The 60,948-nt window shown below is 41.6% G+C and overlaps 1 protein-coding gene across 1 annotated transcript; it reads left to right on the plus strand.

Annotated features, from left to right (window-relative positions):
* Positions 1 to 32,246: 32,246 nt before the first annotated feature.
* LOC128309251 (uncharacterized) lies at positions 32,247 to 37,059 on the plus strand. The gene is made up of 4 exons (XM_053045625.1): positions 32,247 to 33,194; positions 33,247 to 33,360; positions 33,567 to 36,454; positions 36,954 to 37,059. Exons 1-4 carry the CDS (start codon positions 32,247 to 32,249, stop codon positions 37,057 to 37,059), a joined length of 4,056 nt encoding a protein of 1,351 aa, XP_052901585.1.
* The last annotated feature ends 23,889 nt before the right edge of the window (positions 37,060 to 60,948 follow it).

Raw genomic sequence — 60,948 nt, forward strand, 5'->3', positions numbered from 1 at the left:
GGATGCGAAAGTCAAAAGCTATTGAATTACAACGTCACTACTCGTGGACCTCAATTCAAAAGTACCAAGTTCAAGTCGGATGGTCGATGGATGCGAAAGTCAAAAGCTATTGAATGACAAAGTCACTACTCGTGGTCCACAATTCAAAAGTACCAAGTTGAAATCGGATGGTAGATGGATGTAAAAGTCAAAAGCTATTGAATGACAAAGTCACTACTCGCGGACCACAATTCAAAAGTACCAAGTTCAAATCGGATGGTAGATGGATGCAAAAGTCAAAAGCTATTGAATGACAAAGTCATTACTCGCGGACCACAATTCAAAAGTACCAAGTTCAAATCGGATGGTCGATGGATGCGAAAGTCAATAGCTATTGAATGACAAAGTCACTACTCGCGGACCACAATTCAAAAGTACCAAGTTCAAATCGGATGGTCGATGGATGCGAAAGTCAATAGCTATTGAATGACAAAGTCACTACTCGTGGACCTCAATTCAAAAGTACCAAGTTCAAATCGGATGGTCGATGGATGCGAAAGTCAATAGCTATTGAATGACAAAGTCACTACTCGTGGACCTCAATTCAAAAGTACCAAGTTCAAGTCGGATGGTCGATGGATGCGAAAGTCAAAAGCTATTGAATGACAACGTCACTACTCGTGGACCACAATTCAAAAGTACCAAGTGCAAGTTGAATGGTCGATGGATGTGAAAGTCAAAAGCTATTGAATGACAAAGTCATTACTCGCGGACCACAATTCAAAAGTACCAAGTTAAAATCGGATGGTCGATGGATGCGAAAGTCAATAGCTATTGAATGACAAAGTCACTACTCGTGGACCTCAATTCAAAAGTACCAAGTTCAAGTCGGATGGTCGATGGATGCGAAAGTCAAAAGCTATTGAATGACAACGTCACTACTCGTGGACCACAATTCAAAAGTACCAAGTGCAAGTTGAATGGTCGATGGATGCGAAAGTCAAAAGCTATTGAATGACAACGTCACTACTCGTGGACCACAATTCAAAAGTACCAAGTGCAAGTTGAATGGTCGATGGATGCGAAAGTCAAAAGCTATTGAATTACAACGTCACTACTCGTGGACCACAATTCAAAAGTACCAAGTTCAAGTCGGATGGTCGATGGATGCGAAAGTCAAAAGCTATTGAATTACAACGTCACTACTCGTGGACCACAATTCAAAAGTACCAAGTGCAAGTTGAATGGTCGATGGATGTGAAAGTCAAAAGCTATTGAATGACAAAGTCATTACTCGCGGACCACAATTCAAAAGTACCAAGTTAAAATCGGATGGTCGATGGATGCGAAAGTCAATAGCTATTGAATGACAAAGTCACTACTCGTGGACCTCAATTCAAAAGTACCAAGTTCAAGTCGGATGGTCGATGGATGCGAAAGTCAAAAGCTATTGAATTACAACGTCACTACTCGTGGACCACAATTCAAAAGTACCAAGTGCAAGTTGAATGGTCGATGGATGTGAAAGTCAAAAGCTATTGAATGACAAAGTCATTACTCGCGGACCACAATTCAAAAGTACCAAGTTAAAATCGGATGGTCGATGGATGCGAAAGTCAATAGCTATTGAATGACAAAGTCACTACTCGCGGACCACAATTCAAAAGTACCAAGTTCAAATCGGATGGTCGATGGATGCGAAAGTCAATAGCTATTGAATACAAAGTCACTACTCGTGGACCTCAATTCAAAAGTACCAAGTTCAAGTCGGATGGTCGATGGATGCGAAAGTCAAAAGCTATTGAATGACAAAGTCACTACTCGTGGTCCACAATTCAAAAGTACCAAGTTGAAATCGGATGGTAGATGGATGTAAAAGTCAAAAGCTATTGAATGACAAAGTCACTACTCGCGGACCACAATTCAAAAGTACCAAGTTCAAATCGGATGGTAGATGGATGCAAAAGTCAAAAGCTATTGAATGACAAAGTCATTACTCGCGGACCACAATTCAAAAGTACCAAGTTCAAATCGGATGGTCGATGGATGCGAAAGTCAATAGCTATTGAATGACAAAGTCACTACTCGCGGACCACAATTCAAAAGTACCAAGTTCAAATCGGATGGTCGATGGATGCGAAAGTCAATAGCTATTGAATGACAAAGTCACTACTCGTGGACCTCAATTCAAAAGTACCAAGTTCAAGTCGGATGGTCGATGGATGCGAAAGTCAAAAGCTATTGAATGACAACGTCACTACTCGTGGACCACAATTCAAAAGTACCAAGTGCAAGTTGAATGGTCGATGGATGCGAAAGTCAAAAGCTATTGAATGACAACGTCACTACTCGTGGACCACAATTCAAAAGTACCAAGTGCAAGTTGAATGGTCGATGGATGCGAAAGTCAAAAGCTATTGAATGACAAAGTCATTACTCGCGGACCACAATTCAAAAGTACCAAGTTCAAATCGGATGGTCGATGGATGCGAAAGTCAATAGCTATTGAATGACAAAGTCACTACTCGCGGACCACAATTCAAAAGTACCAAGTTCAAATCGGATGGTCGATGGATGCGAAAGTCAATAGCTATTGAATACAAAGTCACTACTCGTGGACCTCAATTCAAAAGTACCAAGTTCAAGTCGGATGGTCGATGGATGCGAAAGTCAAAAGCTATTGAATGACAAAGTCACTACTTGCGGACCACAATTCAAAAGTACCAAGTTGAAATCGGATGGTAGATGGATGTAAAAGTCAAAAGCTATTGAATGACAAAGTCACTACTCGCGGACCACAATTCAAAAGTACCAAGTTCAAATCGGATGGTAGATGGATGCAAAAGTCAAAAGCTATTGAATGACAAAGTCATTACTCGCGGACCACAATTCAAAAGTACCAAGTTCAAATCGGATGGTCGATGGATGCGAAAGTCAATAGCTATTGAATGACAAAGTCACTACTCGCGGACCACAATTCAAAAGTACCAAGTTCAAATCGGATGGTCGATGGATGCGAAAGTCAATAGCTATTGAATGACAAAGTCACTACTCGCGGACCACAATTCAAAAGTAGCAAGTTCAAATCGGATGGTCGATGGATGTGAAAGTCAAAAGCTATTGAATGACAAAGTCACTACTCGCGGACCACAATTCAAAAGTACCAAGTTCAAATCGGATGGTCGATGGATGCAAAAGTCAAAATCTATGGAATGACAAAGTCACTACTCGTGGACCACAATTCAAAAGTACCAAGTTCAAATCGGATGGTCGATGGATGCAAAAGTCAATAGCTATTGAATGACAAAGTCACTACTCGTGGACCTCAATTCAAAAGTACCAAGTTCAAATCGGATGGTCGATGGATGCGAAAGTCAATAGCTATTGAATGACAAAGTCACTACTCGTGGACCTCAATTCAAAAGTACCAAGTTCAAGTCGGATGGTCGATGGATGCGATAGTCAAAAGCTATTGAATGACAACGTCACTACTCGTGGACCACAATTCAAAAGTACCAAGTGCAAGTTGAATGGTCGATGGATGCGAAAGTCAAAAGCTATTGAATGACAAAGTCACTACTCGTGGACCACAATTCAAAAGTACCAAGTGCAAGTTGAATGGTCGATGGATGCGAAAGTCAAAAGCTATTGAATGACAACGTCACTACTCGTGGACCACAATTCAAAAGTACCAAGTGCAAGTTGAATGGTCGATGGATGCGAAAGTCAAAAGCTATTGAATGACAACGTCACTACTCGTGGACCACAATTCAAAAGTACCAAGTGCAAGTTGAATGGTCGATGGATGCGAAAGTCAAAAGCTATTGAATGACAAAGTCATTACTCGCGGACCACAATTCAAAAGTACCAAGTTAAAATCGGATGGTCGATGGATGCGAAAGTCAATAGCTATTGAATGACAAAGTCACTACTCGTGGACCTCAATTCAAAAGTACCAAGTTCAAGTCGGATGGTCGATGGATGCGAAAGTCAAAAGCTATTGAATGACAACGTCACTACTCGTGGACCACAATTCAAAAGTACCAAGTGCAAGTTGAATGGTCGATGGATGCGAAAGTCAAAAGCTATTGAATGACAACGTCACTACTCGTGGACCACAATTCAAAAGTACCAAGTGCAAGTTGAATGGTCGATGTATGCGAAAGTCAAAAGCTATTGAATGACAAAGTCATTACTCGCGGACCACAATTCAAAAGTACCAAGTTAAAATCGGATGGTCGATGGATGCGAAAGTCAATAGCTATTGAATGACAAAGTCACTACTCGTGGACCTCAATTCAAAAGTACCAAGTTCAAATCGGATGGTCGATGGATGCGAAAGTCAATAGCTATTGAATGACAAAGTCACTACTCGTGGACCTCAATTCAAAAGTACCAAGTTCAAGTCGGATGGTCGATGGATGCGAAAGTCAAAAGCTATTGAATGACAACGTCACTACTCGTGGACCACAATTCAAAAGTACCAAGTGCAAGTTGAATGGTCGATGGATGCGAAAGTCAAAAGCTATTGAATGACAAAGTCACTACTCGTGGACCACAATTCAAAAGTACCAAGTGCAAGTTGAATGGTCGATGGATGCGAAAGTCAAAAGCTATTGAATGACAAAGTCACTCTCGTGGACCACAATTCAAAAGTACCAAGTGCAAGTTGAATGGTCGATGGATGCGAAAGTCAAAAGCTATTGAATGACAACGTCACTACTCGTGGACCACAATTCAAAAGTACCAAGTGCAAGTTGAATGGTCGATGGATGCGAAAGTCAAAAGCTATTGAATGACAAAGTCACTACTCGTGGACCTCAATTCAAAAGTACCAAGTTCAAATCGGATGGTCGATGGATGCGAAAGTCAATAGCTATTGAATGACAAAGTCACTACTCGTGGACCACAATTCAAAAATACCAAGTGCAAGTTGAATGGTCGATGGATGCGAAAGTCAAAAGCTATTGAATGACAACGTCACTACTCGTGGACCACAATTCAAAAGTACCAAGTGCAAGTTGAATGGTCGATGGATGCGAAAGTCAAAAGCTATTGAATGACAAAGTCACTACTCGTGGACCACAATTCAAAAGTACCAAATGCAAGTTGAATGGTCGATGGATGCGAAAGTCAAAAGCTATTGAATGACAACGTCACTACTCGTGGACCACAATTCAAAAGTACCAAGTGCAAGTTGAATGGTCGATGGATGCGAAAGTCAAAAGCTATTGAATGACAACGTCACTACTCGCGGACCACAATTCAAAAGTACCAAGTTCAAATCGGATGGTCGATGGATGCGAAAGTCAATAGCTATTGAATGACAAAGTCACTACTCGTGGACCTCAATTCAAAAGTACCAAGTTCAAGTCGGATGGTCGATGGATGCGAAAGTCAAAAGCTATTAAATGACAACGTCACTACTCGTGGACCACAATTCAAAAGTACCAAGTGCAAGTTGAATGGTCGATGGATGCGAAAGTCAAAAGCTATTGAATGACAACGTCACTACTCGTGGACCACAATTCAAAAGTACCAAGTGCAAGTTGAATGGTCGATGTATGCGAAAGTCAAAAGCTATTGAATGACAAAGTCATTACTCGCGGACCACAATTCAAAAGTACCAAGTTAAAATCGGATGGTCGATGGATGCGAAAGTCAATAGCTATTGAATGACAAAGTCACTACTCGTGGACCTCAATTCAAAAGTACCAAGTTCAAATCGGATGGTCGATGGATGCGAAAGTCAAAAGCTATTGAATGACAACGTCACTACTCGTGGACCACAATTCAAAAGTACCAAGTGCAAGTCGGATGGTCGATGGATGCGAAAGTCAAAAGCTATTGAATGACAAAGTCACTACTCGCGGAACTCAATTCAAAAGTACCAAGTTCAAATCGGATGGTCGATGGATGTGAAAGTCAAAAGCTATTGAATGACAAAGTCACTACTCGCGGACCACAATTCAAAAGTACCAAGTTCAAATCGGATGGTCGATGGATGCAAAAGTCAAAAGCTATTCAATGACAAAGTCACTACTCGCGGACCTCAATTCAAAAGTACCAAGATCAAGTCATATGGTCGAAGGATGCGAAAGTCAAAAGCTATTGAATGACAAAGTCACTACTCGCGGATCTCAATTCAAAAGTACCAAGTGCAAATTGGATGGTCGATGGATGCGAAAGTCAAAAGCTATTGAATGACAAAGTCACTACTCGCGGACCACAATTCAAAAGTACCAAGTTCAAATCGGATGGTCGATGGATGCAAAAGTCAAAAGCTATTGAATGACAAAGTCACTACTCGCGGACCTCAATTCAAAAGTACCAAGTGCAAGTCGGATGGTCGATGGATGCAAAAGTCAAAAGCTATTGAATGACAAAGTCGCTACTCGCGGACCACAATTCAAAAGTACCAAGATCAAGTCATATGGTCGAAGGATGCGAAAGTCAAAAGCTATTGAATGACAAAGTCACTACTCGCGGATCTCAATTCAAAAGTACCAAGTTCAAATCGGATGGTCGATGGATGCGAAAGTCAAAAGCTATTGAATGACAAAGTCACTACTCGCGGAACTCAATTCAAAAGTACCAAGTTCAAATCGGATGGTCGATGGATGTGAAAGTCAAAAGCTATTGAATGACAAAGTCACTACTCGCGGACCACAATTCAAAAGTACCAAGTTCAAATCGGATGGTAGATGGATGCAAAAGTCAAAAGCTATTGAATGACAAAGTCACTACTCGCGGACCACAATTCAAAAGTACCAAGTTCAAATCGGATGGTCGATGGATGCGAAAGTCAAAAGCTATTGAATGACAAAGTCACTACTCGCAAACCACAATTCCAAAGTACCAAGTTCAAATCGGATGGTCGATGGATGCAAAAGTCAAAAGCTATTGAATGACAAAGTCACTACTCGCGGACCTCAATTCAAAAGTACCAAGTTCAAATCGGATGGTCGATGGATGCGAAAGTCAAAAGCTATTGAATGACAAAGTCACTACTCGCGGACCACAATTCAAAAGTACCAAGTTCAAATCGGATGGTCGATGGATGTGAAAGTCAAAAGCTATTGAATGACAAAGTCACTACTCGCGGACCACAATTCAAAAGTACCAAGTTCAAATCGGATGGTCGATGGATGCAAAAGTCGAAAGCTATTGAATGACAAAGTCACTACTCGCGGACCACAATTCAAAAGTACCAAGTGCAAGTCGGATGGTCGATGGATGCAAAAGTCAAAAGCTATTGAATGACAAAGTCGCTACTCCCGGACCACAATTCAAAAGTACCAAGATCAAGTCATATGGTCGAAGGATGCGAAAGTCAAAAGCTATTGAATGACAAAGTCACTACTCGCGGATCTCAATTCAAAAGTACCAAGTTCAAATCGGATGGTCGATGGATGCGAAAGTCAAAAGCTATTGAATGACAAAGTCACTACTCGCGGATCTCAATTCAAAAGTACCAAGTTCAAATCGGATGGTCGATGGATGCAAAAGTCGAAAGCTATTGAATGACAAAGTCACTACTCGCGGACCACAATTCAAAAGTACCAAGTTCAAATCGGATGGTCGATGGATGTGAAAGTCAAAAGCTATTGAATGACAAAGTCACTACTCGCGGACCACAATTCAAAAGTACCAAGTTCAAATCGGATGGTCGATGGATGCAAAAGTCGAAAGCTATTGAATGACAAAGTCACTACTCGCGGACCACAATTCAAAAGTACCAAGTGCAAGTCGGATGGTCGATGGATGCAAAAGTCAAAAGCTTTTGAATGACAAAGTCGCTACTCGCGGACCACAATTCAAAAGTACCAAGATCAAGTCATATGGTCGAAGGATGCGAAAGTCAAAAGCTATTGAATGACAAAGTCACTACTCGCGGATCTCAATTCAAAAGTACCAAGTTCAAATCGGATGGTCGATGGATGCGAAAGTCAAAAGCTATTGAATGACAAAGTCACTACTCGCGGACCTCAATTCAAAAGTACCAAGTTCAAATCGGATGGTCGATGGATGCGAAAGTCAAAAGCTATTGAATGACAAAGTCACTACTCGCGGACCACAATTCAAAAGTACCAAGTTCAAGTCAGATGGTCGATGGATGTGAAAGTCAAAAGCTATTGAATGACAAAGTCACTACTCGCGGACCACAATTCAAAAGTACCAAGTTCAAATCGGATGGTCGATGGATGTGAAAGTCAAAAGCTATTGAATGACAAAGTCACTACTCGCAAACCACAATTCCAAAGTACCAAGTTCAAATCGGATGGTCGATGGATGCAAAAGTCAAAAGCTATTGAATGACAAAGTCACTACTCGCGGACCTCAATTCAAAAGTACCAAGTTCAAGTCAGATGGTCGATGGATGTGAAAGTCAAAAGCTATTGAATGACAAAGTCACTACTCGCGGACCACATTTCAAAAGTACAAAGTTCAAATCGGATGGTCGATGGATGCAAAAGTCAAAAGCAATGGAATGACAAAGTCACTACTCGTGGACCTCAATTCAAAAGTACCAAGTTCAAATCGGATGGTCGATGGATGTGAAAGTCAAAAGCTATTGAATGACAAAGTCACTACTCGCGGACCACAATTCAAAAGTACCAAGTTCAAATCGGATGGTCGATGGATGCAAAAGTCGAAAGCTATTGAATGACAAAGTCACTACTCGCGGACCACAATTCAAAAGTACCAAGTTCAAATCGGATGGTCGATGGATGCGAAAGTCAAAAGCTATTGAATGACAAAGTCACTACTCGCGGACCACAATTCAAAAGTACCAAGTTCAAATCGGATGGACGATGGATGCGAAAGTCAAAAGCTATTGTATGACAAAGTCACTACTCGCGGACCACAATTCAAAAGTACCAAGTTCAAATCGGATGGTCGATGGATGCAAAAGTCAAAAGCTATGGAATGACAAAGTCACTACTCGCGGACCTCAATTCAAAAGTACCAAGTTCAAATCGGATGGTCGATGGATGCGAAAGTCAAAAGCTATTGAATGACAAAGTCACTACTCGCGGACCTCAATTCAAAAGTACGAAGTTCAAAACGGATGCTCGATGGATGCGAAAGTCAAAAGCTTTGGAATGACAAAGTCACTATTCGCGGACCTCAATTCAAAAGTACCAAGTTCAAATCGGATGGTCAATGGATGTGAAAGTCAAAAGCTATTGAATGACAAAGTCACTACTCGCGGACCTCAATTCAAAAGTACCAAGTGCAAATTGGATGGTCGATGGATGCGAAAGTCAAAAGCTATTGAATGACAAAGTCACTACTCGCGGACCACAATTCAAAAGTACCAAGTTCAAATCGGATGGTCGATGGATGCGAAAGTCAAAAGCTATTGAATGACAAAGTCACTACTCGCGGACCACAATTCAAAAGTACCAAGTTCAAATCGGATGCTCGATGGATGCGAAAGTCAAAAGCTATTGAATGACAAAGTCACTACTCGCGGACCTCAATTCAAAAGTACCAAGTTAAAGTCGAATGGTCGATAGATGCGAAAGTCAAAATCTATGGAATGACAAAGTCACTACTCGCAGACCTCAATTCAAAAGTACCAAGTTCAAGTCGGATGGTCGATGGATGCGAAAGTCAAAAGCTATGGAATGACAAAGTCACTACTCGCGGACCACAATTCAAAAGTACCAAGTTCAAATCGGATGGTCGATGGATGCAAAAGTCAAAAGCTATTGAATGACAAAGTCACTACTCGCGGACCACAATTCAAAAGTACCAAGTTCAAATCGGATGGTCGATGGATGCGAAAGTCAATAGCTATTGAATGACAAAGTCACTAATCGCGGACCACAATTCAAAAGTACCAAGTTCAAGTCGGATGGTAGATGGATGCAAAAGTCAAAAGCTTTTGAATGACAACGTCACTACTCGCGGACCACAATTCAAAAGTACCAAGTGCAAGTTGAATGGTCGATGGATGCGAAAGTCAAAAGCTATTGAATGACAAAGTCATTACTCGCGGACCACAATTCAAAAGTACCAAGTTAAAATCGGATGGTCGATGGATGCGAAAGTCAATAGCTATTGAATGACAAAGTCACTACTCGTGGACCTCAATTCAAAAGTACCAAGTTCATGTCGGATGGTCGATGGATGCGAAAGTCAAAAGCTATTGAATGACAACGTCACTACTCGTGGACCACAATTCAAAAGTACCAAGTGCAAGTTGAATGGTCGATGGATGCGAAAGTCAAAAGCTATTGAATGACAACGTCACTACTCGTGGACCACAATTCAAAAGTACCAAGTGCAAGTTGAATGGTCGATGGATGTGAAAGTCAAAAGCTATTGAATGACAAAGTCATTACTCGCGGACCACAATTCAAAAGTACCAAGTTAAAATCGGATGGTCGATGGATGCGAAAGTCAATAGCTATTGAATGACAAAGTCACTACTCGTGGACCTCAATTCAAAAGTACCAAGTTCAAGTCGGATGGTCGATGGATGCGAAAGTCAAAAGCTATTGAATGACAACGTCACTACTCGTGGACCACAATTCAAAAGTACCAAGTGCAAGTTGAATGGTCGATGGATGCGAAAGTCAAAAGCTATTGAATGACAACGTCACTACTCGTGGACCACAATTCAAAAGTACCAAGTGCAAGTTGAATGGTCGATGGATGCGAAAGTCAAGAGCTATTGAATGACAAAGTCATTACTCGCGGACCACAATTCAAAAGTACCAAGTTCAAATCGGATGGTCGATGGATGCGAAAGTCAATAGCTATTGAATGACAAAGTCACTACTCGCGGACCACAATTCAAAAGTACCAAGTTCAAGTCGGATGGTCGATGGATGCGAAAGTCAAAAGCTATTGAATGACAAAGTCACTACACGCGGACCACAATTCAAAAGTACCAAGTTCAAGTCGGATGGTAGATGGATGTAAAAGTCAAAAGCTATTGAATGACAAAGTCACTACTTGCGGACCACAATTCAAAAGTACCAAGTTGAAATCGGATGGTAGATGGATGCAAAAGTCAAAAGCTATTGAATGACAAAGTCACTACTCGCGGACCACAATTCAAAAGTACCAAGTTCAAATCGGATGGTCGATGGATGCGAAAGTCAATAGCTATTGAATGACAAAGTCACTACTCGCGGACCACAATTCAAAAGTACCAAGTTCAAATCGGATGGTCGATGGATGCGAAAGTCAATAGCTATTGAATGACAAAGTCACTACTCGTGGACCTCAATTCAAAAGTACCAAGTTTAAGTCGGATGGTCGATGGATGCGAAAGTCAAAAGCTATTGAATGACAAAGTCATTACTCGTGGACCACAATTCAAAAGTACCAAGTTGAAATCGGATGGTAGATGGATGTAAAAGTCAAAAGCTATTGAATGACAAAGTCACTACTCGCGGACCACAATTCAAAAGTACCAAGTTCAAATCGGATGGTAGATGGATGCAAAAGTCAAAAGCTATTGAATGACAAAGTCACTACTCGCGGACCACAATTCAAAAGTACCAAGTTCAAATCGGATGGTCGATGGATGCGAAAGTCAATAGCTATTGAATGACAAAGTCACTACTCGCGGACCACAATTCAAAAGTACCAAGTTCAAATCGGATGGTCGATGGATGCGAAAGTCAAAAGCTATTGAATGACAACGTCACTACTCGTGGACCACAATTCAAAAGTACCAAGTGCAAGTCGGATGGTCGATGGATGCGAAAGTCAAAAGCTATGGAATGACAAAGTCACTACTCGCGGACCACAATTCAAAAGTACCAAGTTCAAATCGGATGGTCGATGGATGCGAAAGTCAAAAGCTATGGAATGACAACGTCACTACTCGTGGACCACAATTCAAAAGTACCAAGTGCAAGTTGAATGGTCGATGGATGCGAAAGTCAAAAGCTATTGAATGACAACGTCACTACTCGTGGACCACAATTCAAAAGTACCAAGTGCAAGTTGAATGGTCGATGGATGCGAAAGTCAAAAGCTATTGAATGACAAAGTCATTACTCGCGGACCACAATTCAAAAGTACCAAGTTAAAATCGGATGGTCGATGGATGCGAAAGTCAATAGCTATTGAATGACAAAGTCACTACTCGTGGACCTCAATTCAAAAGTACCAAGATCAAGTCGGATGGTCGATGGATGCGAAAGTCAAAAGCTATTGAATGACAACGTCACTACTCGTGGACCACAATTCAAAAGTACCAAGTGCAAGTCGGATGGTCGATGGATGCGAAAGTCAAAAGCTATGGAATGACAAAGTCACTACTCGCGGACCTCAATTCAAAAGTACCAAGTTCAAATCGGATGGTCGATGGATGCGAAAGTCAAAAGCTATTGAATGACAACGTCACTACTCGTGGACCACAATTCAAAAGTACCAAGTGCAAGTCGGATGGTCGATGGATGCGAAAGTCAAAAGCTATTGAATGACAAAGTCATTACTCGCGGACCACAATTCAAAAGTACCAAGTTCAAATCGGATGGTAGATGGATGTAAAAGTCAAAAGCTATTGAATGACAAAGTCACTACTCGCGGACTTCAATTCAAAAGTACCAAGTTCAAATCGGATGGTCGATGGATGCAAAAGTCAAAAGCTATTGAATGACAAAGTCACTACTCGCGGACCACAATTCAAAAGTACCAAGTTGAAATCGGATGGTAGATGGATGTAAAAGTCAAAAGCTATTGAATGACAAAGTCACTACTTGCGGACCACAATTCAAAAGTACCAAGTTCAAATCGGATGGTCGATGGATGCGAAAGTCAAAAGCTATTGAATGACAAAGTCACTACTCGCGGACCACAATTCAAAAGTACCAAGTTCAAGTCGGATGGTCGATGGATGCGAAAGTCAAAAGCTATTGAATGACAAAGTCACTACTCGCGGACCACAATTCAAAAGTACCAAGTTCAAATCGGATGGTCGATGGATGCAAAAGTCAAAATCTATGGAATGACAAAGTCACTACTCGCGAACCACAATTCAAAAGTACCAAGTTCAAGTCGGATGGTCGATGGATGCAAAAGTCAAAAGCTATTGAATGACAAAGTCACTACTCGCGGACTTCAATTCAAAAGTACCAAGTTCAAGGCGGATGGTCGATGGATGCGAAAGTCAAAAGCTATTGAATGACAAAGTCACTACTCGCGGACCACAATTCAAAAGTACCAAGTTCAAATCGGATGGTCGATGGATGCAAAAGTCAAAATCTATGGAATGACAAAGTCACTACTCGTGGACCACAATTCAAAAGTACCAAGTGCAAGTTGAATGGTCGATGGATGCGAAAGTCAAAAGCTATTGAATGACAAAGTCATTACTCGCGGACCACAATTCAAAAGTACCAAGTTAAAATCGGATGGTCGATGGATGCGAAAGTCAAAAGCTATTGAATGACAAAGTCACTACTCGTGGACCTCAATTCAAAAGTACCAAGTTCAAGTCGGATGGTCGATGGATGCGAAAGTCAAAAGCTATTGAATGACAACGTCACTACTCGTGGACCACAATTCAAAAGTACCAAGTGCAAGTCGGATGGTCGATGGATGCGAAAGTCAAAAGCTATGGAATGACAAAGTCACTACTCGCGGACCTCAATTCAAAAGTACCAAGTTCAAATCGGATGGTCGATGGATGCGAAAGTCAAAAGCTATTGAATGACAACGTCACTACTCGTGGACCACAATTCAAAAGTACCAAGTGCAAGTCGGATGGTCGATGGATGCGAAAGTCAAAAGCTATTGAATGACAAAGTCATTACTCGCGGACCACAATTCAAAAGTACCAAGTTCAAATCGGATGGTAGATGGATGTAAAAGTCAAAAGCTATTGAATGACAAAGTCACTACTCGCGGACTTCAATTCAAAAGTACCAAGTTCAAATCGGATGGTCGATGGATGCAAAAGTCAAAAGCTATTGAATGACAACGTCACTACTCGCGGACCACAATTCAAAAGTACCAAGTTGAAATCGGATGGTAGATGGATGTAAAAGTCAAAAGCTATTGAATGACAAAGTCACTACTTGCGGACCACAATTCAAAAGTACCAAGTTCAAATCGGATGGTCGATGGATGCGAAAGTCAAAAGCTATTGAATGACAAAGTCACTACTCGCGGACCACAATTCAAAAGTACCAAGTTCAAGTCGGATGGTCGATGGATGCGAAAGTCAAAAGCTATTGAATGACAAAGTCACTACTCGCGGACCACAATTCAAAAGTACCAAGTTCAAATCGGATGGTCGATGGATGCAAAAGTCAAAATCTATGGAATGACAAAGTCACTACTCGCGAACCACAATTCAAAAGTACCAAGTTCAAGTCGGATGGTCGATGGATGCAAAAGTCAAAAGCTATTGAATGACAAAGTCACTACTCGCGGACTTCAATTCAAAAGTACCAAGTTCAAGGCGGATGGTCGATGGATGCGAAAGTCAAAAGCTATTGAATGACAAAGTCACTACTCGCGGACCACAATTCAAAAGTACCAAGTTCAAGTCAGACGATCGATGGATGCAAAAGTCAAAATCTATGGAATGACAAAGTCACTACTCGCGGACCACAACTCGAAAGTACCAAGTTCAAATCGGATGGTCGATGGATGCAACAGTCAAAAGCTATTGAATGACAAAGTCACTACTCACAAACCTCAATTCAAAAGTACCAAGTTCAAATCGGATGGTCGATGGATGCGAAAGTCAAAAGCTATTGAATGACAAAGTCACTACTCGCGGAACTCAATTCAAAAGTACCAAGTTCAACTCGGATGGTCGATGGATGCGAAAGTCAAAAGCCATAGCTTTTGACTTTGTCAAATGAATGACAAAGTCACTACTCGCGGACCTCAATTCAAAAGTACCAAGTTCAAATCGGATGGTCGATGGATGCGAAAGTCAAAAGCTATTGAATGACAAAGTCACTACACGCGGACCTCAATTCAAAAGTACCAAGTTAAAATCGGATGGTCGATGGATGCGAAAGTCAAAAGCTATTGAATGACAAAGTCACTACACGCGGACCACAATTCAAAAGTACCAAGTTCAAATCGGATGGTCGATGGATGCGAAAGTCAAAAGCTATGGAATGACAAAGTCACTACCCGCGGACCTCAATTCAAAAGTTCCAAGTTAAAATCGGATGGTCGATGGATGCGAAAGTCAAAAGCTATTGAATGAAAAAGTCACTACTCGCGGACCTCAATTCAAAAGTACCAAGTTAAAATCGGATGGTCGATGGATGCGAAAGTCAAAAGCTATTGAATGACAAAGTCACTACACGCGGACCACAATTCAAAAGTACCAAGTTCAAATCGGATGGTCGATGGATGCGAAAGTCAAAAGCTATGGAATGACAAAGTCACTACACGCGGACCACAATTCAAAAGTACCAAGTTCAAATCGGATGGTCGATGGATGTGAAAGTCAAAAGCTATTGAATGAAAAAGTCACTACTCGCGGACCTCAATTCAAAAGTACCAAGTTCAAGGCGGATGGTCGATGGATGCGAAAGTCAAAAGCTATTGAATGACAAAGTCACTACTCGCGGACCACAATTCAAAAGTACCAAGTTCAAGTCGGATGCTCGATGGATGCGAAAGTCAAAAGCTATTGAATGACAAAGTCACTACTCCCGGACCTCAATTCAAAAGTACCAAGTTCAAATCGGATGGTCGATGGATGTGAAAGTCAAAAGCTTTTGAATGAAAAAGTCACTACTCGCGGACTTCAATTTAAAAGTACCAAGTTCAAATCGGATGGTCGATGGATGCAAAAGTCAAAAGCTGTTGAATGACAAAGTCACTACTCGCGGACCACAATTCAAAAGTACCAAGTTTAAATCGGATGGTCGATGGATGCAAAAGTCAAAAGCTATTGAATGACAAAGTCACTACTCGCGGACCACAATTCAAAAGTACCAAGTTCAAATCGGATGGTCGATGGATGTGAAAGTCAAAAGCTATTGAATGACAAAGTCACTACTCGCGGACCTCAATTCAAAAGTACCAAGTGCAAATCGGATGGTCGATGGATGCAAAAGTCAAAAGCTATTGAATGACAAAGTCACTACTCGCGGACCTCAATTCAAAAGTACCAAGTTCAAATCGGATGGTCGATGGATGTGAAAGTCAAAAGCTATTGAATGACAAAGTCACTACTCGCGGAAAACAATTCAAAAGTACCAAGTTCAAATCGGATGGTCGATGGATGCAAAAGTCAAAAGCTATTGAATGACAAAGTCACTACTCGCGGACCACAATTCAAAAGTACCAAGTTCAAATCGGATGGTCGATGGATGCAAAAGTCAAAAGCTATTGAATGAGAAAGTCACTACTCGCGGACCACAATTCAAAAGTACCAAGTTCAAATCGGATGGTCGATGGATGTGAAAGTCAAAAGCTATTGAATGACAAAGTCACTACTCGCGGACCACAATTCAAAAGTACCAAGTTCAAATCGGATGGTCGATGGATGCAAAAGTCAAAAGCTATTGAATGAGAAAGTCACTACTCGCGGACCACAATTCAAAAGTACCAAGTTCAAATCGGATGGTCGATGGATGCGAAAGTCAAAAGCTTTGGAATGACAAAGTCACTATTCGCGGACCTCAATTCAAAAGTACCAAGTTCAAATCGGATGGTCAATGGATGTGAAAGTCAAAAGCTATTGAATGACAAAGTCACTACTCGCGGACCTCAATTCAAAAGTACCAAGTTCAAATCGGATGGTCGATGGATGCAAAAGTCAAAAGCTATTGAATGACAAAGTCACTACTCGCGGACCACAATTCAAAAGTACCAAGTTCAAATCGGATGGTCGATGGATGCAAAAGTCAAAAGCTGTTGAATGACAAAGTCACTACTCGCGGACCACAATTCAAAAGTACCAAGTTTAAATCGGATGGTCGATGGATGCAAAAGTCAAAAGCTATTGAATGACAAAGTCACTACTCGCGGACCACAATTCAAAAGTACCAAGTTCAAATCGGATGGTCGATGGATGTGAAAGTCAAAAGCTATTGAATGACAAAGTCACTACTCGCGGACCTCAATTCAAAAGTACCAAGTGCAAATCGGATGGTCGATGGATGCAAAAGTCAAAAGCTATTGAATGACAAAGTCACTACTCGCGGACCTCAATTCAAAAGTACCAAGTTCAAATCGGATGGTCGATGGATGTGAAAGTCAAAAGCTATTGAATGACAAAGTCACTACTCGCGGAAAACAATTCAAAAGTACCAAGTTCAAATCGGATGGTCGATGGATGCAAAAGTCAAAAGCTATTGAATGACAAAGTCACTACTCGCGGACCACAATTCAAAAGTACCAAGTTCAAATCGGATGGTCGATGGATGCAAAAGTCAAAAGCTATTGAATGAGAAAGTCACTACTCGCGGACCACAATTCAAAAGTACCAAGTTTAAATCGGATGGTCGATGGATGCAAAAGTCAAAAGCTATTGAATGACAAAGTCACTACTCGCGGACCTCAATTCAAAAGTACCAAGTTCAAATCGGATGGTCGATGGATGCGAAAGTCAAAAGCTATTGAATGACAAAGTCACTACTCGCGGACCTCAATTCAAAAGTACCAAGTGCAAATCGGATGGTCGATGGATGCAAAAGTCAAAAGCTATTGAATGAGAAAGTCACTACTCGCGGACCACAATTCAAAAGTACCAAGTTCAAATCGGATGGTCGATGGATGTGAAAGTCAAAAGCTATTGAATGACAAAGTCACTACTCGCGGAAAACAATTCAAAAGTACCAAGTTCAAATCGGATGGTCGATGGATGCAAAAGTCAAAAGCTATTGAATGACAAAGTCACTACTCGCGGACCACAATTCAAAAGTACCAAGTTCAAATCGGATGGTCGATGGATGCAAAAGTCAAAAGCTATTGAATGAGAAAGTCACTACTCGCGGACCACAATTCAAAAGTACCAAGTTCAAATCGGATGGTCGATGGATGCAAAAGTCAAAAGCTATTGAATGACAAAGTCACTACTCGCGGACCTCAATTCAAAAGTACCAAGTTCAAATCGGATGGTCGATGGATGTGAAAGTCAAAAGCTATTGAATGACAAAGTCACTACTCGCGGACCACAATTCAAAAGTACCAAGTTCAAATCGGATGGTCGATGGATGCAAAAGTCAAAAGCTATTGAATGAGAAAGTCACTACTCGCGGACCACAATTCAAAAGTACCAAGTTCAAATCGGATGGTCGATGGATGTGAAAGTCAAAAGCTATTGAATGACAAAGTCACTACTCGCGGACCACAATTCAAAAGTACCAAGTTCAAATCGGATGGTCGATGGATGCAAAAGTCAAAAGCTATTGAATGAGAAAGTCACTACTCGCGGACCACAATTCAAAAGTACCAAGTTTAAATCGGATGGTCGATGGATGCAAAAGTCAAAAGCTATTGAATGACAAAGTCACTACTCGCGGACCACAATTCAAAAGTACCAAGTTCAAATCGGATGGTCGATGGATGTGAAAGTCAAAAGCTATTGAATGACAAAGTCACTACTCGCGGACCACAATTCAAAAGTACCAAGTTCAAATCGGATGGTCGATGGATGCAAAAGTCAAAAGCTATTGAATGAGAAAGTCACTACTCGCCGACCTCAATTCAAAAGTACCAAGTTCAAGTTCAATGGTCGATGGATGCGAAAGTCAAAAGCGATTGAATGACAAAGTCACTACTCGCGAACCACAATTCAAAAGCATCAAGTTTAAGTCGGATGGTCGATGGATGCAAAAGTCAAAAGCTATTGAATGACAAAGTCACTACTCGCGGACCACAATTCAAAAGTACCAAGTTCAAATCGGATGGTCGATGGATGTGAAAGTCAAAAGCTATTGAATGACAAAGTCACTACTCGCGGACCACAATTCAAAAGTACCAAGTTCAAATCGGATGGTCGATGGATGCAAAAGTCAAAAGCTATTGAATGAGAAAGTCACTACTCGCGGACCACAATTCAAAAGTACCAAGTTTAAATCGGATGGTCGATGGATGCAAAAGTCAAAAGCTATTGAATGACAAAGTCACTACTCGCGGACCACAATTCAAAAGTACCAAGTTCAAGTTCAATGGTCGATGGATGCGAAAGTCAAAAGCGATTGAATGACAAAGTCACTACTCGCGAACCACAATTCAAAAGCATCAAGTTTAAGTCGGATGGTCGATGGATGCGAAAGTCAAAAGCTATTGAATGACAAAGTCACTACTCGCGGACCACAATTCAAAAGTACCAAATTCAAATCGGATGGTCGATGGATGCAAAAGTCAAAAGCTATTGAATGACAAAGTCACTACTCGCGGACCACAATTCAAAAGTACCAAGTTCAAGTCGGATGATCGATCGATGCAAAAGTCAAAAGCTATTGAATGACAAAGTCACTACTCGCGGACCACAAATCAAAAGTACCAAGTTCAAATCGGATGGTCGATGGATGTGAAAGTCAAAAGCTATTGAATGACAAAGTCACTACTCGCGGACCACAATTCAAAAGTACCAAGTTCAAATCGGATGGTCGATGGATGCAAAAGTCAAAAGCTATTGAATGAGAAAGTCACTACTCGCCGACCTCAATTCAAAAGTACCAAGTTCAAGTTCAATGGTCGATGGATGCGAAAGTCAAAAGCGATTGAATGACAAAGTCACTACTCGCGAACCACAATTCAAAAGCATCAAGTTTAAGTCGGATGGTCGATGGATGCAAAAGTCAAAAGCTATTGAATGACAAAGTCACTACTCGCGGACCACAATTCAAAAGTACCAAGTTCAAATCGAATGGTCGATGGATGTGAAAGTCAAAAGCTATTGAATGACAAAGTCACTACTCGCGGACCACAATTCAAAAGTACCAAGTTCAAATCGGATGGTCGATGGATGTGAAAGTCAAAAGCTATTGAATGACAAAGTCACTACTCGCGGACCACAATTCAAAAGTACCAAGTTCAAATCGGATGGTCGATGGATGCAAAAGTCAAAAGCTATTGAATGAGAAAGTCACTACTCGCCGACCTCAATTCAAAAGTACCAAGTTCAAGTTCAATGGTCGATGGATGCGAAAGTCAAAAGCGATTGAATGACAAAGTCACTACTCGCGAACCACAATTCAAAAGCATCAAGTTTAAGTCGGATGGTCGATGGATGCGAAAGTCAAAAGCTATTGAATGACAAAGTCACTACTCGCGGACCACAATTCAAAAGTACCAAATTCAAATCGGATGGTCGATGGATGCAAAAGTCAAAAGCTATTGAATGACAAAGTCACTACTCGCGGACCACAATTCAAAAGTACCAAGTTCAAGTCGGATGATCGATCGATGCAAAAGTCAAAAGCTATTGAATGACAAAGTCACTACTCGCGGACCACAAATCAAAAGTACCAAGTTCAAATCGGATGGACGATGGATGCGAAAGTCAAAAGCTATTGTATGACAAAGTCACTACTCGCGGACCTCAATTCAAAAGTACCAAGTTCAAATCGGATGGTCGATGGATGCGAAAGTCAAAAGCTATTGAATGACAAAGTCACTACTCGCGGACCTCAATTCAAAAGTACGAAGTTCAAAACGGATGCTCGATGGATGCGAAAGTCAAAAGCTTTGGAATGACAAAGTCACTATTCGCGGACCTCAATTCAAAAGTACCAAGTTCAAATCGGATGGTCAATGGATGTGAAAGTCAAAAGCTATTGAATGACAAAGTCACTACTCGCGGACCTCAATTCAAAAGTACCAAGTTCAAATCGGATGGTCAATGGATGCGAAAGTCAAAAGCTATTGTATGACAAAGTCACTACTCGCGGACCTCAATTCAAAAGTACGAAGTTCAAAACGGATGCTCGATGGATGCGAAAGTCAAAAGCTTTGGAATGACAAAGTCACTATTCGCGGACCTCAATTCAAAAGTACCAAGTTCAAATCGGATGGTCAATGGATGTGAAAGTCAAAAGCTATTGAATGACAAAGTCACTACTCGCGGACCTCAATTCAAAAGTCCCAAGTTCAAATCGGATGGTCGATGGATGCAAAAGTCAAAAGCTATTGAATGACAAAGTCACTACTCGCGGACCACAATTCAAAAGTACCAAGTTCAAATCGGATGGTCCATGGATGTGAAAGTCAAAAGCTATTGAATTGCAAAGTCACTACTCGCGGACCTCAATTCAAAAGTACCAAGTTCAAATTGGATGGTCGATGGATGCGAAAGTCAAAAGCTATTGAATGACAAAGTCACTACTCGCGGACCACAATTCAAAAGTACCAAGTTCAAATCGGATGGTCGATGGATGTGAAAGTCAAAAGCTATTGAATGACAAAGTCACTACTCGCGGACCTCAATTCAAAAGTACCAAGTTCAAATCGGATGGTCGATGGATGCAAAAGTCAAAAGCTATTGAATGACAAAGTCACTACTCGCGGACCTCAATTCAAAAGTACCAAGTTCAAATCGGATGGTCGATGGATGCAAAAGTCAAAAGCTATTGAATGACAAAGTCACTACTCGCGGACCACAATTCAAAAGTACCAAGTTCAAATCGGATGGTCGATGGATGCAAAAGTCAAAAGCTGTTGAATGACAAAGTCACTACTCGCGGACCACAATTCAAAAGTACCAAGTTTAAATCGGATGGTCGATGGATGCAAAAGTCAAAAGCTATTGAATGACAAAGTCACTACTCGCGGACCACAATTCAAAAGTACCAAGTTCAAATCGGATGGTCGATGGATGTGAAAGTCAAAAGCTATTGAATGACAAAGTCACTACTCGCGGACCTCAATTCAAAAGTACCAAGTGCAAATCGGATGGTCGATGGATGCAAAAGTCAAAAGCTATTGAATGACAAAGTCACTACTCGCGGACCTCAATTCAAAAGTACCAAGTTCAAATCGGATGGTCGATGGATGTGAAAGTCAAAAGCTATTGAATGACAAAGTCACTACTCGCGGAAAACAATTCAAAAGTACCAAGTTCAAATCGGATGGTCGATGGATGCAAAAGTCAAAAGCTATTGAATGACAAAGTCACTACTCGCGGACCACAATTCAAAAGTACCAAGTTCAAATCGGATGGTCGATGGATGCAAAAGTCAAAAGCTATTGAATGAGAAAGTCACTACTCGCGGACCACAATTCAAAAGTACCAAGTTCAAATCGGATGGTCGATGGATGTGAAAGTCAAAAGCTATTGAATGACAAAGTCACTACTCGCGGACCACAATTCAAAAGTACCAAGTTCAAATCGGATGGTCGATGGATGCAAAAGTCAAAAGCTATTGAATGAGAAAGTCACTACTCGCGGACCACAATTCAAAAGTACCAAGTTCAAATCGGATGGTCGATGGATGCGAAAGTCAAAAGCTTTGGAATGACAAAGTCACTATTCGCGGACCTCAATTCAAAAGTACCAAGTTCAAATCGGATGGTCAATGGATGTGAAAGTCAAAAGCTATTGAATGACAAAGTCACTACTCGCGGACCTCAATTCAAAAGTACCAAGTTCAAATCGGATGGTCGATGGATGCAAAAGTCAAAAGCTATTGAATGACAAAGTCACTACTCGCGGACCACAATTCAAAAGTACCAAGTTCAAATCGGATGGTCGATGGATGCAAAAGTCAAAAGCTGTTGAATGACAAAGTCACTACTCGCGGACCACAATTCAAAAGTACCAAGTTTAAATCGGATGGTCGATGGATGCAAAAGTCAAAAGCTATTGAATGACAAAGTCACTACTCGCGGACCACAATTCAAAAGTACCAAGTTCAAATCGGATGGTCGATGGATGTGAAAGTCAAAAGCTATTGAATGACAAAGTCACTACTCGCGGACCTCAATTCAAAAGTACCAAGTGCAAATCGGATGGTCGATGGATGCAAAAGTCAAAAGCTATTGAATGACAAAGTCACTACTCGCGGACCTCAATTCAAAAGTACCAAGTTCAAATCGGATGGTCGATGGATGTGAAAGTCAAAAGCTATTGAATGACAAAGTCACTACTCGCGGAAAACAATTCAAAAGTACCAAGTTCAAATCGGATGGTCGATGGATGCAAAAGTCAAAAGCTATTGAATGACAAAGTCACTACTCGCGGACCACAATTCAAAAGTACCAAGTTCAAGTTGGATGGTCGATGGATGCGAAAGTCAAAAGCGATTGAATGACAAAGTCACTACTCGCGGACCACAATTCAAAAGCATCAAGTTTAAGTCGGATGGTCGATGGATGCGAAAGTCAAAAGCTATTGAATGACAAAGTCACTACTCGCGGACCACAATTCAAAAGCATCAAGTTTAAGTCGGATGGTCGATGGATGCGAAAGTCAAAAGCTATTGAATGACAAAGTCACTACTCGCGGACCTCAATTCAAAAGTACCAAGTGCAAATCGGATGGTCGATGGATGCAAAAGTCAAAAGCTATTGAATGACAAAGTCACTACTCGCGGACCTCAATTCAAAAGTACCAAGTTCAAATCGGATGGTCGATGGATGTGAAAGTCAAAAGCTATTGAATGACAAAGTCACTACTCGCGGACCACAATTCAAAAGTACCAAGTTCAAATCGGATGGTCGATGGATGCAAAAGTCAAAAGCTGTTGAATGACAAAGTCACTACTCGCGGACCACAATTCAAAAGTACCAAGTTTAAATCGGATGGTCGATGGATGCAAAAGTCAAAAGCTATTGAATGACAAAGTCACTACTCGCGGACCACAATTCAAAAGTACCAAGTTCAAATCGGATGGTCGATGGATGTGAAAGTCAAAAGCTATTGAATGACAAAGTCACTACTCGCGGACCTCAATTCAAAAGTACCAAGTGCAAATCGGATGGTCGATGGATGCAAAAGTCAAAAGCTATTGAATGACAAAGTCACTACTCGCGGACCTCAATTCAAAAGTACCAAGTTCAAATCGGATGGTCGATGGATGTGAAAGTCAAAAGCTATTGAATGACAAAGTCACTACTCGCGGACCTCAATTCAAAAGTACCAAGTTCAAATCGGATGGTCGATGGATGCAAAAGTCAAAAGCTATTGAATGACAAAGTCACTACTCGCGGACCACAATTCAAAAGTACCAAGTTCAAATCGGATGGTCGATGGATGCAAAAGTCAAAAGCTGTTGAATGACAAAGTCACTACTCGCGGACCACAATTCAAAAGTACCAAGTTTAAATCGGATGGTCGATGGATGCAAAAGTCAAAAGCTATTGAATGACAAAGTCACTACTCGCGGACCACAATTCAAAAGTACCAAGTTCAAATCGGATGGTCGATGGATGTGAAAGTCAAAAGCTATTGAATGACAAAGTCACTACTCGCGGACCTCAATTCAAAAGTACCAAGTGCAAATCGGATGGTCGATGGATGCAAAAGTCAAAAGCTATTGAATGACAAAGTCACTACTCGCGGACCTCAATTCAAAAGTACCAAGTTCAAATCGGATGGTCGATGGATGTGAAAGTCAAAAGCTATTGAATGACAAAGTCACTACTCGCGGACCACAATTCAAAAGTACCAAGTTCAAATCGGATGGTCGATGGATGCAAAAGTCAAAAGCTATTGAATGAGAAAGTCACTACTCGCGGACCACAATTCAAAAGTACCAAGTTCAAATCGGATGGTCGATGGATGTGAAAGTCAAAAGCTATTGAATGACAAAGTCACTACTCGCGGACCACAATTCAAAAGTACCAAGTTCAAATCGGATGGTCGATGGATGCAAAAGTCAAAAGCTATTGAATGAGAAAGTCACTACTCGCGGACCACAATTCAAAAGTACCAAGTTCAAATCGGATGGTCGATGGATGCAAAAGTCAAAAGCTATTGAATGAGAAAGTCACTACTCGCGGACCACAATTCAAAAGTACCAAGTTTAAATCGGATGGTCGATGGATGCAAAAGTCAAAAGCTATTGAATGACAAAGTCACTACTCGCGGACCTCAATTCAAAAGTACCAAGTTCAAATCGGATGGTCGATGGATGCGAAAGTCAAAAGCTATTGAATGACAAAGTCACTACTCGCGGACCTCAATTCAAAAGTACCAAGTGCAAATCGGATGGTCGATGGATGCAAAAGTCAAAAGCTGTTGAATGACAAAGTCACTACTCGCGGACCACAATTCAAAAGTACCAAGTTCAAATCGGATGGTCGATGGATGCAAAAGTCAAAAGCTATTGAATGACAAAGTCACTACTCGCGGACCACAATTCAAAAGTACCAAGTTCAAATCGGATGGTCGATGGATGTGAAAGTCAAAAGCTATTGAATGACAAAGTCACTACTCGCGGACCACAATTCAAAAGTACCAAGTTCAAATCGGATGGTCGATGGATGCAAAAGTCAAAAGCTATTGAATGAGAAAGTCACTACTCGCGGACCACAATTCAAAAGTACCAAGTTCAAATCGGATGGTCGATGGATGTGAAAGTCAAAAGCTATTGAATGACAAAGTCACTACTCGCGGACCACAATTCAAAAGTACCAAGTTCAAATCGGATGGTCGATGGATGCAAAAGTCAAAAGCTATTGAATGAGAAAGTCACTACTCGCGGACCACAATTCAAAAGTACCAAGTTTAAATCGGATGGTCGATGGATGCAAAAGTCAAAAGCTATTGAATGACAAAGTCACTACTCGCGGACCTCAATTCAAAAGTACCAAGTTCAAATCGGATGGTCGATGGATGTGAAAGTCAAAAGCTATTGAATGACAAAGTCACTACTCGCGGACCACAATTCAAAAGTACCAAGTTCAAATCGGATGGTCGATGGATGCAAAAGTCAAAAGCTATTGAATGAGAAAGTCACTACTCGCCGACCTCAATTCAAAAGTACCAAGTTCAAGTTCAATGGTCGATGGATGCGAAAGTCAAAAGCGATTGAATGACAAAGTCACTACTCGCGAACCACAATTCAAAAGCATCAAGTTTAAGTCGGATGGTCGATGGATGCAAAAGTCAAAAGCTATTGAATGACAAAGTCACTACTCGCGGACCACAATTCAAAAGTACCAAGTTCAAATCGGATGGTCGATGGATGTGAAAGTCAAAAGCTGTTGAATGACAAAGTCACTACTCGCGGACCACAATTCAAAAGTACCAAGTTCAAGTTCAATGGTCGATGGATGCGAAAGTCAAAAGCGATTGAATGACAAAGTCACTACTCGCGGACCACAATTCAAAAGTACCAAGTTTAAATCGGATGGTCGATGGATGCAAAAGTCAAAAGCTATTGAATGACAAAGTCACTACTCGCGGACCACAATTCAAAAGTACCAAGTTCAAGTCGGATGGTCGATGGATGTGAAAGTCAAAAGCTGTTGAATGACAAAGTCACTACTCGCGGACCACAATTCAAAAGTACCAAGTTCAAGTTCAATGGTCGATGGATGCGAAAGTCAAAAGCGATTGAATGACAAAGTCACTACTCGCGGACCACAATTCAAAAGCATCAAGTTTAAGTCGGATGGTCGATGGATGTGAAAGTCAAAAGCTATTGAATGACAAAGTCACTACTCGCGGACCACAATTCAAAAGTACCAAGTTCAAATCGGATGGTCGATGGATGCAAAAGTCAAAAGCTATTGAATGAGAAAGTCACTACTCGCGGACCACAATTCAAAAGTACCAAGTTTAAATCGGATGGTCGATGGATGCAAAAGTCAAAAGCTATTGAATGACAAAGTCACTACTCGCGGACCACAATTCAAAAGTACCAAGTTCAAATCGGATGGTCGATGGATGTGAAAGTCAAAAGCTATTGAATGACAAAGTCACTACTCGCGGACCACAATTCAAAAGTACCAAGTTCAAATCGGATGGTCGATGGATGCAAAAGTCAAAAGCTATTGAATGAGAAAGTCACTACTCGCGGACCACAATTCAAAAGTACCAAGTTCAAGTTCAATGGTCGATGGATGCGAAAGTCAAAAGCGATTGAATGACAAAGTCACTACTCGCGGACCACAATTCAAAAGCATCAAGTTTAAGTCGGATGGTCGATGGATGCGAAAGTTAAAAGCTATTGAATGACACAGTCACTACTCGCGGACCTCAATTCAAAAGTACCAAGTTCAAATCGGATGGTCGATGGATGCGAAAGTCAAAAGCTAGTGAATGACAAAGTCACTACTCGCGGACCACAATTCAAAAGTACCAAGTTCAAATCGGATGGTCGATGGATGCGAAAGTCAAAAGCTAGTGAATGACAAAGTCACTACTCGCGGACCTAAGTTCAAAAAGTCCAAGTTCAAATCGGATGGTCGATGGATGTGAAAGTCAAAAGCTATTGAATGACAAAGTCACTACTCGCGGACCTCAATTCCAAAGTACCAAGTTCAAATCGGATGGTCGATGGATGCAAAAGTCAAAAGCTATTGAATGACAAAGTCACTACTCGCGGACCACAATTCAAAAGTACCAAGTTCAAATCGGATGGTCGATGGATGCAAAAGTCAAAAGCTATTGAATGACAAAGTCACTACTCGCGGACCTCAATTCAAAAGTACCAAGTTTAAATCGGATGGTCGATGGATGCAAAAGTCAAAAGCTATTGAATGACACAGTCACTACTCGCGGACCACAATTCAAAAGTACCAACTTCAAATCGGATGGTCGATGGATGCAAAAGTCAAAAGCTATTGAATGAGAAAGTCACTACTCGCGGACCACAATTCAAAAGTACCAAGTTTAAATCGGATGGTCGATGGATGCAAAAGTCAAAAGCTATTGAATGACAAAGTCACTACTCGCGGACCACAATTCAAAAGTACCAAGTTCAAATCGGATGGTCGATGGATGTGAAAGTCAAAAGCTATTGAATGACAAAGTCACTACTCGCGGACCACAATTCAAAAGTACCAAGTTCAAATCGGATGGTCGATGGATGCAAAAGTCTAAAGCTATTGAATGAGAAAGTCACTACTCGCGGACCACAATTCAAAAGTACCAAGTTCAAGTTCAATGGTCGATGGATGCGAAAGTCAAAAGCGATTGAATGACAAAGTCACTACTCGCGGACCACAATTCAAAAGCATCAAGTTTAAGTCGGATGGTCGATGGATGCGAAATTAAAAAGCTATTGAATGACACAGTCACTACTCGCGGACCACAATTCAAAAGTACCAAGTTCAAGTTCAATGGTCGATGGATGCGAAAGTCAAAAGCTATTGAATGACAAAGTCACTACTCGCGGACCACAATTCAAAAGTACCAAGTTCAAATCGGATGGTCGATGGATGCGAAAGTCAAAAGCTAGTGAATGACAAAGTCACTACTCGCGGACCTAAGTTCAAAAAGTCCAAGTTCAAATCGGATGGTCGATGGATGTGAAAGTCAAAAGCTATTGAATGACAAAGTCACTACTCGCGGACCTCAATTCCAAAGTACCAAGTTCAAATCGGATGGTCGATGGATGCAAAAGTCAAAAGCTATTGAATGACAAAGTCACTACTCGCGGACCACAATTCAAAAGTACCAAGTTCAAATCGGATGGTCTATGGATGCAAAAGTCAAAAGCTATTGAATGACAAAGTCACTACTCGCGGACCTCAATTCAAAAGTACCAAGTTTAAATCGGATGGTCGATGGATGCAAAAGTCAAAAGCTATTGAATGAGAAAGTCACTACTCGCGGACCACAATTCAAAAGTACCAAGTTCAAATCGGATGGTCGATGGATGCGAAAGTCAAAAGCTTTGGAATGACAAAGTCACTATTCGCGGACCTCAATTCAAAAGTACCAAGTTCAAATCGGATGGTCAATGGATGTGAAAGTCAAAAGCTATTGAATGACAAAGTCACTACTCGCGGACCTCAATTCAAAAGTACCAAGTTCAAATCGGATGGTCGATGGATGCGAAAGTCAAAAGCTATTGAATGACAAAGTCACTACTCGCGGACCTCAATTCAAAAGTACCAAGTGCAAATCGGATGGTCGATGGATGCAAAAGTCAAAAGCTGTTGAATGACAAAGTCACTACTCGCGGACCACAATTCAAAAGTACCAAGTTCAAATCGGATGGTCGATGGATGCAAAAGTCAAAAGCTATTGAATGACAAAGTCACTACTCGCGGACCACAATTCAAAAGTACCAAGTTCAAATCGGATGGTCGATGGATGTGAAAGTCAAAAGCTATTGAATGACAAAGTCACTACTCGCGGACCACAATTCAAAAGTACCAAGTTCAAATCGGATGGTCGATGGATGCAAAAGTCAAAAGCTATTGAATGAGAAAGTCACTACTCGCGGACCACAATTCAAAAGTACCAAGTTCAAATCGGATGGTCGATGGATGTGAAAGTCAAAAGCTATTGAATGACAAAGTCACTACTCGCGGACCACAATTCAAAAGTACCAAGTTCAAATCGGATGGTCGATGGATGCAAAAGTCAAAAGCTATTGAATGAGAAAGTCACTACTCGCGGACCACAATTCAAAAGTACCAAGTTTAAATCGGATGGTCGATGGATGCAAAAGTCAAAAGCTATTGAATGACAAAGTCACTACTCGCGGACCACAATTCAAAAGTACCAAGTTCAAATCGGATGGTCGATGGATGTGAAAGTCAAAAGCTATTGAATGACAAAGTCACTACTCGCGGACCACAATTCAAAAGTACCAAGTTCAAATCGGATGGTCGATGGATGCAAAAGTCAAAAGCTATTGAATGAGAAAGTCACTACTCGCCGACCTCAATTCAAAAGTACCAAGTTCAAGTTCAATGGTCGATGGATGCGAAAGTCAAAAGCGATTGAATGACAAAGTCACTACTCGCGAACCACAATTCAAAAGCATCAAGTTTAAGTCGGATGGTCGATGGATGCAAAAGTCAAAAGCTATTGAATGACAAAGTCACTACTCGCGGACCACAATTCAAAAGTACCAAGTTCAAATCGGATGGTCGATGGATGTGAAAGTCAAAAGCTGTTGAATGACAAAGTCACTACTCGCGGACCACAATTCAAAAGTACCAAGTTCAAGTTCAATGGTCGATGGATGCGAAAGTCAAAAGCGATTGAATGACAAAGTCACTACTCGCGGACCACAATTCAAAAGTACCAAGTTTAAATCGGATGGTCGATGGATGCAAAAGTCAAAAGCTATTGAATGACAAAGTCACTACTCGCGGACCACAATTCAAAAGTACCAAGTTCAAGTCGGATGGTCGATGGATGTGAAAGTCAAAAGCTGTTGAATGACAAAGTCACTACTCGCGGACCACAATTCAAAAGTACCAAGTTCAAGTTCAATGGTCGATGGATGCGAAAGTCAAAAGCGATTGAATGACAAAGTCACTACTCGCGGACCACAATTCAAAAGCATCAAGTTTAAGTCGGATGGTCGATGGATGTGAAAGTCAAAAGCTATTGAATGACAAAGTCACTACTCGCGGACCACAATTCAAAAGTACCAAGTTCAAATCGGATGGTCGATGGATGCAAAAGTCAAAAGCTATTGAATGAGAAAGTCACTACTCGCGGACCACAATTCAAAAGTACCAAGTTTAAATCGGATGGTCGATGGATGCAAAAGTCAAAAGCTATTGAATGACAAAGTCACTACTCGCGGACCACAATTCAAAAGTACCAAGTTCAAATCGGATGGTCGATGGATGTGAAAGTCAAAAGCTATTGAATGACAAAGTCACTACTCGCGGACCACAATTCAAAAGTACCAAGTTCAAATCGGATGGTCGATGGATGCAAAAGTCAAAAGCTATTGAATGAGAAAGTCACTACTCGCGGACCACAATTCAAAAGTACCAAGTTCAAGTTCAATGGTCGATGGATGCGAAAGTCAAAAGCGATTGAATGACAAAGTCACTACTCGCGGACCACAATTCAAAAGCATCAAGTTTAAGTCGGATGGTCGATGGATGCGAAAGTTAAAAGCTATTGAATGACACAGTCACTACTCGCGGACCTCAATTCAAAAGTACCAAGTTCAAATCGGATGGTCGATGGATGCGAAAGTCAAAAGCTAGTGAATGACAAAGTCACTACTCGCGGACCACAATTCAAAAGTACCAAGTTCAAATCGGATGGTCGATGGATGCGAAAGTCAAAAGCTAGTGAATGACAAAGTCACTACTCGCGGACCTAAGTTCAAAAAGTCCAAGTTCAAATCGGATGGTCGATGGATGTGAAAGTCAAAAGCTATTGAATGACAAAGTCACTACTCGCGGACCTCAATTCCAAAGTACCAAGTTCAAATCGGATGGTCGATGGATGCAAAAGTCAAAAGCTATTGAATGTGTTTAGGATTTGCCAATTGGGAATTATGGCATGAATTATAGCAGCTAATAGTATTAGTGACAAACGAAAAATCATAAAAAGGATTAATAAAGAGGACTCTTCGACAAGCACTCATTGGGCTCAGACGTGGTTTCGCGATCCGAAATTCGAGCTATTGAACATGGTCCTTCGAACCGGATAATTTGATATTGAAGAATTGTATTGAATTTGTAAGAGTGGTTATTTCGGAAAGTTTCGCGAACGTCTGTAGCCGTTGTTGGATATGGCAGTACTGTCGAAGGCGTCTCGCGAGCGAGTTGCACTATAGGCGCCAGGAATATTTGGCCTGAGTATTTCGTGTTTGAGCAGTTTAGGTGAAGGTGTTAACTGCGGTTATTGCTCGCTACCATACGGAATCGTGTGTCACAGATAAGTAATCGAAATTCTGCGGGACACACAATAACGTGGACAGTGTGATTGAGTGCGTGCCAGCGACGCTATCGTGCTTGGGCTAGGTTTTCGTGTAAGTTGGCAGTGTGTTGGTGTGTAAAGGTTGATCGTATCGCATCGTATTGGAACATTCTGTGCGCTATCCACGGTCTGCAAAGTGAGGTTCGTGTAATTTTATCGGTTCGAACCGTCATGGAATCGTAAGTGCAACAGTGGAGGATCACGATCGGGTGAATGACCAAGGTGACGCCACTAAGATCGACCGTTGAACTTTCAACTAGTTACAACTACTATCGTGCTGAGTGATAGCGTCGGTAATCAGTGTACGTAGCGTAACTCGCGTGAGCTACTCGTTTTTAGCAGGTGCCAATAGTGTTGCTAAGCAGTTGGACATCAGTGTTAGTTTACCGCGCGGCACGGGTAACTCAGTAAGGTGTAACTCAATAAGGAGATCGCTAGTGAGTGCCGATAGCGTCATTTTTACGACATCACACCATCGCTGCTAGAAGGCGCGCAAATTGTAAAAAATAAAATGGCGACCAAGGAAAAAAAGATTCTGCAACAGCTAACGCGTACTTACAACGATCGAGCGAGTATTATACAAGGTTTCGTTAATTTCATCACGAAGTACGATGCATTAGTGCATAGTGTAGAAATAGAGACACGGTTACAAGGTTTAGAAGATGCAAAGTTGGCGTTTGAAGTGGCTCGAGATAAGCTTCTGGTCGAGAATGATGATTGTGATTCGGAGCAATTGCGAATTGATCGTGAGTTATTCTACCAGCAGTACTACCAAGTGAAGGGTTTTTTGAACAACAAAATGGCCGAGGAGAATATTACACGTCTGGACACGAGTGTCCGATTCGGTGGGAACAGTACCTTGTCGCAAACATTACACGGAGCGTCGCGAGTGAGATTGCCAAAGATGGAATTACCGACATTCAGTGGTGAAATAACGCAATGGCTCACTTACAAAGACAGGTTTACATCGATGGTGCATGATGTCGCCGATTTGTCTGACGTGTTAAAGCTCCAGTATTTGTTAGCGTCACTGAAGGGGGAAGCAGCGCAGCAGTTTGACCATGTGCAGTTGATCGACGGCAATTATGCCAGCACATGGAAGGCCCTAACGGATCGCTATGATAATTCCAAGGTGACCAGGCGAGAGTACTTCAAGGCGTTAGTGCACCTGGAGCCGATGACGTCGGATAGCGTATCAGAGCTTACGCGTGTTGTTAACGAGATCAAGCGTCTGGTTAGAGGAATGGAACGTCTTAAGGAACCAATCACTCACTGGGATACACCACTAGTCGCATTGACCATGCTGAAGCTGGATAAGCAGCAGTTGCTGGAGTGGGAGAGGGCGTCAGCCGATGCGACGGAAGACAAGTACAAGATGATGATAGAATTCCTCGAGAAGCAGACGAAGATGTTCAACAACGTTTCGAGTCATAGTATCAGAGTTATCATCACGAAATCGGCAAGTAATACGAAAAGTGCAACTTCTAATAATGTGTCTTCTAGTCTTCCAGGTAAACTATCTGGAAAGGCACTTGGGCGTATCAGTCAGCCGAGAGGTTCACAAGCGGTCGCAATGGCATGTACGGCAGAAGCTCGAGGAGAAAATATGGCTAGGTGTTCACTATGTAGCGAAAATCACCCCTTGGCAAGTTGTTCGAAGTTCGAGGAAATGTCTCTAGATGATCGACAGCGAGTTATAGCATCGGACACCTTGTGCTTCAACTGTTTAAAGGGAAACCATCGTGCTCGGTTTTGCAGAAGCAGAGAAAGATGCAAGATTTGCAAGGGACGACATCACGTTTTAATGTGCAGAAAACCATCGGAATCACAGCTGAACAGTAATAGCCACGGTATCCATCAAGAAGGTCGATTGACAAGGGGCAAGGATCAAGTCACCATGATCAATGCCATGGCCCGAGGTGATACCAAGAAAAGTATGGTGTGGCTGTCTACAGTGCAAGTACTAATTAGTAACTCCTGGGGAGTAGAAGTTCCTGTAAGAGCACTGCTCGACCAAGGTTCGCAGTGTAACTTCATCTCGGAAGCAGTGGCGCAACAGTTAAGGCTGAAGAAAAGGCGGGTGCAGAGACCACTTTCTGGTGTTGGAGCGGCAGTGTTCAACGTGGAAACCTTGGTGTCGGTAGACGTTAAATCTCGTAACTCATCGTATGCAGCGTGTTTGGAGTGTTTGGTGCTTCCGAAGGTTACGGCGAGATTCCCAGCGCAATACATCGATATCAAAGGGTGGAAAATTCCAGAAGACTTGCCGCTAGCAGATCCAGGGTTCAACCAGCCAGAGAAGATAGACCTACTGATTGGTGCAGAAATATTCGGAGAGTTGTTACAACAAGGACAACTAAGATTGGCACCACATCTACCCATGCTTTTAGAAACGAAACTTGGCTGGATAATTAGTGGACGTGAAGTATGTAAGGGTTCCATCGAGTCTTCGGTTACACTAGCTAATTGCGTATTATCGGAAGAAAATCTAAATGCAGCCATGGAACAACTAGTAATGCTCGAAAACATACCGGAGGAAAGAGTTCAGTCCAGCGAAGAGGAAGCTATGGAACAGTGGTATCTACACACGACCACACGAGAGAAAACTGGACGTTATGTAGTCGAACTCCCCAAGATACCTCAGTACGAGGAAAGGCTAGGTGATTCCATGCAAGGTGCCGTAAAACGATTTGCATCAATAGAAAGGCGTTTGGCACGAGACAACAGACTCAAGGAGCAATATAGCGAGTTCATGGAAGAATACCTTCGACTGGGTCACATGACCGAAGTTTCATCCGCTGAGAAGGAGCATATGGAGGGAAGTCGTTATTATCTACCTCATCATGCGGTGTTGAAACAAGCGAGCACAACTACAAAGTGCCGCGTGGTATTTGATGCCTCGCATAAGACCAGCACGGGAACATCATTGAATGACATCCTTCTTAACGGTCCGCAGCTACAAGATGATATTGTATCAATTCTTCTTCGTTTTAGGATGAGAAGAATAGGGGTTGTTGCCGATGTGGAAAAAATGTACAGGCAGGTTCTAGTGTCACCGGCAGACAGAAATCTACAATGCATCCTCTGGCGCAAAGAAGGGTCGGAAAACGTCTCAACTTTCCAATTGAACACCATAACGTACGGAACGGCCTGCGCTCCTTATTTGGCCATTCGAACATTGCGGAAAATATTCGAAGATCACGAAGAAAGCCATCCGAAGGCTATGTGTTGGTACAACGACTTTTACGTCGACGATCTTCTTAGTGGTGCTGATACAGAAGAAGAAGTTCAACAGATTCGGAGTCAGCTGGTTGAGATGCTTGGTAGCGCTGGCTTCAGAATTCGAAAATGGGCTTCGAATGAGGCAAATGCCTTGAAAGATGTTCCGAAAGAAGACCTAGCTGTGAGCGAAGAAGTGAATATTGAAGGAGCAGGTGTTGGCACGTTAGGACTGGTGTGGAAGCCAAATCTCGATGTCTTCAGCATTCGGGTACCGGTTATAGATACATCCAAGCCGATTACGAAACGGAACGTGCTGAGCAACCTGGCCAAGATGTATGATCCTCTTGGATTTTTAGATCCGATCAAGATGAAAGGGAAACTACTGATGCAAACCCTATGGACACTGAAGGAGCCTAATGGAAGAACGTGGTCGTGGGATGCAGAACTACCAGAGAAGATCCAATCAGAGTACAGTGTATTCTCCGGCAAGTTGAACCTGTTGGATGGCATTGTCGTTCCACGGTACCCGAAGTTGGGCACCAATTGGCAATATCACATTTTTTGTGATGCTTCCGAGCGAGGCTACGGTGCGTGTGTCTACATTCGAAGCGGCTCAGTTACGAAAGGATTCAATATCAGTTTGATCATATCAAAGTCGAAGGTGGCACCGTTATCGAAAAAACTGGTGATCGCGAGGTTGGAGTTGTGCGGAGCACTTTTGGCGAGTCGGTTGTATCAGTTCATTCGTAATGCACAGCTGCAAGAAGCACCATGTTTCATCTGGACGGATTCGATGACCACTTGGCACTGGATAAATGGGTCCCCGCATACCTGGAAGACGTTTGTGGCCAATAGAGTAGCTAAGATCCAGACCCTGACAAAGCATTGCGTTTGGCGACATGTGCCTGGGTTGCAGAATCCAGCTGACCTCGTGTCACGAGGTTGTGATCCAGATGATTTCTGCAAGAACTCGCTGTGGTGGTCGGGGCCAGAATGGTTGGCACTAAATGAAGAAAATTGGCCGGACCCACCTGAGACAGGAGCATCACCGGAGATAGTTACAATAGCGATTGAAGAGGAGCGAGCTGCAGCCAGTGCATCAACTGAGTCGTCAGAAAAGAAGAAAATGTTTAGTGAACATTTGTTCAAGCGAATATCGTCGTACACTACTCTATGTCGAGTTGTAGCATATTGTATGAGATTTGGGACGGCGATGAAATCGAAACGAAAGCAGCTTTCTACGAGTCTGTCAACGGAGGAGATATTAAATGCTGAAATTCGCATAAGTCGGTTGGCTCAAGTGGAAGTATTTTCGGAAGAGATAAAGCAGTTGCGAAAGGGTGATCGAGTACCTGGAAAGTCACCATTATCAACGCTTGCCACTTATCTGGACGACCATGGTTTAGTACGAGTGAAGGGGAGGCTGGATAATTCATCATTGAGCGACTGGACGAAACATCCGATAGTTATCCCGAAGACGCATCAGCTATCAGAACTGTTAGTGCAACACTATCATCGAAAGTTACTGCATGCAGCACCGCAGTTAACAGCCATCGCACTTCGTCAACGTTTTTGGGTGCTTGGCGCGAGAACGACTATTAGGAAGGTGTGCCGTGAGTGTGTGATATGCTTCAAGGCCAAGCCATCGAGTGTTGTTCAACCAATGGCACAATTACCAGCAGAAAGGGTCATGAAGGCTCGACCTTTTTCAATATCTGGTGTGGACTATTGTGGGCCTGTCTTCATCAAAGGAAGTCATCGGAAGGCAGCACCAATTAAGGCCTTCATCGCAGTTTTTGTATGTTTCGTCACCAAGGCGGTACATCTAGAGTTGGTTTCAAACCTCAGCACAGAAGCATTCTTAGCGGCTTTAAGGAGATTTGTCGCGAGGAGAGGACTAGTGTCGGAGATGCATTCGGACAACGGAACCAATTTTAAGGGTGCCGCAAACGAGTTAAACGCCCTTTATAAACTATTACAGTCGTCTCAATTTCAGAATTCGGTACAAGAGTGGAGCAGCTCGAGTCGTATCACCTGGCGAGTTATTCCTCCTCGTGCTCCGCATTTCGGTGGACTGTGGGAAGCAGCGGTACGTTCAATGAAGCTTCATCTTAAACGTGTACTTGGAGACACATCGCTGACGTACGAGGACATGACGACTTTGCTGACTGAAATAGAGGGATGTTTGAATTCGCGACCGATCACGCCGATGTCCGACGATCCTGCGGACCTAGAAGCGCTAACCCCAGGGCACTTCTTAACTGGATCAAACATGCAGCAGCTACCAAACCTCGACATGAAGGACGTCCCAGAAAATCGTTTGAATCATTGGCGAGCCACGCAACAACGCGCTCAACATTTCTGGAACCGATGGCATAAGGAGTATTTGCAACAACTGAATGCGAGGACAAAGTGGAATGGGATTGCTACAGAGCTTAAACCAGGAATGATGGTAATAGTCCGGGAAGATAACGTGGCGCCATCAAAATGGCCGTTAGCTAGAATTACAGATGTACATCCCGGAAAGGATAATGTAGTGCGAGTAGTATCATTACGAACGGCTCAATCAGATCATGTAAGAAGACCTGCAACAAAAATATGTATTGTACCAATTGAAGCAGGCAAAAAGGAAATCGAGAGCAACAGTTAAGATGCAGAAAATTTAAGATAATTGCATGAACTAGTGAAATAAGCAGAACAGAAGATAATTGAACTTGCATGAATATTAATCAATGAACTTATAGAAGTAGATAAAAATAAGATTTTTATGGTGGTCGGGATGTTTAGGATTTGCCAATTGGGAATTATGGCATGAATTATAGCAGCTAATAGTATTAGTGACAAACGAAAAATCATAAAAAGGATTAATAAAGAGGACTCTTCGACAAGCACTCATTGGGCTCAGACGTGGTTTCGCGATCCGAAATTCGAGCTATTGAACAGAATGACAAAGTCACTACTCGCGGACCACAATTCAAAAGTACCAAGTTCAAATCGGATGGTCGATGGATGCAAAAGTCAAAAGCTATTGAATGACAAAGTCACTACTCGCGGACCTCAATTCAAAAGTACCAAGTTTAAATCGGATGGTCGATGGATGCAAAAGTCAAAAGCTATTGAATGACACAGTCACTACTCGCGGACCACAATTCAAAAGTACCAAGTTCAAATCGGATGGTCGATGGATGCAAAAGTCAAAAGCTATTGAATGAGAAAGTCACTACTCGCGGACCACAATTCAAAAGTACCAAGTTTAAATCGGATGGTCGATGGATGCAAAAGTCAAAAGCTATTGAATGACAAAGTCACTACTCGCGGACCACAATTCAAAAGTACCAAGTTCAAATCGGATGGTCGATGGATGTGAAAGTCAAAAGCTATTGAATGACAAAGTCACTACTCGCGGACCACAATTCAAAAGTACCAAGTTCAAATCGGATGGTCGATGGATGCAAAAGTCTAAAGCTATTGAATGAGAAAGTCACTACTCGCGGACCACAATTCAAAAGTACCAAGTTCAAGTTCAATGGTCGATGGATGCGAAAGTCAAAAGCGATTGAATGACAAAGTCACTACTCGCGGACCACAATTCAAAAGCATCAAGTTTAAGTCGGATGGTCGATGGATGCGAAAGTTAAAAGCTATTGAATGACACAGTCACTACTCGCGGACCACAATTCAAAAGTACCAAGTTCAAGTTCAATGGTCGATGGATGCGAAAGTCAAAAGCTATTGAATGACAAAGTCACTACTCGCGGACCACAATTCAAAAGTACCAAGTTCAAATCGGATGGTCGATGGATGCGAAAGTCAAAAGCTAGTGAATGACAAAGTCACTACTCGCGGACCTAAGTTCAAAAAGTCCAAGTTCAAATCGGATGGTCGATGGATGTGAAAGTCAAAAGCTATTGAATGACAAAGTCACTACTCGCGGACCTCAATTCCAAAGTACCAAGTTCAAATCGGATGGTCGATGGATGCAAAAGTCAAAAGCTATTGAATGACAAAGTCACTACTCGCGGACCACAATTCAAAAGTACCAAGTTCAAATCGGATGGTCTATGGATGCAAAAGTCAAAAGCTATTGAATGACAAAGTCACTACTCGCGGACCTCAATTCAAAAGTACCAAGTTTAAATCGGATGGTCGATGGATGCAAAAGTCAAAAGCTATTGAATGACAAAGTCACTACTCGCGGACCTCAATTCAAAAGTACCAAGTGCAAATCGGATGGTCGATGGATGCAAAAGTCAAAAGCTGTTGAATGACAAAGTCACTACTCGCGGAAAACAATTCAAAAGTACCAAGTTCAAATCGGATGGTCGATGGATGCAAAAGTCAAAAGCTATTGAATGACAAAGTCACTACTCGCGGACCACAATTCAAAAGTACCAAGTTCAAATCGGATGGTCGATGGATGTGAAAGTCAAAAGCTATTGAATGACAAAGTCACTACTCGCGGACCACAATTCAAAAGTACCAAGTTCAAATCGGATGGTCGATGGATGCAAAAGTCAAAAGCTATTGAATGAGAAAGTCACTACTCGCGGACCACAATTCAAAAGTACCAAGTTCAAATCGGATGGTCGATGGATGTGAAAGTCAAAAGCTATTGAATGACAAAGTCACTACTCGCGGACCACAATTCAAAAGTACCAAGTTCAAATCGGATGGTCGATGGATGCAAAAGTCAAAAGCTATTGAATGAGAAAGTCACTACTCGCGGACCACAATTCAAAAGTACCAAGTTTAAATCGGATGGTCGATGGATGCAAAAGTCAAAAGCTATTGAATGACAAAGTCACTACTCGCGGACCACAATTCAAAAGTACCAAGTTCAAATCGGATGGTCGATGGATGTGAAAGTCAAAAGCTATTGAATGACAAAGTCACTACTCGCGGACCACAATTCAAAAGTACCAAGTTCAAATCGGATGGTCGATGGATGCAAAAGTCAAAAGCTATTGAATGAGAAAGTCACTACTCGCGGACCACAATTCAAAAGTACCAAGTTCAAGTTCAATGGTCGATGGATGCGAAAGTCAAAAGCGATTGAATGACAAAGTCACTACTCGCGGACCACAATTCAAAAGCATCAAGTTTAAGTCGGATGGTCGATGGATGCGAAAGTTAAAAGCTATTGAATGACACAGTCACTACTCGCGGACCTCAATTCAAAAGCATCAAGTTCAAGTTGGATGGTCGATGGATGCGAAAGTCAAAAGCTATTGAATGACAAAGTCACTACTCGCGGACCTCAATTCCAAAGTACCAAGTTCAAATCGGATGGTCGATGGATGCGAAAGTCAAAAGCTATTGAATGACAAAGTCACTACTCGCGGACCACAATTCAAAAGTACCAAGTTCAAATCGGATGGTCGATGGATGCGAAAGTCAAAAGCTATTGAATGACAAAGTCACTACTCGCGGACCTAAGTTCAAAAAGTCCAAGTTCAAATCGGATGGTCGATGGATGTGAAAGTCAAAAGCTATTGAATGACAAAGTCACTACTCGCGGACCTCAATTCAAAAGTACCAAGTTCAAGTCGGATGGTCGATGGATGCGAAAGTCAAAAGCTATTGAATGACAAAGTCACTACTCGCGGAAATCAATTCAAAAGTACCAAGTTCAAATCGGATGGTCGATGGATGCGAAAGTCAAAAGCTATTGAATGACATAGTCACTACTCGCGGACCACAATTTAAAAGTACCAAGTTCAAATCGGATGGTCGATGGATGCGAAAGTCAAAAGCTATTGAATGACAAAGTCACTACTCGCGGACCACAATTCAAAAGTACCAAGTTCAAGTTGAATGGTCGATGGAAGTGAAAGTCAAAAGCTATTGAATGACAAAGTCACTACTCGCGGAACTCAATTCAAAAGTACCAAGTTCAAATCGGATGGTCGAGGGATGCGAAAGTCAAAAGCTATTGAATGACAAAGTCACTACTCGCGGACCACAATTCAAAAGTACCAAGTTCAAATCGGATGGTCGATGGAAGTGAAAGTCAAAAGCTATTGAATGACAAAGTCACTACTCGCGGACCTCAATTCAAAAGTACCAAGTTCAAATCGGATGGTCGATGGAAGTGAAAGTCAAAAGCTATTGAATGAAAAAGTCACTACTCGCGGACCTCAATTCAAAAGTACCAAGTTCAAATCGGATGGTCGATGGATGCGAAAGTCAAAAGCTATTGCATGACAAAGTCACTACTCGCGGACCACAATTCAAAAGTACCAAGTTCAAGTTGAATGGTCGATGGAAGTGAAAGTCAAAAGTTATTGAATGACAAAGTCACTACTCGCGGACCACAATTCAAAAGTACCAAGTTCAAATCGGATGGTCGATGGATGCAAAAGTCAAAAGCTATTGAATGACAAAGTCACTACTGCGAAAGTCAAAAGCTATTGAATGACAAAGTCACTACTCGCGGACCACAATTCAAAAGTACCAAGTTCAAATCGGATGGTCGATGGAAGTGAAAGTCAAAAGCTATTGAATGACAAAGTCACTACTCGCGGACCTCATTTCAAAAGTACCAAGTTCAAGTTGAATGTTCGATGGATGCGAAAGTCAAAAGCTATTGAATGACAAAGTCACTACTCGCGGACCACAATTCAAAAGTACCAAGTTCAAGTTGAATGGTCGATGGATGCGAAAGTCAAAAGCTATTGAATGACAAAGTCACTACTCGCGGACCACAATTCAAAAGTACCAAGTTCAAATCGGATGGTCGATGGATGCAAAAGTCAAAAGCTATTGAATGACAAAGTCACTACTGCGAAAGTCAAAAGCTATTGAATGACAAAGTCACTACTCGCGGACCTCATTTCAAAAGTACCAAGTTCAAGTTGAATGTTCGATGGATGCGAAAGTCAAAAGCTATTGAATGACAAAGTCACTACTCGCGGACCACAATTCAAAAGTACCAAATTCAAGTTGAATGGTCGATGGAAGTGAAAGTCAAAAGCTATTGAATGACAAAGTCACTACTCGCGGAACTCAATTCAAAAGTACCAAGTTCAAATCGGATGGTCGAGGGATGCGAAAGTCAAAAGCTATTGAATGACAAAGTCACTACTCGCGGACCACAATTCAAAAGTACCAAGTTCAAATCGGATGGTCGATGGAAGTGAAAGTCAAAAGCTATTGAATGACAAAGTCACTACTCGCGGACCTCAATTCAAAAGTACCAAGTTCAAATCGGATGGTCGATGGAAGTGAAAGTCAAAAGCTATTGAATGACAAAGTCACTACTCGCGGACCTCAATTCAAAAGTACCAAGTTCAAATCGGATGGTCGATGGATGCGAAAGTCAAAAGCTATTGCATGACAAAGTCACTACTCGCGGACCTCAATTCAAAAGTACCAAGTTCAAATCGGATGGTCGATGGAAGTGAAAGTCAAAAGTTATTGAATGACAAAGTCACTACTCGCGGACCACAATTCAAAAGTACCAAGTTCAAATCGGATGGTCGATGGATGCAAAAGTCAAAAGCTATTGAATGACAAAGTCACTACTGCGAAAGTCAAAAGCTATTGAATGACAAAGTCACTACTCGCGGACCACAATTCAAAAGTACCAAGTTCAAATCGGATGGTCGATGGAAGTGAAAGTCAAAAGCTATTGAATGACAAAGTCACTACTCGCGGACCTCATTTCAAAAGTACCAAGTTCAAGTTGAATGTTCGATGGATGCGAAAGTCAAAAGCTATTGAATGACAAAGTCACTACTCGCGGACCACAATTCAAAAGTACCAAGTTCAAGTTGAATGGTCGATGGATGCGAAAGTCAAAAGCTATTGAATGACAAAGTCACTACTCGCGGACCACAATTCAAAAGTACCAAGTTCAAATCGGATGGTCGATGGAAGTGAAAGTCAAAAGCTATTGAATGACAAAGTCACTACTCGCGGACCACAATTCAAAAGTACCAAGTTCAAATCGGATGGTCGAGGGATGCGAAAGTCAAAAGCTATTGAATGACAAAGTCACTACTCGCGGACCACAATTCAAAAGTACCAAGTTCAAATCGGATGGTCGATGGATGCAAAAGTCAAAAGCTATTGAATGACAAAGTTACTACTGCGAAAGTCAAAAGCTATTGAATGACAAAGTCACTACTCGCGGACCACAATTCAAAAGTACCAAGTTCAAATCGGATGGTCGATGGAAGTGAAAGTCAAAATCTATTGAATGACAAAGTCACTACTCGCGGACCTCTTTTCAAAAGTACCAAGTTCAAATCGGATGGTCGATGGATGCGAAAGTCAAAAGCTATTGAATGACAAAGTCACTACTCGCGGAACTCAATTCAAAAGTACCAAGTTCAAGTTGAATGGTCGATGGATGCGAAAGTCAAAAGCTATTGAATGACAAAGTCACTACTCGCGGAACTCAATTCAAAAGTACCAAGTTCAAATCGGATGGTCGATGGATGTGAAAGTCAAAAGCTATTGAATGACAAAGTCACTACTCGCGGACCTCAATTCAAAAGTACCAAGTTCAAATCGGATGGTCGATGGATGCGAAAGTCAAAAGCTATTGAATGACAAAGTCACTACTCGCGGACCACAATTCAAAAGTACCAAGTTCAAATCGGATGGTCGATGGATGTGAAAGTCAAAAGCTATTGAATTGCAAAGTCACTACTCGCGGACCTCAATTCAAAAGTACCAAGTTCAAATTGGATGGTCGAGGGATGCGAAAGTCAAAAGCTATTGAATGACAAAGTCACTACTCGCGGACCACAATTCAAAAGTACCAAGTTCAAATCGGATGGTCGATGGATGCGAAAGTCAAAAGCTATTGAATGACAAAGTCACTACTCGCGGAACTCAATTCAAAAGTACCAAGTTCAAATTGGATGGTCGATGGATGTGAAAGTCAAAAGCTATTGAATGACAAAGTCACTACTCGCGGACCACAATTCAAAAGTACCAAGTTCAAATCGGATGGTCGATGGATGTGAAAGTCAAAAGCTATTGAATTGCAAAGTCACTACTCGCGGACCTCAATTCAAAAGTACCAAGTTCAAATTGGATGGTCGAGGGATGCGAAAGTCAAAAGCTATTGAATGACAAAGTCACTACTCGCGGACCTCAAATCAAAAGTACCAAGTTCAAATCGAATGGTCGATGGATGCAAAAGTCAAAAGCTATTGAATGACAAAGTCACTACTCGTTGACCTCAATTCAAAAGTTCCAAGTTCAAATCGGATGGTCGATGGATGTGAAAGTCAAAAGCTAGTGAATGAAAAAGTCACTACTCGCGGACCTCAATTCAAAAGTTCCAAGTTCAAGTTGAATGGTCGATGGATGCGAAAGTCAAAAGCTATTGAATGACAAAGTCCCTACACGCGGACCTCAATTCAAAAGTACCAAGTTCAAATCGGATGGTCGATGGAAGCGAAAGTCAAAAGCTATTGAATGACAAAGTCACTGCTCGCGAACCTCAATTCAAAAGTACCAAGTTCAAATCGGATGGTCGATGGATGCGAAAGTCAAAAGCTATTGAATGACAAAGTCACTACTCGCGGACCTCAATTCCAAAGTACCAAGTTCAAGTCGGATGGTCGATGGATGCGAAAGTCAAAAGCTATTGAATGACAAAGTCACTACTGCGAAAGTCAAAAGCTATTGAATGACAAAGTCACTACTCGCGGACCACAATTCAAAAGTACCAAGTTCAAATCGGATGGTCGATGGATGTGAAAGTCAAAAGCTATTGAATTGCAAAGTCACTACTCGCGGACCTCAATTCAAAAGTACCAAGTTCAAATTGGATGGTCGAGGGATGCGAAAGTCAAAAGCTATTGAATGACAAAGTCACTACTCGCGGACCACAATTCAAAAGTACCAAGTTCAAATCGGATGGTCGATGGATGCGAAAGTCAAAAGCTATTGAATGACAAAGTCACTACTCGCGGACCACAATTCAAAAGTACCAAGTTCAAATCGGATGGTCGATGGATGTGAAAGTCAAAAGCTATTGAATTGCAAAGTCACTACTCGCGGACCTCAATTCAAAAGTACCAAGTTCAAATTGGATGGTCGAGGGATGCGAAAGTCAAAAGCTATTGAATGACAAAGTCACTACTCGCGGACCTCAAATCAAAAGTACCAAGTTCAAATCGAATGGTCGATGGATGCAAAAGTCAAAAGCTATTGAATGACAAAGTCACTACTCGCGGACCTCAATTCAAAAGTACCAAGTTCAAATCGGATGGTCGATGGATGCGAAAGTCAAAAGCTATGGATTGACAAAGTCACTACTCGCGGACCTCAATTCAAAAGTACCAAGTTCAAATCGGATGGTCGATGGATGTGAAAGTCAAAAGCTATGGATTGACAAAGTCACTACTCGCGGACCACAATTCAAAAGTATCAAGTTCAAATCGGATGGTCGATGGATGCGAAAGTCAAAAGCTATTGAATGACAAAGTCACTACTCGCGGACCTAAGTTCAAAAAGTCCAAGTTCAAATCGGATGGTCGATGGATGCGAAAGTCAAAAGCTATTGAATGACAAAGTCACTACTCGCGGACCTCAATTCAAAAGTTCCAAGTTCAAATCGGATGGTCGATGGTTGCGAAAGTCAATAGCTATTGAATGACAAAGTCACTACTCGTGGACCTCAATTCAAAAGTACCAAGTTCAAATCGGATGGTCGATGGATGCGAAAGTCAAAAGCTATTGAATGACAAAGTCACTACTTGCGGACCACAATTCAAAAGTACCAAGTTCAAATCGGATGGTCAATGGATGCGAAAGTCAAAAGCTATTGCATGAAATAGTCACTACTCGCGGACCACAATTCAAAAGTACCAAGTTCAAATCGGATGGTCGATGGATGCGAAAGTCAAAAGCTATTGAATGACTAAGTCACTACTCGCGGACCACAATTCAAAAGTACCAAGTTCAAATCGGATGGTCGATGGATGTGAAAGTCAAAAGCTATTGAATGACAAAGTCACTACTCGCGGACCACAATTCAAAAGTACCAAGTTCAAATCGGATGGTCGATGGATGTGAAAGTCAAAAGCTATTGAATTGCAAAGTCACTACTCGCGGACCTCAATTCAAAAGTACCAAGTTCAAATTGGATGGTCGAGGGATGCGAAAGTCAAAAGCTATTGAATGACAAAGTCATTACTCGCGGACCACAATTCAAAAGTACCAAGTTCAAATTGGATGGTCGATGGATGTGAAAGTCAAAAGCTATTGAATGACAAAGTCACTACTCGCGGACCACAATTCAAAAGTACCAAGTTCAAATCGGATGGTCGATGGATGTGAAAGTCAAAAGCTATTGAATTGCAAAGTCACTACTCGCGGACCTCAATTCAAAAGTACCAAGTTCAAATTGGATGGTCGAGGGATGCGAAAGTCAAAAGCTATTGAATGACAAAGTCACTACTCGCGGACCTCAAATCAAAAGTACCAAGTTCAAATCGAATGGTCGATGGATGCAAAAGTCAAAAGCTATTGAATGACAAAGTCACTACTCGTTGACCTCAATTCAAAAGTTCCAAGTTCAAATCGGATGGTCGATGGATGTGAAAGTCAAAAGCTAGTGAATGAAAAAGTCACTACTCGCGGACCTCAATTCAAAAGTTCCAAGTTCAAGTTGAATGGTCGATGGATGCGAAAGTCAAAAGCTATTGAATGACAAAGTCCCTACACGCGGACCTCAATTCAAAAGTACCAAGTTCAAATCGGATGGTCGATGGAAGCGAAAGTCAAAAGCTATTGAATGACAAAGTCACTGCTCGCGAACCTCAATTCAAAAGTACCAAGTTCAAATCGGATGGTCGATGGATGCGAAAGTCAAAAGCTATTGAATGACAAAGTCACTACTCGCGGACCTCAATTCCAAAGTACCAAGTTCAAGTCGGATGGTCGATGGATGCGAAAGTCAAAAGCTATTGAATGACAAAGTCACTACTCGCGGACCACAATTCAAAAGTACCAAGTTCAAATCGGATGGTCGATGGATGCAAAAGTCAAAAGCTATTGAATGACAAAGTCACTACTCGCGGACCACAATTCAAAAGTACCAAGTTCAAATCGGATGGTCGATGGATGTGAAAGTCAAAAGCTATTGAATTGCAAAGTCACTACTCGCGGACCTCAATTCAAAAGTACCAAGTTCAAATTGGATGGTCGAGGGATGCGAAAGTCAAAAGCTATTGAATGACAAAGTCACTACTCGCGGACCACAATTCAAAAGTACCAAGTTCAAATCGGATGGTCGATGGAAGTGAAAGTCAAAATCTATTGAATGACAAAGTCACTACTCGCGGACCTCTTTTCAAAAGTACCAAGTTCAAATCGGATGGTCGATGGATGCGAAAGTCAAAAGCTATTGAATGACAAAGTCACTACTCGCGGAACTCAATTCAAAAGTACCAAGTTCAAGTTGAATGGTCGATGGATGCGAAAGTCAAAAGCTATTGAATGACAAAGTCACTACTCGCGGAACTCAATTCAAAAGTACCAAGTTCAAATCGGATGGTCGATGGATGTGAAAGTCAAAAGCTATTGAATGACAAAGTCACTACTCGCGGACCTCAATTCAAAAGTACCAAGTTCAAATCGGATGGTCGATGGATGCGAAAGTCAAAAGCTATTGAATGACAAAGTCACTACTCGCGGACCACAATTCAAAAGTACCAAGTTCAAATCGGATGGTCGATGGATGCAAAAGTCAAAAGCTATTGAATGACAAAGTCACTACTGCGAAAGTCAAAAGCTATTGAATGACAAAGTCACTACTCGCGGACCACAATTCAAAAGTACCAAGTTCAAATCGGATGGTCGATGGATGTGAAAGTCAAAAGCTATTGAATTGCAAAGTCACTACTCGCGGACCTCAATTCAAAAGTACCAAGTTCAAATTGGATGGTCGAGGGATGCGAAAGTCAAAAGCTATTGAATGACAAAGTCACTACTCGCGGACCACAATTCAAAAGTACCAAGTTCAAATCGGATGGTCGATGGATGCGAAAGTCAAAAGCTATTGAATGACAAAGTCACTACTCGCGGAACTCAATTCAAAAGTACCAAGTTCAAATTGGATGGTCGATGGATGTGAAAGTCAAAAGCTATTGAATGACAAAGTCACTACTCGCGGACCACAATTCAAAAGTACCAAGTTCAAATCGGATGGTCGATGGATGTGAAAGTCAAAAGCTATTGAATTGCAAAGTCACTACTCGCGGACCTCAATTCAAAAGTACCAAGTTCAAATTGGATGGTCGAGGGATGCGAAAGTCAAAAGCTATTGAATGACAAAGTCACTACTCGCGGACCTCAAATCAAAAGTACCAAGTTCAAATCGAATGGTCGATGGATGCAAAAGTCAAAAGCTATTGAATGACAAAGTCACTACTCGTTGACCTCAATTCAAAAGTTCCAAGTTCAAATCGGATGGTCGATGGATGTGAAAGTCAAAAGCTAGTGAATGAAAAAGTCACTACTCGCGGACCTCAATTCAAAAGTTCCAAGTTCAAGTTGAATGGTCGATGGATGCGAAAGTCAAAAGCTATTGAATGACAAAGTCCCTACACGCGGACCTCAATTCAAAAGTACCAAGTTCAAATCGGATGGTCGATGGAAGCGAAAGTCAAAAGCTATTGAATGACAAAGTCACTGCTCGCGAACCTCAATTCAAAAGTACCAAGTTCAAATCGGATGGTCGATGGATGCGAAAGTCAAAAGCTATTGAATGACAAAGTCACTACTCGCGGACCTCAATTCCAAAGTACCAAGTTCAAGTCGGATGGTCGATGGATGCGAAAGTCAAAAGCTATTGAATGACAAAGTCACTACTCGCGGACCACAATTCAAAAGTACCAAGTTCAAATCGGATGGTCGATGGATGCAAAAGTCAAAAGCTATTGAATGACAAAGTCACTACTCGCGGACCACAATTCAAAAGTACCAAGTTCAAATCGGATGGTCGATGGATGTGAAAGTCAAAAGCTATTGAATTGCAAAGTCACTACTCGCGGACCTCAATTCAAAAGTACCAAGTTCAAATTGGATGGTCGAGGGATGCGAAAGTCAAAAGCTATTGAATGACAAAGTCACTACTCGCGGACCACAATTCAAAAGTACCAAGTTCAAATCGGATGGTCGATGGATGTGAAAGTCAAAAGCTATTGAATTGCAAAGTCACTACTCGCGGACCTCAATTCAAAAGTACCAAGTTCAAATTGGATGGTCGAGGGATGCGAAAGTCAAAAGCTATTGAATGACAAAGTCACTACTCGCGGAACTCAATTCAAAAGTACCAAGTTCAAATCGGATGGTCGATGGATGCAAAAGTCAAAAGCTATTGAATGACAAAGTCACTACTCGCGGACCTCAATTCAAAAGTACCAAGTTCAAATCGGATGGTCGATGGATGCGAAAGTCAAAAGCTATTGAATGACAAAGTCACTACTCGCGGAACTCAATTCAAAAGTACCAAGTTCAAATTGGATGGTCGATGGATGTGAAAGTCAAAAGCTATTGAATGACAAAGTCACTACTCGTGGACCTCAATTCAAAAGTACCAAGTTCAAATCGGATGGTCGATGGATGCGAAAGTCAAAAGCTATTGAATGACAAAGTCACTACTCGCGGACCACAATTCAAAAGTACCAAGTTCAAATCGGATGGTCGATGGATGTGAAAGTCAAAAGCTATTGAATTGCAAAGTCACTACTCGCGGACCTCAATTCAAAAGTACCAAGTTCAAATTGGATGGTCGAGGGATGCGAAAGTCAAAAGCTATTGAATGACAAAGTCACTACTCGCGGACCACAATTCAAAAGTACCAAGTTCAAATCGGATGGTCGATGGATGTGAAAGTCAAAAGCTATTGAATTGCAAAGTCACTACTCGCGGACCTCAATTCAAAAGTACCAAGTTCAAATCGGATGGTCGATGGATGCGAAAGTCAAAAGCTATTGAATGACAAAGTCACTACTCGCGGACCACAATTCAAAAGTACCAAGTTCAAATCGGATGGTCGATGGATGTGAAAGTCAAAAGCTATTGAATTGCAAAGTCACTACTCGCGGACCTCAATTCAAAAGTACCAAGTTCAAATTGGATGGTCGAGGGATGCGAAAGTCAAAAGCTATTGAATGACAAAGTCACTACTCGCGGACCTCAAATCAAAAGTACCAAGTTCAAATCGGATGGTCGATGGATGCAAAAGTCAAAAGCTATTGAATGACAAAGTCACTACTCGCGGACCACAATTCAAAAGTACCAAGTTCAAATTGGATGGTCGATGGATGTGAAAGTCAAAAGCTATTGAATGACAAAGTCACTACTCGCGGACCTCAATTCAAAAGTACCAAGTTCAAATCGGATGGTCGAGGGATGCGAAAGTCAAAAGCTATTGAATGACAAAGTCACTACTCGCGGACCACAATTCAAAAGTACCAAGTTCAAATCGGATGGTCGATGGATGCAAAAGTCAAAAGCTATTGAATGACAAAGTCACTACTGCGAAAGTCAAAAGCTATTGAATGACAAAGTCACTACTCGCGGACCACAATTCAAAAGTACCAAGTTCAAATCGGATGGTCGATGGATGTGAAAGTCAAAAGCTATTGAATGACAAAGTCACTACTCGCGGACCTCAAATCAAAAGTACCAAGTTCAAATCGGATGGTCGATGGATGCGAAAGTCAAAAGCTATTGAATGACAAAGTCACTACTCGCGGACCACATTTCAAAAGTACAAAGTTCAAATCGGATGGTCGATGGATGCAAAAGTCAAAAGCTATTGAATGACAAAGTCACTACTCGCGGACCTCAATTCAAAAGTACCAAGTTCAAATCGGATGGTCGATGGATGCAAAAGTCAAAAGCTATTGAATGACAAAGTCACTACTGCGAAAGTCAAAAGCTATTGAATGACAAAGTCACTACTCGCGGACCTCAATTCCAAAGTACCAAGTTCAAATCGGATGGTCGATGGATGCAAAAGTCAAAAGCTATTGAATGACAAAGTCACTACTCGCGGACCTCTTTTCAAAAGTACCAAGTTCAAATTGGATGGTCGAGGGATGCGAAAGTCAAAAGCTAATGAATGACAAAGTCACTACTCGCGGACCACAATTCAAAAGTACCAAGTTCAAGTTGAATGGTCGATGGATGCGAAAGTCAAAAGCTATTGAATGACAAAGTCACTACTCGCGGACCTCAATTCAAAAGTACCAAGTTCAAATCGGATGGTCGATGGATGCGAAAGTCAAAAGCTATTGAATGACAACGTCACTACTCGTGGACCACAATTCAAAAGTACCAAGTGCAAGTTGAATGGTCGATGGATGCGAAAGTCAAAAGCTATTGAATGACAAAGTCATTACTCGCGGACCACAATTCAAAAGTACCAAGTTCAAATCGGATGGTCGATGGATGCAAAAGTCAAAAGCTATTGAATGACAAAGTCACTACTGCGAAAGTCAAAAGCTATTGAATGACAAAGTCACTACTCGCGGACCTCAATTCCAAAGTACCAAGTTCAAATCGGATGGTCGATGGATGCAAAAGTCAAAAGCTATTGAATGACAAAGTCACTACTCGCGGACCTCTTTTCAAAAGTACCAAGTTCAAATTGGATGGTCGAGGGATGCGAAAGTCAAAAGCTATTGAATGACAAAGTCACTACTCGCGGACCACAATTCAAAAGTACCAAGTTCAAGTTGAATGGTCGATGGATGCGAAAGTCAAAAGCTATTGAATGACAAAGTCACTACTCGCGGAACTCAATTCAAAAGTACCAAGTTCAAATCGGATGGTCGATGGATGCGAAAGTCAAAAGCTATCGAATGACAAAGTCACTACTCGCGGAACTCAATTCAAAAGTACCAAGTTCAAATTGGATGGTCGATAAATGCGAAAGTCAAAAGCTATTGAATGACAAAGTCACACTTGCGGACCTCAATTCAAAAGTACCAAGTTCAAATCGGATGGTCGATGGATGCAAAAGTCAAAAGCTATTGAATGACAAAGTCACTACTCGCGGACCACAATTCAAAAGTACCAAGTTCAAATTGGATGGTCGAGGGATGCGAAAGTCAAAAGCTATTGAATGACAAAGTCACTACTCGCGGACCACAATTCAAAAGTACCAAGTTCAAATTGGATGGTCGATGGATGTGAAAGTCAAAAGCTATTGAATGACAAAGTCACTACTCGCGGACCTCAATTCAAAAGTACCAAGTTCAAATCGGATGGTCGATGGATGCGAAAGTCAAAAGCTATTGAATGACAAAGTCACTACTCGCGGACCTCAATTCAAAAGTACCAAGTTCAAATCGGATGGTCGATGGATGCAAAAGTCAAAAGCTATTGAATGACAAAGTCACTACTGCGAAAGTCAAAAGCTATTGAATGACAAAGTCACTACTCGCGGACCACAATTCAAAAGTACCAAGTTCAAATCGGATGGTCGATGGATGTGAAAGTCAAAAGCTATTGAATGACAAAGTCACTACTCGCGGACCTCAAATCAAAAGTACCAAGTTCAAATCGGATGGTCGATGGATGCGAAAGTCAAAAGCTATTGAATGACAAAGTCACTACTCGCGGACCTCAATTCAAAAGTACCAAGTTCAAATCGGATGGTCGATGGATGCAAAAGTCAAAAGCTATTGAATGACAAAATCACGACTCGCGGACCACAATTCAAAAGTATCAAGTTCAAGTTGGATGGTCGATGGATGCAAAAGTCAAAAGCTATTGAATGACAAAGTCACTACTGCGAAAGTCAAAAGCTATTGAATGACAAAGTCACTACTCGCGGACCTCAATTCAAAAGTACCAAGTTCAAATCGGATGGTCGATGGATGCGAAAGTCAAAAGCTATTGAATGACAAAGTTACTACTCGCGGACCTCAATTCAAAAGTACCAAGTTCAAATCGGATGGTCGATGGATGCAAAAGTCAAAAGCTATTGAATGACAAAGTCACTACTGCGAAAGTCAAAAGCTATTGAATGACAAAGTCACTACTCGCGGACCACAATTCAAAAGTACCAAGTTCAAATCGGATGGTCGATGGATGTGAAAGTCAAAAGCTATTGAATGACAAAGTCACTACTCGCGGACCTCAAATCAAAAGTACCAAGTTCAAATCGGATGGTCGATGGATGCGAAAGTCAAAAGCTATTGAATGACAAAGTCACTACTCGCGGACCTCAAATCAAAAGTACCAAGTTCAAATCGGATGGTCGATGGATGCAAAAGTCAAAAGCTATTGAATGACAAAGTCACGACTCGCGGACCACAATTCAAAAGTATCAAGTTCAAGTTGGATGGTCGATGGATGCAAAAGTCAAAAGCTATTGAATGACAAAGTCACTACTCGCGGACCACAATTCAAAAGTATCAAGTTCAAGTTGGATGGTCGATGGATGCAAAAGTCAAAAGCTATTGAATGACAAAGTCACTACTGCGAAAGTCAAAAGCTATTGAATGACAAAGTCACTACTCGCGGACCTCAATTCAAAAGTACCAAGTTCAAATCGGATGGTCGATGGATGCGAAAGTCAAAAGCTATTGAATGACAAAGTCACGACTCGCGGACCACAATTCAAAAGTATCAAGTTCAAATCGGATGGTCGATGGATGCAAAAGTCAAAAGCTATTGAATGACAAAGTCACTACTGCGAAAGTCAAAAGCTATTGAATGACAAAGTCACTACTCGCGGACCACAATTCAAAAGTACCAAGTTCAAATCGGATGGTCGATGGATGTGAAAGTCAAAAGCTATTGAATGACAAAGTCACTACTCGCGGACCTCAAATCAAAAGTACCAAGTTCAAATCGGATGGTCGATGGATGCGAAAGTCAAAAGCTATTGAATGACAAAGTCACTACTCGCGGACCTCAAATCAAAAGTACCAAGTTCAAATCGGATGGTCGATGGATGCAAAAGTCAAAAGCTATTGAATGACAAAGTCACGACTCGCGGACCACAATTCAAAAGTATCAAGTTCAAGTTGGATGGTCGATGGATGCAAAAGTCAAAAGCTATTGAATGACAAAGTCACTACTCGCGGACCACAATTCAAAAGTACCAAGTTCAAATCGGATGGTCGATGGATGCAAAAGTCAAAAGCTATTGAATGACAAAGTCACTACTTGCGGACCTCAAATCAAAAGTACCAAGTTCAAATCGGATGGTCGATGGATGCGAAAGTCAAAAGCTATTGAATGACAAAGTCACTACTCGCGGACCTCAAATCAAAAGTACCAAGTTCAAATCGGATGGTCGATGGATGCAAAAGTCAAAAGCTATTGAATGACAAAGTCACGACTCGCGGACCACAATTCAAAAGTATCAAGTTCAAGTTGGATGGTCGATGGATGCAAAAGTCAAAAGCTATTGAATGACAAAGTCACTACTCGCGGACCACAATTCAAAAGTACCAAGTTCAAATCGGATGGTCGATGGATGCAAAAGTCAAAAGCTATTGAATGACAAAGTCACTACTGCGAAAGTCAAAAGCTATTGAATGACAAAGTCACTACTCGCGGACCACAATTCAAAAGTACCAAGTTCAAATCGGATGGTCGATGGAAGTGAAAGTCAAAATCTATTGAATGACAAAGTCACTACTCGCGGACCTCTTTTCAAAAGTACCAAGTTCAAATTGGATGGTCGAGGGATGCGAAAGTCAAAAGCTATTGAATGACAAAGTCACTACTCGCGGACCACAATTCAAAAGTACCAAGTTCAAGTTGAATGGTCGATGGATGCGAAAGTCAAAAGCTATTGAATGACAAAGTCACTACTCGCGGACCACAATTCCAAAGTACCAAGTTCAAATCGGATGGTCGATGGATGCAAAAGTCAAAAGCTATTGAATGACAAAGTCACTACTGCGAAAGTCAAAAGCTATTGAATGACAAAGTCACTACTCGCGGACCACAATTCAAAAGTACCAAGTTCAAATCGGATGGTCGATGGAAGTGAAAGTCAAAATCTATTGAATGACAAAGTCACTACTCGCGGACCTCTTTTCAAAAGTACCAAGTTCAAATTGGATGGTCGATGGAAGTGAAAGTCAAAAGCTATTGAATGACAAAGTCACTACTCGCGGACCACAATTCAAAAGTACCAAGTTCAAATCGGATGGTCGATGGATGCGAAAGTCAAAAGCTATTGCATGACAAAGTCACTACTCGCGGACCTCAATTCAAAAGTACCAAGTTCAAATCGGATGGTCGATGGAAGTGAAAGTCAAAAGTTATTGAATGACAAAGTCACTACTCGCGGACCACAATTCAAAAGTACCAAGTTCAAATCGGATGGTCGATGGATGCGAAAGTCAAAAGCTATTGAATGACAAAGTCACTACTCGCGGACCTCAAATCAAAAGTACCAAGTTCAAATCGGATGGTCGATGGATGCAAAAGTCAAAAGCTATTGAATGACAAAGTCACGACTCGCGGACCACAATTCAAAAGTATCAAGTTCAAGTTGGATGGTCGATGGATGCAAAAGTCAAAAGCTATTGAATGACAAAGTCACTACTCGCGGACCTCAAATCAAAAGTACCAAGTTCAAATCGGATGGTCGATGGATGCAAAAGTCAAAAGCTATTGAATGACAAAGTCACTACTCGCGGACCTCAAATCAAAAGTACCAAGTTCAAATCGGATGGTCGATGGATGCGAAAGTCAAAAGCTATTGAATGACAAAGTCACTACTCGCGGACCTCAAATCAAAAGTACCAAGTTCAAATCGGATGGTCGATGGATGCAAAAGTCAAAAGCTATTGAATGACAAAGTCACGACTCGCGGACCACAATTCAAAAGTATCAAGTTCAAGTTGGATGGTCGATGGATGCAAAAGTCAAAAGCTATTGAATGACAAAGTCACTACTCGCGGACCACAATTCAAAAGTACCAAGTTCAAATCGGATGGTCGATGGATGCAAAAGTCAAAAGCTATTGAATGACAAAGTCACTACTGCGAAAGTCAAAAGCTATTGAATGACAAAGTCACTACTCGCGGACCACAATTCAAAAGTACCAAGTTCAAATCGGATGGTCGATGGATGTGAAAGTCAAAAGCTATTGAATGACAAAGTCACTACTCGCGGACCTCAAATCAAAAGTACCAAGTTCAAATCGGATGGTCGATGGATGCGAAAGTCAAAAGCTATTGAATGACAAAGTCACTACTCGCGGACCTCAATTCAAAAGTACCAAGTTCAAATCGGATGGTCGATGGATGCAAAAGTCAAAAGCTATTGAATGACAAAGTCACGACTCGCGGACCACAATTCAAAAGTATCAAGTTCAAGTTGGATGGTCGATGGATGCAAAAGTCAAAAGCTATTGAATGACAAAGTCACTACAGAGAAAGTCAAAAGCTATTGAATGACAAAGTCACTACTCGCGGACCTCAAATCAAAAGTACCAAGTTCAAATCGGATGGTCGATGGATGCGAAAGTCAAAAGCTATTGAATGACAAAGTTACTACTCGCGGACCTCAATTCAAAAGTACCAAGTTCAAATCGGATGGTCGATGGATGCAAAAGTCAAAAGCTATTGAATGACAAAGTCACGACTCGCGGACCTCAATTCAAAAGTACCAAGTTCAAATCGGATGGTCGATGGATGCAAAAGTCAAAAGCTATTGAATGACAAAGTCACGACTCGCGGACCACAATTCAAAAGTATCAAGTTCAAGTTGGATGGTCGATGGATGCAAAAGTCAAAAGCTATTGAATGACAAAGTCACTACTGCGAAAGTCAAAAGCTATTGAATGACAAAGTCACTACTCGCGGACCTCAAATCAAAAGTACCAAGTTCAAATCGGATGGTCGATGGATGCAAAAGTCAAAAGCTATTGAATGACAAAGTCACTACTGCGAAAGTCAAAAGCTATTGAATGACAAAGTCACTACTCGCGGACCACAATTCAAAAGTACCAAGTTCAAATCGGATGGTCGATGGATGTGAAAGTCAAAAGCTATTGAATGACAAAGTCACTACTCGCGGACCTCAAATCAAAAGTACCAAGTTCAAATCGGATGGTCGATGGATGCGAAAGTCAAAAGCTATTGAATGACAAAGTCACTACTCGCGGACCTCTTTTCAAAAGTACCAAGTTCAAATCGGATGGTTGATGGATGCGAAAGTCAAAAGCTATTGAATGACAAAGTCACTACTCGCGGACCTCAATTCAAAAGTACCAAGTTCAAATCGGATGGTCGATGGATGCAAAAGTCAAAAGCTATTGAATGACAAAGTCACTACTCGCGGACCACAATTCAAAAGTACCAAGTGCAAGTCGGATGGTCGATGGATGCGAAAGTCAAAAGCTATTGAATGACAAAGTCACTACTCGCGGACCACAATTCAAAAGTACCAAGGTCAAGTTGAATGGTCGATGGATGCGAAAGTCAAAAGCTATTGAATGACAAAGTCACTACTCGCGGACCACAATTCCAAAGTACCAAGTTCAAATCGGATGGTCGATGGATGCAAAAGTCAAAAGCTATTGAATGACAAAGTCACTACTGCGAAAGTCAAAAGCTATTGAATGACAAAGTCACTACTCGCGGACCACAATTCAAAAGTACCAAGTTCAAATCGGATGGTCGATGGAAGTGAAAGTCAAAATCTATTGAATGACAAAGTCACTACTCGCGGACCTCTTTTCAAAAGTACCAAGTTCAAATTGGATGGTCGAGGGATGCGAAAGTCAAAAGCTATTGAATGACAAAGTCACTACTCGCGGACCACAATTCAAAAGTACCAAGTTCAAGTTGAATGGTCGATGGATGCGAAAGTCAAAAGCTATTGAATGACAAAGTCACTACTCGCGGACCACAATTCAAAAGTACCAAGTTCAAATCGGATGGTCGATGGAAGTGAAAGTCAAAATCTATTGAATGACAAAGTCACTACTCGCGGACCTCTTTTCAAAAGTACCAAGTTCAAATTGGATGGTCGATGGAAGTGAAAGTCAAAAGCTATTGAATGACAAAGTCACTACTCGCGGACCACAATTCAAAAGTACCAAGTTCAAATCGGATGGTCGATGGATGTGAAAGTCAAAAGCTATTGAATGACAAAGTCACTACTCGTGGACCTCAAATCAAAAGTACCAAGTTCAAATCGGATGGTCGATGGATGCGAAAGTCAAAAGCTATTGAATGACAAAGTCACTACTCGCGGACCTCAAATCAAAAGTACCAAGTTCAAATCGGATGGTCGATGGATGCAAAAGTCAAAAGCTATTGAATGACAAAGTCACGACTCGCGGACCACAATTCAAAAGTATCAAGTTCAAGTTGGATGGTCGATGGATGCAAAAGTCAAAAGCTATTGAATGACAAAGTCACTACTCGCGGACCTCAAATCAAAAGTACCAAGTTCAAATCGGATGGTCGATGGATGCAAAAGTCAAAAGCTATTGAATGACAAAGTCACTACTCGCGGACCTCAAATCAAAAGTACCAAGTTCAAATCGGATGGTCGATGGATGCGAAAGTCAAAAGCTATTGAATGACAAAGTCACTACTCGCGGACCTCAAATCAAAAGTACCAAGTTCAAATCGGATGGTCGATGGATGCAAAAGTCAAAAGCTATTGAATGACAAAGTCACGACTCGCGGACCACAATTCAAAAGTATCAAGTTCAAGTTGGATGGTCGATGGATGCAAAAGTCAAAAGCTATTGAATGACAAAGTCACTACTCGCGGACCACAATTCAAAAGTACCAAGTTCAAATCGGATGGTCGATGGATGCAAAAGTCAAAAGCTATTGAATGACAAAGTCACTACTGCGAAAGTCAAAAGCTATTGAATGACAAAGTCACTACTCGCGGACCACAATTCAAAAGTACCAAGTTCAAATCGGATGGTCGATGGAAGTGAAAGTCAAAATCTATTGAATGACAAAGTCACTACTCGCGGACCTCTTTTCAAAAGTACCAAGTTCAAATTGGATGGTCGAGGGATGCGAAAGTCAAAAGCTATTGAATGACAAAGTCACTACTCGCGGACCACAATTCAAAAGTACCAAGTTCAAGTTGAATGGTCGATGGATGCGAAAGTCAAAAGCTATTGAATGACAAAGTCACTACTCGCGGACCACAATTCCAAAGTACCAAGTTCAAATCGGATGGTCGATGGATGCAAAAGTCAAAAACTATTGAATGACAAAGTCACTACTCGCGGACCTCAAATCAAAAGTACCAAGTTCAAATCGGATGGTCGATGGATGTGAAAGTCAAAAGCTATTGAATGACAAAGTCACTACTCGCGGACCTCAAATCAAAAGTACCAAGTTCAAATCGGATGGTCGATGGATGCGAAAGTCAAAAGCTATTGAATGACAAAGTCACTACTCGCGGACCACAATTCAAAAGTACCAAGTTCAAATCGGATGGTCGATGGATGCAAAAGTCAAAAGCTATTGAATGACAAAGTCACTACTGCGAAAGTCAAAAGCTATTGAATGACAAAGTCACTACTCGCGGACCACAATTCAAAAGTACCAAGTTCAAATCGGATGGTCGATGGAAGTGAAAGTCAAAATCTATTGAATGACAAAGTCACTACTCGCGGACCTCTTTTCAAAAGTACCAAGTTCAAATTGGATGGTCGAGGGATGCGAGAGTCAAAAGCTATTGAATGACAAAGTCACTACTCGCGGACCACAATTCAAAAGTACCAAGTTCAAGTTGAATGGTCGATGGATGCGAAAGTCAAAAGCTATTGAATGACAAAGTCACTACTCGCGGACCACAATTCAAAAGTACCAAGTTCAAATCGGATTGTCGATGGATGCAAAAGTCAAAAGCTATTGAATGACAAAGTCACTACTCGCGGACCTCAATTCAAAAGTACCAAGTTCAAATCGGATGGTCGATGGATGCAAAAGTCAAAAGCTATTGAATGACAAAGTCACTACTCGCGGACCACAATTCCAAAGTACCAAGTTCAAATCGGATGGTAGATGGATGCAAAAGTCAAACGCTATTGAATGACAAAGTCACTACTCGCGGACCTCAAATCAAAAGTACCAAGTTCAAATCGGATGGTCGATGGATGCAAAAGTCAAAAGCTATTGAATGACAAAGTCACGACTCGCGGACCACAATTCAAAAGTATCAAGTTCAAATCGGATGGTCGATGGATGCAAAAGTCAAACGCTATTGAATGACAAAGTCACTACTCGCGGACCTCAAATCAAAAGTACCAAGTTCAAATCGGATGGTCGATGGATGCAAAAGTCAAAAGCTATTGAATGACAAAGTCACGACTCGCGGACCACAATTCAAAAGTATCAAGTTCAAGTTGGATGGTCGATGGATGCAAAAGGCAAAAGTGTTTGTATGACAAAGTTACTACTCGTGGACCTCAATTCAAAAGTACCAAGTTCAAGTCGGATGGTCGATGGATGCAAAAGTCAAAAGCTATTGAATGACAAAGTCACACTCGCGGACCTCAATTCCAAAGTACCAAGTTCAAATCGGATGGTCGATGGATGCAAAAGTCAAACGCTATTGAATGACAAAGTCACTACTCGCGGACCTCAAATCAAAAGTACCAAGTTCAAATCGGATGGTCGATGGATGCAAAAGTCAAAAGCTATTGAATGACAAAGTCACGACTCGCGGACCACAATTCAAAAGTATCAAGTTCAAGTTGGATGGTCGATGGATGCAAAAGGCAAAAGTGTTTGTATGACAAAGTTACTACTCGTGGACCTCAATTCAAAAGTACCAAGTTCAAGTCGGATGGTCGATGGATGCAAAAGTCAAAAGCTATTGAATGACAAAGTCACACTCGCGGACCTCAATTCCAAAGTACCAAGTTCAAATCGGATGGTCGATGGATGCAAAAGTCAAACGCTATTGAATGACAAAGTCACTACTCGCGGACCTCAAATCAAAAGTACCAAGTTCAAATCGGATGGTCGATGGATGCAAAAGTCAAAAGCTATTGA

The sequence above is a fragment of the Anopheles moucheti genome, unplaced genomic scaffold (assembly GCF_943734755.1).
Source record: "Anopheles moucheti unplaced genomic scaffold, idAnoMoucSN_F20_07 U1, whole genome shotgun sequence".
Lineage (NCBI taxonomy): Eukaryota > Metazoa > Arthropoda > Insecta > Diptera > Culicidae > Anopheles > Anopheles moucheti.

What these genes read in the sequence shown, in the direction of transcription:
- LOC128309251 (XM_053045625.1), top strand. Translation starts at nt 32,247, where the DNA reads ATGGCGACCAAGGAAAAAAAGATTCTGCAACAGCTAACGCGTACTTAC. An exon ending in GAGTTATCATCACGAAATCG is followed by an intron (nt 33,195 to 33,246) that starts GCAAGTAATACG and finishes CTAGTCTTCCAG; the next exon opens with GTAAACTATCTGGAAAGGCA. An exon ending in ACGCATCAGCTATCAGAACT is followed by an intron (nt 36,455 to 36,953) that starts GTTAGTGCAACA and finishes TCTCAATTTCAG; the next exon opens with AATTCGGTACAAGAGTGGAG.